This window comes from Xenopus laevis, chromosome 7S, assembly GCF_017654675.1.
Source record: "Xenopus laevis strain J_2021 chromosome 7S, Xenopus_laevis_v10.1, whole genome shotgun sequence".
NCBI lineage: Eukaryota > Metazoa > Chordata > Amphibia > Anura > Pipidae > Xenopus > Xenopus laevis.
The window spans coordinates 111624472-111696560 of record NC_054384.1 but is presented as its reverse complement, the minus strand read 5'-3'; the positions used below and the strand labels follow the sequence as shown (position 1 = coordinate 111696560).

Sequence of the window (72089 nt, the reverse complement as noted above, 5' to 3'; positions counted from 1 at the left end):
CCTGTGGGGGATCGAAACGTTGAGGCTTAATTAGTTTTTGTTTTTTCACTAAAACCCTGTGAGTGCCACAATCCTTTTTCACTATATATATATATATATATATATATTATATATATATATATATATATATATATATATATATATATATATATATCTCTCTAGATATAGTTCTGTGAAGAGCCTTGCCCCATACCAGAATATCTGATTTTCTGTCAAGCCCTGTGTTTACTCATTGCATGTACAAGGAGATGCCATAAAATTCTGCCAGCAATAGGTATTCCCTGTACTAAGCACAATTCAGCAGGAACAGTCCTAAGTCCTAAACCTGCTGTGTTTTGTGAATTTTAGGTTGGTGGAGATGGGGAACACACACATGCAAATCAAACAGGACGCAGCAAGACCCCACAAGTAATCCAGGACCCTAAGTTACCGGCAGCATCTGTTAATGAGCAGACTCACCACTCAGCTATTAAAAGGCACACGGGGCAAATGGACTCCCACATTCAGCATTTGCCGACTCCCCAAACCTCGTATCCGTCACCCAGTGCCATCAGCTTGAAAGCAGATCTGCCGTCTCCTCATCAGTCCCAAACATTTCAGAAGCAGTCTATTTGTCTGTCCTCCCCGGGAGTTTCCAGCACTCTTTCAAGAACAGAACTCCAGTCTCCTTCTAAACAAGAAGCCCCTCATCGTTCCGTAGATATGGTGCATCTGCTGAAAGTAAGTACACCCCCTCTTTATTTAACCCATATAACATAGGAAACACCCCCCCCCCGTGCTAAAGACTGTAAACCTTTAGTAAGTACTACTAGTAAGTAGCTGGGGTCATGCTAACTTGTGTATAATCTTCTAGTTACTGTGAATTATAACCTCAATTTTTTTTTTTAACTCTAATGAATTTGATTTTACTCGAAATTTGATTGGGGGTTATTTGTCGAATATCTTAAACTTGGATGAATTTACCAATCCGAAAACTCGAATCGAAACGGAGGGTTTCTCCTTCCTTCCTTTCACTGACAACAGAAACAGCTGCAGGTTCATCTATATGTAGAATAGAGATATCAGACCACAACAGTGACTGAGGCATACAATTAAAAGGGAAATTCACCCTTAAAGGAGAATTCAACCCGTAGTTTAAAAAAACCCTCCCCCCCCTACCCTAGGTAGAACCCCCAGCATACCTGCCCCCGAGCAAATGCCCCTCATTTTTTACTCGCCCCTGGCCTCGGAGTTCACGGCAGCTATCTTCTTCTTCTCCGGTAATCTTCGTGTATTGACGGAATTTTTGGCACATGCGCAGTTGGAGTAAATTTCGACGCATGCGCAGTGGTTCAGGACCAGAAATTTACTCCAACTGCGCATGCGCCGAAACTTCCGAAAAAGACAGAAGAGAGAAGATGGCGCCCGTAAACTCCAAGGCCAGAATCTGCACGGAGGGGTGAGTAAAAAAATTAGGGGCATTTGCCCGTGGGGCAGGTAGGCTGGAGGGAGGGGGGGGTCTACCCAGTGTTGGGGGTCTGGGTTTTTTTTTATTACGGGTTGAATTCTCCTTTAAACATTAAGCTTCCGTTCTGACTTTCTAACTGCCGCCTGACGTTTGCAGCCCTGCAAAACAATTGTAAATCATTAAAAAAAAAACAGGAAACGAAGAATGAAACTGCCCCTTTAAAGGGGTGGTTCACCTTCAAACACCTAGTTGTTTTCAGATAGACCACCAGAAATGACAACTTTTTCCAATTAATTTCTATCTTCTACGTGTGACAGTTTTTCTAATATTCAAGTATAAAGTGTAATTTTTCACCTTCAAAAACAGCTCTGGGACGGGGGGGGGGTCGCTGACCCTGTAAACTGTTCTAAATTGATACATTTAGTTGATACATTTGTTATCTTTGTCCCTGCTGAGCAGAATCTCTGAGTTTCATTAAAGGCAACTGTTAGAATTGATACAATAGTTGCTGATATTCCAGAGATTCTGCTGAGAAATAGATCAACTCAATGTTGCAAAATTGTGACAGTTTAGAGTCTGCACCTGAATTACTGAGCTGTCCGACTCAAACACCTGAGACAGGGACATTCAACTTTACACTTAGATTTTGAAAAAACAAAAACAAAACAGTAAAAAAAAAAAATAATTTAAAGTAATGGAAAAAGTCTTTATTTCTGGGGAACAATCTGAAAACAATTGAAGTGTTTGGAAGGTGAACTTCCCCTTTAACAAGGTACATTCTAGGTGACATGGAAGCTGACATTCATTCTGTGATTGGCTGATGACAGATATCAGTGTAGTGTGCGCTGTAAAGATTAGGTTGCCCCAATGTTTTTGCTTCTTTCCTGCAGACGTACCCCATTGTATGGCAGGGACTCCTGGCGCTGAAGAATGACACCGCTGCTGTGCAGTTACATTTTGTGTCTGGCAACAACGTCCTGGCGCATCGCTCTTTACCAGCGCCTGAAGGAGGCCCGCCCCTGAGGATCGCTCAGCGCATGAGACTGGAATCTACCCAGCTGGATGGGGTTGCACGAAGAATGATGGTGCGTACTTTGGTTCTCACACTGCTACCTACCTGCTCCCCCGACTGCTGCTAAATGGATAAGTAAACCTTAAAATATGTGAATGTACAATGGATGAAAGTGCTTTTGCAATTTACATTCATTATTTATTTTGTTTTTATTCCAAGTAGGGAGGCAGCAAATCCACTATTTTGGATTCGGCCCAACCCCCAATTCATTTGCATATGCATTTTTGGCCGGGCAGAAGGATTCGGCCGAATTAATACTGCTGAAAAACACCGAATCCTAGATTTGGTGCATCCCTAATTCCAAGATATTAAGGCAGGGGTCCCCAACCACCGGGACAGTCCTGAACTGGGCCGCCAAACAATGAACGCGGTGTGCCAAATTTGACGCCGACAACCTCCCCAACCCCTCTGACCCCCCTCCGATAAAATTAGAAACCTTTCTCACATCTTTCCTAAGCAGAAGAACATCAGCCTCTTTCTTTCTCCTGACAACTTCCTTGACTACTTGCTGGTCAGACTGGTGGGAAACTGACCTGCAGGTGGCGCTGTTGTAACAAAATTCATTCATATTAACAGCACATGTATCCCTTAATATCTTGGAATCAAAACAAAGTAAATATTGAAAGTAAATTACAAAAGTGCTTAGAATAGCCCCCTCATCAATTTTATATCCAGTTATTTTAAAGCTTTTCTTATCCTTGAAATACACCTCCTAGAAGCACATTTATCAAAGGTCAGATTTCGAATTCATGTGAAAACTCGCCTAAATTATAAATTCATCCAATCGAATTATATAATATTTTTAATAAAATCGAATTTTTAAAACTCATTCAATTGAAATGACCCGAAAACTTGAATCGAATTTGATTTGAATTCAAATCGAATTAAAACTTGAATGTCAGAAAGGCTTCAAACAACTCCGAATTGATCCCTGGACCTCTCCCATTGACTTAAACAGCAATCCGGCAGGTTTTAGATGGCGAATAGTCGAATTTGAGTTCTTAAAGGGCCAGAGTATGATACATCTTGAAAATCGAATTCAAATATTTTTTAAGAGCTCAAATAGAACTTGAATAACTCCCTAGTCGAATTTGACAGTTTTGACCCTTGATAAATCTGCCTCTTAGTGATGCAACAAACACGGGGAGATCCCTGAGCTGTTGGGGCACCCAATTTGAGTAGGACACCTTCCTTCTCAGTCCTCTAGAACAAGGAGCATCACGAGCCTGGGCCCAGTCCTTTTTGATCACCCCTATTCATAGACTTGTGATTGGTGTTTGAGTAACACAACAGTCTCTATTTTTCTCTGTCTCTCTCTCTCTCTGTAGGTGGAAAGTGATTACTGTTTATTACTCGCACTCCCTTGTGGCCGTGATCAAGAAGATGTTGTGAACCAGACAGAGTCGCTGAAAGCCGCCTTCATCACTTACCTGCAGGCTAAACAGGCAGCCGGCATCATTAACGTTCCCAACCCAGGATCCAATCAGGTAGTGAGAGCAGCCAGTAACATATGTAGGGGATCCACACAAATGTTTGGGAGGGCCAGCTGCTTTGTTAAAGGGGCAGTTCACCTGTAAGTTAACTTTTAGTATTTTATTTAAAGTTATACTGTCATGGGAATACATGTTTTTTCAAAACACATCAGTTAATAGTGCTGCTCCAGCAGAATTCTGCACTGAAATCCATTTCTCAAAAGAGCAAACAGATTTTTTTATATTTGAAATCTGACATGGGGCTAGACATTTTGTCAGTTTCCCAGCTGCCCCCAGTCATGTGCTCTGATAAACTTCAGTCACTCTTTACTGCTGTACTGCAAGTTGGAGTGATATCACCCTTACCTTTCCCCCCTGCAGCCACAGAACAATGGGAAGTTAACCAGAAAGCAGCTCCCTAACACAAGATAACAGCTGCCTGGTAGATCAACAACACTCAGCAGTAAAATCCAGGTCCCACTGAGACACATTCAGTTACATTATATAGGGGAAACAACAACCTGCCAAAAAGCAGTTCCATCCTAAAGTGCAGGCACAAGTCACATGACTGGGGCACCTGGGAAACTGACAATATGTCTAGCCCCATATCAGATTACAAAACTGAATATAAAAAAAAATCAGTTTGCTCTTTTGAGAAATGGATTTCAGTGCAGAATTCTGCTGGAGCAGCACTATTAACTGATGTGTTTTGAAAAAAACAGTACCCCTTTAAATTGGACTTCATTTTTTCTTTTTTATAGTTTTTGAATTATTCACCTTCTTTTTCTTACTCTTTGCAGCTTTTAAATGGGGGGTCACTGACCCCATCTAATAAACAAATGCTCTGTAAGGCTACAAATGTATTGTTATTGCTAATTTTTTATCACTAAGCCTTCTATTCAGGCCTCTCCTATTCATATTCCAGTCTCTTATTCAAATCAGTGCATGGTTGCTAGGGGAATTTGGACCCTAGTTACCAGATTGCTTAATATGCAAAGTGGAGAGCTGCTGAATAAATAGCGAAATAACGCAAAAACCACAAATAATAAAAAATGAATACCAATTGCAAATTGTCTCACAATATCCCTCTCTGTATCAATCTAAGAGTTAATTTAAAGCTAAACAACCCTTTTAATGCAGGTAATTTTCTTTTGCTCCTTAATTGGCCTTCAATGTGTCTGACATTATTTCTATTTCTCTTCTCAGCCCGCCTACGTCCTGCAAATATTCCCGCCCTGCGAGTTCTCTGAAAGTCACCTGTCGCGCCTAGCTCCGGACTTACTGGCCAGCATTTCCAATATCTCCCCACACCTCATGATTGTCATTGCATCGGTTTGAGCTTTGCTCTTGTGATCACAGACCCATGCACATAAACAACAGGACCTGAACACACTGATTTTGCAGAGATCTGCTTGGGAGGGGCGCCCCCTGCTGGAGAGACCTGCCATTGCTGCTCTGGATGTTTACAAACTGCTCCTGGGATCCCTGATGCACGGCTAGAAGCAGACTGGCAATGGACAGGGGTTTGGGGTGCTCAAGATCCCACCAGCTAGACGTTGGGATATTCCATGGTGGTTACTGTCCGTGTGCTGGTTGTGTTTTTATTTTTATTATTTTTTTTTTAAGCTGAATCTGCCTTTGCACTAAATTAGTGACTCCAAACTTTGTACAGTTTTTTCCTTTGTGTCATATTTTTTTTTTTTTTTGGCAACGTGCTGTGATATTGGAATGTGTGGGCACAGTATCACTTGCCATTGGACTCATGAGTGGGAACCTGTGAATATTGGGCTGGGCTTCCTGCTTGTGGACTTTGCAGCCAGTTTGGCCTTCTCTACAGACTCCTCTGCGACCCCCCCTTCTTTTCATTTGTACAGTTTACATGGGAAAATAACATACAAAAGGGAGATCTATTTTTCCTTCCTTTGGATATTATAGGACTCCATGGCTGTGTGTATATAAAGCATATATAATATATATTATATATATAATACTGACTTTTAAAGAAAAATCAAATCCCCACAACATACATTTTTTTAATCTGTGCCAAAAATGTGTTTTGAGAGAAAAATCTTATTTTCATACTCCGACGTATCGTCCCTCATTTGTAAGTGTTTTTTTTTTTTTCATTCAGACATTAACCGCTCATCACAATCCGTGTGGAAGTGTTACACACTCGGACAAGAGACTTTTATTATCCCCCCTGCCTGTTTTATTTTTTTAATTTGCAGACGCCCATTAATTTATGGACCCCCGACCCCATTCTCCAGTTTTTGTTTTTGTGTGTCCATTGGATTACAAACTTTATTAAAAAAATGATGCAAGTCTGTTCTAGACATCCCATGTAATTGCTGCTGGAGAAGCCTAGAGCAAATGATGAACTGCAGCTCCCATCATCCTTAGCTAGTTGAGCATGATGGACGTTGGAGTTCAGTAGCAGCCAATCAGATGGGGTCTGGATCTCCTAAGATTTTGGAATGCTTCCCAGTATCCCCTATCCAGCATTGGTTGTTCCAGATATTCCTCAGTCAAAATGTTATTTGTGAGATCAGACTGAACAAGTTTTAAAGATGCTGCAGGATGTGTTTTGAGGTCCCTCTGCTCTGGTTTCAAGATTCGTGAATCTTTCATGAAGGTTTCGGAAAAATCCAAAATAAGTGGATTTGTTGCATCTGAAAGTACTGTGGATCTAGCACTAGCACAATAGCGAATATCTCCAGGGACAACCCTCACTGCTTGTATTCTTTTCCAGGATATAGAAGGTCTTTTGCTTTTATGATGTCATGTATTGATGATGTCACTTAGAAAGCATTGCACTGTGGGAATGCAGGGAGTTTTTTCAAGGCATAACCTGTGCTTGGAGAAAAGGAGTGGTTCACCTTTAAGTTCATTTTTAGTATGAGAGAGTGACAAATTCTAATAAGCTTTTCAAATAGTCTTCAATATTAATATTTTATAGGTTTTTTTAATGATTTTCCCCCAGCTTTCAAATGGGGGAGGGGGATCACTGACCCCATCTAAAAAAACAAATGCTCTGTAAGGCTACAGATTTATTGCAATTGCTACTTTTTATTCCTCATCTTTCTATTCAGTCGCTCTCCTGTTCATATTCCAGTGTCTTATTCAAATCAATGCATGGTTGCTAGGGGAATTTGGACCCTAGCAACCAGATGGCTGAAATTGCAAAGTGGAGAGCTGCTGAATAAAAAGCTAAATAACTCAAAAACCACAAAGGTCTCAAAGGTTCACCATTTAAGTCCAGTTTAATATGGAAACTGCTAAACACCATGACCCCAGCAACCTGGTTGGGGATCACAGTGGAATGTTTGGAGAGAGACCGAGTAGAAAGAATTAATTATTCAACCATACGGACCAATTGCAAAATAGCTTAGATTGATTTATATTTTAAAGGGGTTGTTCACCTTTGAGTTCACACTTTGTATGAAGTAGTGAGTGATATTCTGAGACCATTTGCAATTGGTTTATTATTATTTGTGGTTTTGTGTTATTTTGCTTTTTATTCAGCAGCTCTCCAGTTAAATGTCGGCAGTCTGGTTGATAGGGTCCAAATTCCCCTAGCAACCATGCACTGCTTTGAATAAGAGACTGCAATATAAATAGGAGAGGCCTGAATAGAAAGATGAGGAATAAAAAGTAACAATAGATTTGTAGCGTACAGAGCATTTGCTTTTTAGATGGGGTCAGTGACCCCCCTTTGAAATCTGGCAAATAATTAAACTATGAAAAGTTGCTTAGAACTGGCCATTCTATAACTTACTACAAGTTAAATGAAAGGTGAAGCACCCCTTTAAGTGGGAACGTACAGGTGGGTCTATTAGTGCTGAGGGTGAAATACAAGATGGCTCCACACTTTGTCCCATACCCATAGTTCCTTCTGAGTCATAACTAGTCAAGCAAGTACAGTCAGGATCGACCAATCAAAAGTATTTGATTTCTCTTTTATCTGCACTTCAGCTGTACAGGGAGGGACTCAGAGCTATTCATTCGGCCCAATCCTTCGAGGAAGTTCATTATGGTTTCTTTTGAGCCAGAATTATAAAAAAATGTGAGTAGAGTTGCCCTTGAAATACGTAAGAGTTGAATGTATAGCCTATTACATCCCAATGATTATTGATCGGTTTGGTTGGTCAGTAGAACTGCACCCGCTGGTATGAAGGTCACAAGGAATGGCTCTCACCCAATGGCAGCTGGAGAAGCAAATGGGAGGGGGTGTGGCTTATATAATGGCATTTTGGTGCTTTTCCTTGTGCCCCTTATCATGGAGAACCTGCTTTATTCTAACTACAGGGCAGTATATCAGGGACCACCAGCAAATAATCCTGCACTCTCGACCCCAAATGAGTGTTTACCTCCCAGCATTCCCAGAGGGCACCTGCCAGCCACACCCTCTATAGTAAGCACCACCCCTGTGCATAATGGAACATTTCGAAAAATACTGAATTTTATACTTACCAAAAATTCCTTTTTAATCAGTCCCAAAAGCAGAGAGAACTCTCCTCGCCTGTAGGTAGGATTAGCCGGCACCAATCAAAAGAGGCCCCTCCCTATAAAACCTTCGGCGAATAGAATATCTGCTCACACGTTATTATATACAAGGGAATAACTGCCTTTGGGACTGAGGGAAAAGGAATTTTCAGTATAACATTCAGAATTTCCCTCACGTCCCTAGAGATGTTCGATGTTGACACTACTGTCCCCTTATAACATCCCCCAAAAGAAAAGCAGATTATGAGGCACAATAAAGGGTCGGACTCTTTGGAGATAACTCGGCAGGAATCATTTTGCATCCAACAACCCTTTCGTTTCTCAGGTATCGGGGGGGGGGGGGGGGGAATAAAACTGAAGGTGAAACTCATTGTCTGTGAAAGTCTGACCTAACTTTAGGAGAAACAGAAGGCTGCTCAGTCAGCAATACTACTTTATGAGGACAAACTTGAAAATGAGAGAGTCTGGACTTCACCAACTCATCTTGCAGAGCAGACGGCCAACAAAAAAAAAGCTGTTTTGATTGTAAGAAGGAACAAGGAGGCTTTAGACAAGGGTTCAAATGGAGCCTTCAACACAATATTGAGGTTCCAAGTGGGAATGTTCTTGAAAGTTTTCAAGAGCTGGAAGCTGCTTTCAGAAGTCTCCTGATTAAAGAGTGCCCTGATAATGACATACCCCTGTAGGCTCCTAACGCTACAACATGAATTTTGAGTGTTTTCGTAGCCAATTTTCTTCTCAGAATCCACTTGCAGGAAATCTAAAATTGTTAAAGATGAAGCCAACCTTGGGGAGAAGGCTCTGTCTTTACACCAATGACTAGATGTGTCCCAAACTCTTTAATAAACAGATAGAGTTTGGCTTTGTAGAAGAGTATCAACTGGGAGAGAGACCCAGCTGCCTCAATATATCCCTCTCAGTCTTAATTTTGAATTGGGATTCTGGTGTAATACTGACCCTTGAAACAAAAGACTGTTCCTTCTTGGTAGAGGCCAAGGCAGACAGGTTGACATCTGATAAAGAGCAACATACCAAGCTCTCCTTTGGTGCTGTTAAAATCGCTTTTTGATTACTTTTACTATTATTGTTAGCGGAGAGAAGACATACGCCAGTCTGAAGTTCCTTGGCTGGCCCAGAGCATCCAAAGCAACTGCCGCCTGATTTGAATTTAGGGCACAGATGTTGAAGAAACACCTCTGAATTCAAACTCCATTCTGCTGGCGAGATCACACGGCAACTTCTAACATTGTATTTGTGGAGCCACTTATTCACTGTGGATAGATATTCCACATTTCTTCTGCCCAGGAACAAACCTTCAGTAACAAATTGAGAACCTGACTTTGTGAGACACCTTGATGGTTTAAATAACACACAGTTGTGATGTGGATCCTTACTGACCCACCCCTTATGGAATCCCTGAAAACAAGGATTGATCCCCAGACTGCTTCCAACTGAGGGAAGAGAGAGAAACTTTGGACTCCAAAGTTCTAGATGGGTTCCTCAGTCTCATTTGCTTGCATCTCTGATTATTATCTTTGCTTTTATTGGAAAAAGAAGATTTTGGGGTATAAGCCACTATTCGGGTGATTGTTTTACCTGAATGGGAAGAATTACTCATTGATTCAGTGAATCTTATTGCTGGTTCCATACCAGAAGCTACATTTTGTAGTGGTTTCATATGGGCTTTGGCCCAAGGAACAGCATTTATGAACAAAGAAAATATTGTCTTATTGTAGACCTCTCCATTTGGATAAACAAGGAAACCTTTTGACATATCTTTTCCTGCTTTTCTTCTAAGAAAGTCCTATATGTGTATCCAGGAACTTTATTCTTTGAGTTAGGAGAAGGGAACACTGTTCCCAGTTCATGAACCAGCCTAGGGACTAAAGGTTTTCTAGAACTAAGACCAGACGAAGGGGACCCTGCCTTTAAAGGGATACTGTCATGGGAAAAAATTTTTTTTCCAAATTGCATCAGTTAATAGTGCTGTTCCAGTAGGATTCTAAACTGAAATCCATTTCTCAAAAGAGCAAACAGATTTTTTTATATTTCATTTTGAAATCTGACATGGGGCTAGACATATTGTCAATTTCCCAGCTGCCCCAAGTCATGTGACTTGTGCGCTGATAAACTTCAATCACTCTTTACTGCTGTACTGCAAGTTGGAGTGATATCACCCCCCCCCCAGCAGCCTAACAACAGAACAATGGGAAGGTAACCAGATAGCAGCTCCCTAACACAAGATAACAGCTGCCTGGTAGATCTAAGAACAACACTCAATAGTAAAAACCCATGTCCCACTGAGACCCATTCAGTTACATTGAGTAGGAAAAACAGCAGCCTGCCAGAAAGCATTTCTCTCCTAAAGTGCTGGCACAAGTCACATGACCAGGGGCAGCTGGGAAATTGACAATATGTCTAGCCCCATGTCAGATTTCAAAATTAAATATAAAAAAATCTGTTTGCTCTTTTGAAAAATGGATTTCAGTGCAGAATTCTGCAGGAGCAGCACTATTAACTGATGCGTTTTGAAAAAAACATGTTTTCCGATGACATTATCCCTTTAATAGACAAATGTGTTGAGATAGGGAATAATTGACACCAACTTTTCTCGTAAAAAGGCTACAACTTCCACTATTGGTCGAAACCCAAGGAGCCCTCGAAAAGCCAAATGGAAGTGCTGTAAATTGGACATATTCTACCAATTCTTCTAGCAATGTCCTTAAATATCTTTGATCACAGGGTCTTATTGGAACATGAAGATAGACATTATGTAAACCCAGAGTAATAGTCAAGAAGTCCCCTGGAGATAAGGACGCTATTGCTGATGGGAAGGTTTCAATTTTGAACCTCTATAAATTGTTTTAGAAATTCAAGGTCTAGAACAGCGTAAACCCCTAGGTGCTTGTCCCCCAGTGGAACGGGAATAAGTACTATCTGGTCCTAGAATTTTTGATGGCTTTTAAGAGAACTTCTCTTTGAAGAAGAGTGGGTGGTTTTTGGAGTTAAATGTATTTGGTGGTTTGGCTATGAACTCTATGGAGTAACCTTTTGGAACCTGGAGCATGTTATCCTTTCCCAGGAGGTAAAAAGTTCCTTGGCCTGTTACTTACTGGACTGGTGTCAGGAAGAGAATGGTCTTTGATTGTACCTCGACCAAAACCTTTCCCCGTTGGATTTATCCTACACCTTTATTGTTGAGTTTTATATGATGAACTCTGTGTATGGAAAAGGAGGCTTGAGGAATACTTCTGACCTGGTCATCGTCTTTCCTTTCCACCAGCAAATCTCATTTTGATCCAAAAAGCTTTTCCCTTTCAAAAGGCCTAATGGAAGATGATTTTTAGATGCAAGCAGGATTCCAACCATAGAGCTCTTGAAACCAAGTTAGCATATAAGTGATGGTTTTGGCCAGAAAATCAGCTTTGGTTAAAGCTTCATCTGTAAGAAAATGTGTAGCCAATGAAAGAGTTGGTAAAAGGAGGTGCTCAATAGACCTGAATGTCAAGGGATGTAGCACAGTGATCCCCAACCAGTAGCTCGTGAGTAACATGTTGTTCTCCAACCCCTTGGATGTTGCTCTCAGTGTCCTAAGTATAGTGCCAAGTAGAGCCTCCTGTAGGCTGCCAGTCCACATAGGGGCTACCAAATAGCCAATCACAGCCCTTATTTGGCACCCCAAGGGACTTTTTTATGCTTGTGTTGCTCCCCAACTCTTTTTACATTTGAATGTGGCTCACGGGTAAAAAAGGTTGGGGACCCCTGATATAGCAAAAGAGGCTGCTGCAATTGGATGCAATGGCAAGATAAGTCTTCCTAAGACCTCAGCCTTTCTGTCCATCAGATCTTTTAGCTCGGAGCAGTCCTCCAGGGGCAGAGTTCTTCTCTTTACCATCTGGCCTACTAGAGGATCCAGTTTAGTTGTGGCATCCCAAGTCTTTGAATCGTTAGGGTCAAAAGAGAATATGGATTAAAATAGTTTCCTCTCACGCACAGACCACTGGCACTAGAAGAATCTAATGGAAAACAAGGTTTCTTAAAAAGCCTCCAGACCCATGGTGTCTTGAATGAATAAAAGGGTCTCAATTTCAATCTTCTGATTCAATACATTGACCCTCCTCAGACTCAGATGGAAGATTTCCTCAGGAAACCGATTCCATCAAGGGAAATACTACAGAGCTGTGTGCTTTGTTCTCTTCATCCAGGAGACCAAATGTTACACGGTGGGAACAGGCCCTTTCCTTTACATGACGTCTCTGCCTCAGACGGATTAACAATTCCATCACAGGAGGAGGAGCCTTCCATCTTGACTTACCTCTTTACAACTTGACTTGTCATCGTCAGTCTTGTCTGTAGTTTAATACAAGAGTCCTCAGCACTCAACCCATTATCAATATATTAAAGACAGAGACATTTTGTGCTACTGAAAAATGCCTTACCCTTTAAACAACACAGGGATTGTTTGTCCATATATTACAATATATTTAATAATAAACTCATCCCATATCTGGCCAGTCCTACACTCAATTTTATCTGATTCATTAAGAATTCTATTGCTTCATTATACATTTTACACAGGGACTAAGTTTTACCTGCAACTTACTCGCTGCTTTCAAAGTAAAACTCCCTACGTATCAGCAAGTAAAAGAGGTGATTGGCCAGGGATTTATCCAAGCGATCAGTGATCTCCACATACCGGACTGACAAAGTCACCATTCCATGGTTCAAGCGAGGAATATTGAAGGCTTTTGATTGGCTTTAGTTGCAGCTGGTGGGCTGCTCTCTTACCCATTGTCAGAGGGGAGGCAGTGGGTCCCAAATGTATTCATGTCAATAGGCAAAGAAGCTGATCAAGGTCTTGTTTCCCACAGACGTCGCTGTATGTTGTCCCTTCCGTGTCATTACCTGTTGGTCATGTTACATATGGGGACAGGAGTTCAATCCCCTTGAACATTAGAAAGAAACGGCCCCACCCTGCTCCTAGTTGGCTTCACTCAGACCCACGAACCAGCAGGAACCTTTACAACCCAATCATTTTCATTAAAAAATAATATTTATTAGATGCACCAGGGCACTGCTACAGGCCGATATGCCCCCACCCCCTCCCATGTACGATTTATACACCAGCAAGAGCCGTCAGATGAACATTCCCAGGAGTCGCCCCAATGCCATTGGCTACTTGCCCAGTCTCGGCTACTTCCTGGTGCCCCCCCCATTCTCAGTCTCCAGCACAAGGTCCCGCTATTCCACTGGGCTCTGACAATCAATAGCCTGGGCTTGTTCTTCGCTCCCCTCACGTGCACGGAATATAAGCTCCCCGGACTGTATGACCTGCTCCGTGTGCCACGTGGTGGGAGCGCTGTACTGCTGGTAAAAGTCCGTGTCCGCCTGGAACATGACAAGCGCCTGGGCCGTGTGCATTCTCACGTGTTGGGCCAAACTATTGGCGTCCAGGAACTTCTCTCCGCAGGAGTCGCAGGCGTATAGGATCTGGGTGTTGGGATCTGCACAGGAGGGAAACCATCAGAACCAATCAGAACCAGCCCTCTATATACAAGGACAATGGCACATTAAAGGGGTGGTTCACCTTGAAGTTAACTTTCTGTAAGGCTACAAACAGTTATTCCTCATCTTTCTATTCAGGCCTCTCCTATTCATATTCCAGTCTCTTATTCAAATAAATGCATGGTTGCTAGGGGAATTTGGGCCCTAGCAACCAGGCAGCTGAATTTGCAAACTGGAGATCTGCTGAATAAAAAGCTAAATAAGTCAAAAACCACAAATAAAAAAATGAAAACCAATTGCAAATTGTCTCAGAATATCCCTCTCTACATCCTACTAACAGTTAATTTAAAGGACAAGGAAAGTGTAAAATAGAATAAGGCTAGAAATGCTGTATTTTGTATACTAAACATAAACATGAACTTACTGCACCACAAGTCTAATCAAACAAATGATTTATGCTTTCAAAGTTGGCCACAGGGGGTCACCATCTTGTAACTTTATTATACATCTTTGCAAGACCAAGACTGTGCACATGCTCAGTGTGATCTGGGCTGCTTAGGGATCAACATAAACAAAGCTGCTTGAGTTCTGCATGGCTGGGAAGTAAGGCGGGGGCTCCCCCTGCTGTAGATAAGTATGATTGTTTCCCTGCAGAGCAGTTAGGGACCGTCTGACAATTCCTATCCACAGCAGTAAATGAAGGGAGAATTTCACTGCATACAGTCAGGTTTCTTATAAAAACGGTACAGATTTTTTAATTAAAGTATATTGGAGATAGGTTTCTTTTTCATTAAAGAAAGTAAAAATGGGATTTTATTTTTTTGCCTTTCCTTGTCCTTTAAGCAACATGACTGCTGCATGCCTTACTGTACTGGCAGAACATACTCCTTCAAGACAAGGGGTGCTGGTGGTTAATGGGGTTCCCCTTGTTCCACTTAAATTACCTGCTTCCTGCACCTGCTTCACAGCCTTAGTAATTTCAGCCTTAAGAGCTTCTGTTTCATCGGCTGCCTCGGAAGAAGTGACGGGAACCACTGAGAGAGGAGGAGAAACAGGATCAGAGCAAAGCTGTAGCCCCGCCCCCCCATCACCCTACAGGACTGAGCAAGTGGCTTAAAGGAGTTGTTCACCTTTAAATTAACTGTTAGTAGGATGTAGAGAGGGATATTCTGAGACAATTTGCAATTGGTTTTCATTTTTTATTTGTGGTTTTTGATAGCTGGAAAGAGGCAGAAGAAGGCAAATAATTCCGAAACTATAGAAAATAAATAATGATGACCAATTGAAAAGTTGCTTCGAATTAGCCATTCTATAACATACTAAAAGTTAAAATAAAGGTGAACCACCCCTTTAAGGACTGGAGAGTGTGAGAACAATAAAGGCAACAACAGTTCCAGATGGAGGACAGAAGGGGGCGCCAGTGTATAATCTCTCACCTGTGAGCTCAGTGACGGCCGTGGCAGCGATAGTCTCTGTGGTTAAAGTCACCATTTCATCAGACGTGACGGTCACTATATTCACCTCGTCTTCATCCACTTCCCCTTCCTCGTGCTCCAGCAGTTTCATTCCGGCCTTGCCCTGGTGCACGGTCTTCACGTGGGAGCGGAGATTGTCCACGCGATTGAACCCACGGCCGCACTTGTCGCATAAGAACGGCTTCTCTCCTGGGGAAGAAAGGAATGCAGCGGGGTCAGTGACCCGGCAAGGCTGGTGATGCAGGGGCACAGGGAGGGGCACTCACCAGTGTGAATGATCACGTGCTTCGTGAGGTCTCCCACGTTGACAAACGCTTTGTTGCAAATGCTGCACTTGTGCGGGCGGATGTTGTCGTGATGGCGGATATGGTTGGCGAGTTGACTCGACTGCACGAACCTGACAGGACGCAGAAATCAAATACAAACATATTCCCTTCATTTCTAATGACGTCTTTCTCTGTATTTTTCTAAGCTCCACAATGTCATTTTAGTAAGGAGAGACCCAATCCTGTCCCTGGTTCCACTGAAGTTGAAATTGAGCCCCAGTTACCCACCTTTTCCCGCAGCGCTCGCAGACGTATGGTTTCTCCCCTGTGTGCTGCCTCACGTGAGCGATTAGAGAGCTGGCCTGAGTGAAGGCTTTGCCACAGATCATACACAGACACGGCTTCTCCCCTGACAAACACAGAAGAGAGTCTGCCATAAGTTTTATGCTGTCGTTTTTATTTCTAAATGACACGGTTTAAAGAATATAAAATGTCATTCCTGAAGCAACAAGTGTATTTAGTTGTAATATTGGTGTGTAGGTGCATCTCAGCTCATTTTGCCTCGTCATGTGCTTTCAGAAAGAGCCAGCACTTTAGGATGGAACTGCTTTCTGGCAGCCTGTTGTTTCTCCTACTCAATGTAACTGAATGTGTCTCAGTGGGACCTGGATTTTACTATTGAGTGTTGTTCTTAGATCTACCAGGCAGCTGTTATCTTGTGTTAGGGAGCTGCTATCTGGTTACCTTCCCATTGTTCTGTTGTTTGGCTGCTGGGGGGGAAAGGGAGGGGGGTGATATCACTCCAACTTGCAGTACAGCAGTAAAGAGAGACTGAAGTTTATCAGAGCACAAGTCACATGACTGGGGGCAGCTGGGAAACTGACAATATGTCTAGCCCCATGTCAGATTTCAAAATGAAATATAAAAAAATCTGTTTGCTCTTTTGAGAAATGGATTTCAGTGCAGAATTCTGCTGGAGCAGCACTATTAACTGATGTGTTTTGAAAGAATTTGGGGGGGTTTAGGCGAAGTGACTGATACAAAGAGGATGAGTCGGAACCAGCCGTACCAGTGTGAGTCCGGACGTGTCGCTGCAGAGCTCCCGGATCCGCAAATTTCCTCTTGCAGTGGACGCAGACGTATGGCTTCTCACCGCTGTGAATGCGCAGGTGCCTCTTAAGGTTCCCTACAGGGGGGACACACACATGGGGACATGAGCAGAGGTTTGGGGGAGGGGCAGTGTAAGGAGCCTTGTGATTGGGCCCTGCTTTGTTACCTGTAGTAGTAAATTGCTTCCCACATTCTCTGCATTTCAGGGGTCCGTCCGTTATGTGAATCTTCAGGTGGGCTTTCAGGTTTCCCAGCTGTAATGAGTTAATAATAAACAACAATAGTGACCCGGTTATATATGGGGGGGGACAGGGCCACACCCCCCCACTGAGCGAGACACACTTTAAACACAAACACACCGGCTATGGGGGGAGCGCTCCCCTTTATATACAATAAGCCCCTTAATCAGAGCACAAGGATTATGGGAGCGAGTTCATATTTATATATCCACACAAGTTCCCCTTTAATTCCCAATTCAATCCCACACTCACTTGGTTGAACTTCTTGTCGCAGTGGGGGCACTTGTGCTCCTTGTTGGTGTCGTGCGTTTCCAAGTGGCGCATTTTGGAGGTGGGGTCAGAGAAGGGGCGGTTGCAGAACTCGCAGTGATACGGTTTCTCTCCGCTGTGGACCAGCTGGTGCCTCTTCAGGTTGCCGGCGGTGGTGAAGTGTTTGTTGCAGTCGCTGCAGCGGTAGCGGGCGTCACCTGTGTGGCGCTTCTTGTGCAGGTTCAGGAGACTCACCAGGCGGTAGCTCTTCCCGCAGTCCTCGCAGCCGTACGGTTTCAGGGGGCTACACAGTGAAGGGGAGGAGCATGTCAGACTGAACTAATATACAGGAGGGGTAAGTATCACCCGGGGCCCCCCAGTACCTACCTGTGAGTCTTCTCGTGAGCTCTGCAGGCCGCGGGGTCGGAGAAAGCTTTATTACACTCCCGGCAGGTGAACGGTTTCTCCCCTGTGTGGGTGCGAATGTGTCTGGTGAAGTTGCCCGTGTGGGTGAATTCTTTGCCGCAGAACTGCAGAGAGAGAGACAGCGCATTCATTAGCCCGGCCTGCAGGGAGTTCTGGGAGTTGTACAAGCGATCACTAGTCTGTCGTACTCTAGAGACACTTGTGCAACACGCGGGGGAGAACTGCTAAGGCTTTATGTTCCCATTATTTCCCTTAAAGGGGAACGATTGTGAAAATGAAAATTGAATTTAAACTTCAGCATATGGATGATTTCTAAATACAATTAAATATTCTGCATTGTTTCTGAAATAATCAAGTTTATGTTCACTATTTCTCTCTCAGCATCTGTTTCTCTTCATTCTCTCTTCATGCAGCAGTTGGGTGTCAGATATTCACTGACAGTTAGATCCAATATATCTTATAGGGGGGCTCCTTTCCTAGCAGATGTATTAGAGCTCACTCAAATAACGGATTCCAGTACAAACAAGCAAAATAACTGCCTTTTGCACAAATCCTGCATGTAGAGAGACATGATGTCTGGTGAGTTTAATAGAGTGACCTCTAATACATCTTCTAGGCAAAAGGAGCCCCCCTATAAGATATATTGGATGTAACTGTCAGTGAATATCTGACACCCAACTGCTGCATGAAGAGAGAATGAAGAGAAACAGATGCTGAGAGAGGGATAGTGAAGATAAACTTGATTATTTCAGAAACAATGCAGAATATTTAATTGTTTGTATTTAGAAAGTTTCATTATTTAATTTTCAATATAGTTCCCCTTTAAAGAAACAGTACAGTATGGAGGGGGGGGTTTAGGGAGTTGAGGACAGACAGACAGACGTAGAACACAAGCCTCACCTTACACGTGTGAGTGGTGGAGCCGTAGGGCCTGGACTCATTCCGATCTCCGTAGGGAGTTGCATCAGAATGAGGGTGCAGGGAGTCCCCAGAGTCTGTGGCTACAAATTCATTTTCATCTGTCGCCTCCCTGTTCTCTCCCCCAGGATCTTCCTCTGATTCTCCTCCCACCTCCTCCTCACACAGTTTGTCTGTCTGTCCTGTCTGTCCCTCAGCCTTCGCTGGTCTCTCCTCTGTGGGTGCCGCACTCTTCTCTGCAGCCGGGACGCGCCAGACAACTTGAGTCTGCGGCACATTCGCTTCTTTCTTATCCTTATCTGGGGGGTCTGAACAGAAACATGGCCTGTAACCTCAGAGTGAGTGCAGCGGCACATCGTTAAGCACCATCACTAAATACACACAGAGCAGCTGCAGGGGTCACTCACTTACCCCATCTCCTTAATAACCCGCACCCCCTCATGCCAACAAATGCAACGAGCCCAGACGCACCTTCATGCTGGTCTGAGAGAACCGTCTCCTCCGCAGGGCGAGTCTCCATCACAGCCAAACTCTCCTCCCTGTGATCATCGGCCCTTGTGTCGCTTTCTGCAGAGGAAAAAAGGGGTTAATTCTACCGAATCTGCACATTATGCCACTAGTGCCACACAAATACTGACAGTCACTGGTTATAGTAACCCCTATGGGTTGTAATAATGGACCCGTATTCACGCGCCTTACCCTCCACACAGTTTTCCTCGCTGTGGCCGCCATGTTGGAACAAAACCGGAGCCGCATCACATTCCCCCACTCTGTTCCCATCATCAACAGAGTCTGGAACTGCTCCCTCCCCCTGAGGCACATCACCTGCGGAAAACACAATCATCGCAATCCATAACTGTGTGCAACCTGAAATAATTCCCCTCAACTTCCTGCTCCTGGGCTGTTCTTTTTCCCATGGTCAGACAGGAACCTCCCCCTGGGTAAGTGAATCCAATCTCCCCCAGTACTTACCCAGGTACAGAGCTCTGATTCTCTGTACTTCCTGCTCCTGGGCTGTTCTCTTTCCCATGGTCAGACAGGAACCTCCCCCTGGGTAAGTGAATCTCCCCCAGTACTTACCCAGGTACAGAGCTCTGATTCTCTGTACTTCCTGCTCCTGGGCTGTTCTCTTTCCCATGGTCAGACAGGAACCTCCCCCTGGGTAAGTGAATCCAATCTCCCCCAGTACTTACCCAGGTACAGAGCTCTGATTCTCTGTACTTCCTGCTCCTGGGCTGTTCTCTTTCCCATGGTCAGACAGGAACCTCCCCCTGGGTAAGTGAATCCAATCTCCCCCAGTACTTACCCAGGTACAGAGCTCTGATTCTCTGTACTTCCTGCTCCTGGGCTGTTCTCTTTCCCATGGTCAGACAGGAACCTCCCCCTGGGTAAGTGAATCCAATCTCCTCCAGTACTTACCCAGGTACAGAGCTCTGATTCTCTGTACTTCCTGCTCCTGGGCTGTTCTCTTTCCCATGGTCAGACAGGAACCTCCCCCTGGGTAAGTGAATCCAATCTCCCCCAGTACTTACCCAGGTACAGAGCTCTGATTCTCTGTACTTCCTGCTCCTGGGCTGTTCTCTTTCCCATGGTCAGACAGGAACCTCCCCCTGGGTAAGTGAATCTCCCCCAGTACTTACCCAGGTACAGAGCTCTGATTCTCTGTACTTCCTGCTCCTGGGCTGTTCTCTTTCCCATGGTCAGACAGGAACCTCCCCCTGGGTAAGTGAATCCAATCTCCCCCAGTACTTACCTTGCACTGGTGTGAGACTCTCCAGGCAGGTGGCAGTTGCCCCGGGGGTAATACTGAGAGATTTGAGGGCAGTACAGGCATTTACAATCTCCTGCATCTGGAGGAATCCGGCCACAGCGAGGACGTCCTCTACGTTGTCTCGGGTCAGGCTGAGCTGTGCCGTGTACATAAACTCCAGAACCTGCCCCAGGCCTGACAAACAGAACAGGCGGATGAGCTGATGCCACAGACAGTGGGTACAGGAAGTGATGTCATGAGGTGGGCGGTACCTGCGGCGTTGCTGATATCCAGATGCACCACATCCTTCTGCTCCACAAACAACATGCGGAAGTACTGGCTGCAGGCGGCCAACACGGCTTTGTGGGCCTTGAAGTCGATCCCGTCCACCACGAAGGTGCAGTCGCACAACAACCCCAACTGCCTCTGCTGATTGAGCTGCTCCAGAACCAGGTGACTGTGCTGAGGGAAATCCATGGCTAGAGAAACACAAGGAGGGTCAGGGAGGGTCGGGCACATTGGGGTCACACACCCTGGGACGTGGAAATAAGAGAAATAACCAGGGGCCCATGTCACACACTTAGGGCCACAACCCGGGACAACAGTTTCCCACTGGGGCCCCAGCAATGATTAGGAAGAGGTGCATCTGTTGTACCCCATGACTAGGGGCCACAACCAGAACATTCCCTGGGGCCCCTGTATAGAACCCAAACCCCGAACACTGCCCTGGGGCCCCTGTATAAAAACTGTATCCCTAACACTGCCCTGGGGCCCCTGTATAGAAGCTGTACCCCTAACACTGCGCTCAGGCCCTTATACAGAAACTGTACCCCTAACACTACCCTGGGGCCCCTGTATAGAAGCTGTACCCCTAACACTGCGCTCAGGCCCTTATACAGAAACTGTACCCCTAACACTACCCTGGGGCCCCTGTATAGAAGCTGTACCCCTAACACTACCCTGGGGCCCCTGTATAGAAACTGTACCCCTAACACACAAACACTCACACGAGGCGTCGGCTCAGTGGGTCAGTCCCACCTACACCGGGAAACTGGCCGCAGCCCAGCAGGACCGGAAGAAGGAAACACGTTCCCTGGGATCCCCTATCCGGCAGCCGCGCCCGTTGCATTGTCCCCTCGCACTCCCCGCCCTCCAGTTGCATTTCCAGCTCAGCCCTCGGTACCTGCCATTCCGGGATCGGCTCCGATCTCACATCCCAGCGCGCACACCTACGGTCGGACAAAGGGCGCCGCCATCCGTAGACGGGGCGGAAGTAGAGCGCTTGCACGTCTTGTTCCATTTCCTGGAACGTCACGTACAGACATCTTGATAACGCGAAGTCGCTGGATGACAGAGTCGCCATTGTTGTTCCGGGCAAGTGTCCCTATTGGCTGAGCTAATGAGCAGGAGCGAGTGTTAATGTGAGATCGTACAGGCGGGACCGCAGGGCTCTAACATGTTTTCCCTGTTATTTGTGCCTCTGCTACTGGAGGAGACACATATTATTTAATGGGCTGCTTGTTACAGACTGGCTAATTCTAAGCAACGTTCCAATTGGTCTTTATTATTTATTTGTTAACGTTTTTTTAATTATTCACCTTTTTCTGACTCTTTCCAGCTTTCAGATGGGGGTCACTGACCCCATATAAAAAACAAATACTCTGTAAGGCTACAAATGTATTGTTATTGTTACTTTTTATTCCTCATCTTTCTATTCAGGCCTCTCCTATTCATATTCCAGTCTCTTATTCAAATCAGTGCATGGTTGCTAGGGGGATTTGGACCCTAGCAACCAGATGGCTGAAATAACAAACTGGAGAGCTGCTGAATAAAAAGCTAAATAAGTCAAAAACCACAAATAATAAAAAATGAAAACCATTTGCAAATTGTCTCACAATATCCCTCTCTGCATCATAATAAGAGTTAAATTAAAGGGGGACAACAATTTAACCCCAAATTAATCATTTTCGTTCTGAGCACTCAATGCAACCAGAATTTTTAGTTTTTTCTAAAATATTTTTGTATCTATTTCCTATTTAGAAAGTGTCAAAATGTAACTTTCTGTGTGTGTGTGCGTTAGTCTCAACAACAAAGTATCAACAACAAAGGCTGTAACCGCGTCTCTTTAGAATGGGCCACGCCCCCTCCACACCCCCTGGGGTACATGGCTGCATAGAAATCAGTGCAGGTTGCAGGATGATTGATTATCTCTGGGTGTATTTGTTTGCTGAATGATATATATAACACAGCGCCCTAGCACTTCATTTAGAGTCATGCTGCTGACTACACTGGATTTTTATACTGTTGCACCATATGAATTGCCAGTGTGTTCTGCAGGATCTAATTCCTATTGAAAGCAGCAGCGCTTTGGCTGTTTATATTTTCTGCACTGCTGGTTCTAACCTCTGCTCCAGCCAAGATTCCCACATTGCTTCTATACAGCTGGTTTGTGCTGTGTTATTTCTCTATTCAGAACCAGCAGTGCAGGGGAGAATATACACCCACTAGTCACACAGCAGGGGAAATAAAGAGAAGCAGTGATTATAAAGTAAAGTCTGTGCAGGGGCAGAATGAGGATATTGCTGGGAGTTGCAGGGAGTACTCAGTAGTCGCTCATTTCTGCTTCAAGGTGACTTTGCTCTGAGTGTTTCGCTGCACCCAGACAACACCCACCTGCTCTCTCTTCTCTCTTTGTTTCCATAACAAACAGCTCATTGTTCTCTCCTTGTTCTGTTGCTAAACAGCAGCTGATTGGGGGCCCAAGGTGACGGAGTGCAACCTGAGTGCCCAAGTGCTGCCCAAGAACAGAAAATCTGCCCCACCCCATGTGTCTCCTTTCCTACAGGTTCAACCCCCCACGTATGTTCCCTGCTCTGTCCTCTATTTACCTTGCTACTGAGATAAGCGTGTGTGTATATATATATGTATATATATACTGAGAGCAGCTTGTGTCACTGCTGAATGTGACTGTCACCTTTATTTATAGGAAAATATGAGCAGCAGCTCCACACATTCATTTTATTTTATTTACTAACACTATAAACTTCTCCCCCGGGCACCAACCTGCTACTCTCTGTCACCCCAAGCTGCCACCAGCCCAGCGTGTTTTTATTTGTGCCTGAAAGTGGGGAAATCTCTTGCATTTAATAAAGCTGCAAATTCTGCTTTATTCTATCTGATCCCCATTGTAAACAGCAGTCCTGTCCTGCTTTATGGCAGCTGAGATTCTAGCTATCTGTATAACAGAACATTCTGTCCCAGTGGCTGCACAGATCCTATCTGATCCCCATTGTAAGCAGGAGTCCTGTCCTGCTTTATGGCAGCTGAGATTCTAGCTATCTGTATAACAGAACATTCTGTCCCAGTGGCTGCACAGATCCTATCTGATCCCCATTGTAAGCAGCAGTCCTGTCCTGCTTTATGGCAGCTGAGATTCTAGCTATCTGTATAACAGAACATTCTGTCCCAGTGGCTGCACAGATCCTATCTGATCCCCATTGTAAACAGCGGTCCTGTCCTGCTTTATGGCAGCTGAGATTCTAGCTATCTGTATAACAGAACATTCTGTCCCAGTGGCTGCACAGATCCTATCTGATCCCCATTGTAAGCAGCAGTCCTGTCCTGCTTTATGGCAGCTGAGATTCTAGCTATCTGTATAACAGAACATTCTGTCCCAGTGGCTGCACAGATCCTATCTGATCCCCATTGTAAGCAGCAGTCCTGTCCTGCTTTATGGCAGCTGAGATTCTAGCTAGCTGTATAACAGAACATTCTGTCCCAGTGGCTGCACAGATCCTATCTGATCCCCATTGTAAGCAGCAGTCCTGCCCTGCTTTATGGCTAGGTATTCTGGTCCCATTACTCTGGATGCTATTTATATGATCTCAGAGACTAGGAGGCATTATAACTCGCTGCCAGTGTTGAACGATGCCCTCCCTGGGGGCACACAGATGGGGGTTGGCCAGTGGATAATCTCAGCCAATCGCTGCACATTCAGGCTAATAGGCTCTGAGAGGCAGGACTGGGCCGGCAACTCCTGTCATTTCATTTTAGCCGGTGCTTTTGCCTCTGTGTTGTTGTCACTGCAAACACAATGTTTCACTTATAGACACAAAGAGACAATCTCCGGCTGTATCTGCCCAACACCAGCTGCTGTGTCAACTACTCCTTATTGTCCTCCTGCTATAAAGTCATTGATCAGAGTCGGGTCCCGGTGTCTGATTGGCTCCCCAGCAGGACCAGCTGATAAAGGCCAGCACTAGCCGCATTACTGAGTCACGGCAGAGGAGAGACTATGTGCCTGAAGTACAGCCTGCAGGAGCAAGGTAATGCAAGGGTTAATGTGCAGATTTGTGGGTGCTCTATAGACACAGGGGGGCTACACGTGTGCCAGTCAGAATTAGCCACTGGGAGGTCCGACTGTCAGCTCTGGGTGTGAAAAGCCAGCGAGATGGAAAGGAAGGATTAGTGGGGGCACTTTCTCTTTAATTGGCTGCTGATTTATACAAGGGGGGTCCCTTAAGTTGTTCTTGTTGGGGTGCCCAGCTCCCTCTTCTTACCGGTAATTGTTGAACTATAATAACAGAGAAGTTCTACAATCCCCAGAGTGAAGGTACGAGACTTAATTAGTACAATTGTTAATTATTCACACTTGTTTCATACTGTGTCTCCCCCAGATGCTACTGGATTGCAACTCCCAGCATGCTTTAACCCCTTGGTGATTTGTAGAAGGATGCTGGGAGTTGTAGCGTCGGGACACCTGGGGATCCCGGCTTAAAAAACAGGGCTTTATACTAATCATAATGAAGGTGAATAACCCTCCTTCCCCCATGTTGTGGTAACTTATGAGAAGACCCCCAATGAGACGCCACATCCCCCCCCCCAGCAGTAACATAAAATTACTCCTGAATTCAGCCTCAGGAAAGGAATTACTCATATTGTTAGGAATTCCTTTGCTGCTGTTTAAATCTTCCCTCCTCCTCCAGTTCCCAGGGATCGGCTGCAATAGACTGTGTCTGCCCCTGATCAGCTGCACCTACAGCCTCTCCTTCCCCCATCAGTGTCTGATCCCAGGGAGTTACCGGGTTACAGACATTTGATCAGGAATAGTTGACCTTTGCACCCGCCCAGTTGTCAGAAAACAGAAAATCCCAGCATCCCCTGTGACAGTGAGTTGGGGTGGGATCCTATGTGTGACTATAGACACAAAGTATCAGGAGCCGGCTCTCCTCCAGCCAGGACTCTGTTTCCCATAATGCTTTGCACACACACACCTGCTCTCCTGGGAGGTGTCAGGTCTGCAAGGCATTGTGGGAATTGAAGTTTTAACTGGAGGAGAGCCGACTGCTGATACAATGTTATAATGGTGAGAGAAGTCAGGGAAAGCAGAGAATAGAATTTTAAAGGGGTGGTTCACATTTGAGTCAACTTTTAGTATGTTCTAGAATTCCCTATTAAATACCAAATGGAGAGCTGCTGAACAAACCGCTAAAATACTTAAAAAGCAATAACAAATGAAGACCAATTGCAAATTACCTCCAAAGAGCAATGTCTACGTCATATTTAAAGGTAAAGCAACCGATAATATTAATAAAATTCACAAATAACCTTAGGTACAGGCCGTGGCCCCTCCCGTGTTCTGTTGAGATTTTGACTCCCACCCTGTTACCCATTCCTTTGTTATTCAGAGGGTCCCTGCAACTCTGGATTTCCTGGATATTCACTTGGAAATAAGACTCCTGTCCAATCACAAGGAACGGGTCCAGCTCCTGTCCAATCACAAGGGACAGGTACTTCAAGTTTAACCCATTGGTCACATTTAATTCATACGCAAATAGCGGGACCCCTGCATAACATCAGGGCAGGTCCCTCGTTCCTGGGGCTTCTGTGCATTCATTGCAACGTCTGCACTGATCTCCTGCACAAAGGTGAGAGGGGGTACGGAGGGAAATCGGGCACAGAAGGAAGCGTGTGATGGACAATGTTGTGTTCTGTCACCATATAAAGGCACAAGGCTGCAGGCTGAGTTATACAGGGAACTCTGAGTATCACTCATGTATTATAAGGGATAATGTACCCCCTACTGTAAATGATAAGGATATTAGAAGTCACTGAGGGGTTGTTCTGTGACCATATAAAGGCACAAGGCTGCAGGCTGAGTTATACAGGGAACTCTGAATATCACTCATGTATTATAAGGGATAATGTACCCCCTACTGTAAATGATAAGGATATTAGAAGTCACTGAGGGGTTGTTCTGTGACCATATAAAGGCACGAGGCTGCAGGCTGAGTTATACAGGGAACTCTGAGTATCACTAATGTATTATAAGGGATAATGTACCCCCTACTGTAAATGATAAGGATATTAGAAGTCACTGAGGGGTTGTTCTGTGACCATATAAAGGCACAAGGCTGCAGGCTGAGTTATACAGGGAACTCTGAATATCACTCATGTATTATAAGGGATAATGTACCCCCTACTGTAAATGATAAGGATATTAGAAGTCACTGAGGGGTTGTTCTGTGACCATATAAAGGCACAAGGCTGCAGGCTGAGTTATACAGGGAACTCTGAGTATCACTCATGTATTATAAGGGATAATGTACCCCCTACTGTAAATGATAAGGATATTAGAAGTCACTGAGGGGTTGTTCTGTGACCATATAAAGGCACAAGGCTGCAGGCTGAGTTATACAGGGTATATATGTACATTACAGAGGTAGGTGGCAGTTTTGGGGTCACTATACAGTAAGTGTTTGTGCTTCTCACTAGAGTCGGGCCTGTGTGACTGTGTTATCAGGAGACGGGAGTTGGCAATGGATTCCATACATCACACCTTCATTATTAACTGCCACACTGGGACACGGCTTTGCTTTACCGGAGACCCCAGACCAGTCCCAGTGAGAAGCCGAGACCCCTCCAGCCGGGCCCCCAGCACCAGAGAGCGGCTCCGCACCTGCTTCACCCACTGTATAAATAACGAGAGCACTACGGACCCCTCCTGCAGCTGCTGCCCATCACCCAAAGCAAAGGATTGTGGGAAACTTGTGCCCATCAGTCAATGGCAGACTTCACTTGTGCCAACTGAGGGGAAACCTGAGCAGAGCCGCCTGTACAAGGTGTTGGAGGACTCGGTAAAACAATTCCTGCGGAGCGTCGCTTCCTGTCTCCGAACCCAGAAACCCTAAATGTTTGGGATCTAAGAATGTGCCCAATCTGTACCAGGGACAATACAATCATTGTGCCCAAGTTGTAGCCAGTAGCCCAGCAGTGAGCCCATTGCCAGTTTAGCATGTTTAGCTGCGTGTCCCTGGGGCCCTCGGGGGACGTCCTTGTATATGCTCAGGGGTGTGTCTATATCTTGCACATTTGCCTGGAGTCAGTCTTTATTGGGGTCAATATTAGCTGCATAGAGACCTCTCCACCATAAACATAATCACAGCTTGTGTTCTGGTACCAACCAGTCATGCGGGACTCTTCCTATAGATCAGACAACTAATGCTGGGTTACTCCTCTGCTGGCTGGCAAGGGATCATGGGATTTGTAGTTGAGATATAGCCATAGTCTATAGGTCTTGGATCCATTATTATTACAGGTCGATAATCAGGTGCCCCTGGGCCACAGAGGATTCTCATTGGTTCTTCCCAGTTATAAGTAATGTGAGTGTCACTACTAGACATTGGCTTCCTAATCTCCCGGCAGCATTTTATCTTCTCTGAGTCATTTCTTATAATAAACCTGATCTATATACTCTGTCTGTCTGTCATCTAGACTTAATATTTTATTTGCTTTGAACAACATAATGTTCCATTTTAATTAGTCTTAGTAGATGTATAGTAGCTTACCCAGGTACTGAGCTCTGCTCCTGGGCTGTTCTCTTTCCCATGGTCAGACAGGAACCTCCCCCTGGGTAAGTGAATCTCCCCCAGTACTTACCCAGGTACAGAGCTCTGATTCTCTGTACTTCCTGCTCCTGGGCTGTTCTCTTTCCCATGGTCAGACAGGAACCTCCCCCTGGGTAAGTGAATCCAATCTCCCCCAGTACTTACCCAGGTACAGAGCTCTGATTCTCTGTACTTCCTGCTCCTGGGCTGTTCTCTTTCCCATGGTCAGACAGGAACCTCCCCCCTGGGTAAGTGAATCTCCCCCAGTACTTCCCCAGGTACAGAGCTCTGATTCTCTGTACTTCCTGCTCCTGGGCTGTTCTCTTTCCCATGGTCAGACAGGAACCTCCCCCTGGGTAAGTGAATCCAATCTCCCCCAGTACTTACCCAGGTACAGAGCTCTGATTCTCTGTACTTCCTGCTCCTGGGCTGTTCTCTTTCCATGGTCAGACAGGAACCTCCCCCTGGGTAAGTGAATCCAATCTCCCCCAGTACTTACCCAGGTACAGAGCTCTGATTCTCTGTACTTCCTGCTCCTGGGCTGTTCTCTTTCCCATGGTCAGATGAGGGTGCTGATTCTCTGTCACCAATCAGGGGCTGCTACTCTTGGGCAGTGACACACTCAGTCTCGACCGCACTGCTTACATTCAAAGCTACAGGACAGATCATGCACATCCTGCTGGTCCTTCTCTGCGTATTAATCGCCAACTCTTTCACGCAGAAGTTGCAGCCGTCTTTTTACGATGGCACCAGAATTGCGCAGTGACTTCCCAATCTTCTTCGCTCTCTGATTAATCCTCACAGTCCTATTGGTTCATGCGTCAGATAACTCCTCCTCTTGCTCAACATGTCGGGCTGAGTTAGAAAAGTATGTGACCCCCAACACTTGGAGATTCCACTATAAAATCAGAAGCAAAAAATATTTGTCCCCTCAGTTTTATTGTAGTTAAATATCAGTGGAATATTGGGAGTAGATCCTACTAGACATGACTGCAGGCGACATTGTTCATGATTATAAAGGCAAAGTAAACTTTGTTTTTTTTGTTTAAATCTGAGCCTATTCTGAGCAACTCCCTCTATTGGCTGAAGGAAAGCAGTGCCCTGCAGTACTCACTAGTATCCAGTGATTATGGACCCTGCTCAGTCACTGATTGGTCAGTACAGCTGGTGCTCACTAATGGGGTTCAGCCAATGATAGAAGAGATGTTGTGGCTATGTGTCAAAAGATGTAGGTCCGAAACACCCCAAATCTTCCTCCACTGGCCACAAATACCTGCACCAGTCAGGAGAGTCTCATCTTTCCTTTCAGGCAATTACTAGGGAGAATTCCAAATATTTTGACCCCACTTGGATTCTGTTCCAACTTCTTGTCCCTGAATAAGACCACGTGGGCTGCTTTCCCTTCTCTGTCGCCCCAGTTCCTATAAGGTGAACACAGAAGAGTTTATGAACCCGGATATTGGAGTTCTGCCCCGAGAAGCTGTTTGAAGATGTTCTGAAAGTCATCACCTCGTCTGACGACTGTGAGTATCCAGGGGTGAATAATAGAGGTACAGGGGTGAATAATAGAGGTACAGGGGTGAATGATAGAGGTACAGGGGTGAATAATAGAGGTACAGGGGTGAATAATAGAGGTACAGGGGTGAATAATAAAGGTACAGGGATGAATAATAGAGGTACAGGGGTGAATAATAGAAGTACAGGGGTGAATAATAGAGGTACAGGGGTGAATAATAGAGGTACAGGGGTGAATGATAGAAGTACAGGGGTGAATGATAGAGGTACAGGGGTGAATAATAGAGGTACAGGGGTGAATAATAAAGGTACAGGGATGAATAATAGAGGTACAGGGGTGAATAATAGAGGTACAGGGGTGAATAATAGAAGTACAGGGGTGAATAATAGAGGTACAGGGGTGAAGATACATAATGAGAGTACAGGGGTGAATAATAGAGGTACAGGGGTGAATAATAGAAGTACAGGGGTGAATAATAGAGGTACAGGGGTGAATAATAGAAGTACAGGGGTGAATAATAGAGGTACAGGGGTGAATAATAGAGGTACAGGGGTGCACCCACTCAGGGACAGTAGGGCCCCGGCTCCATTGCCCTCCCGGATTGTGTTTCATCTCACTCCACCCCACAGAGTCACAAGCTGATTGGCTGCTTGAGGACAAAACAACACATTTCATTTTCTCTATTAGATGAAGTAGACAACAGAAGAGCTTGCACACCCCAAGTAAACATTTTGGTTGAAGGGGCCCCTCCGGTACCTTATAAAATAATTGGAGAAGGATAGGCCCTTCAAGTGCATGAGGGATTATAAAAAAAAAAAAAAAAAACATTCCTCAAAGATGTCTCCTTCGGCTGTTGCTGAGCTACAACTCCCAGTATTCCACCAACAGCCATTGGCTACATTGCCCCCTTCTGGCAGGATCTAGAAGTATCACAATATACTCAGGATGCAATGGTGTTTACAAGTTGACAAAACCCAAATCCCCTCAAGGTCCAAGTACATAAGAACCACTAGCCTTGAATTAAACACATACTATATGTAGGGGACCAAAGAAATCCTTCCCCTGTTTTTCTGTCTGTGACATCATCCAGCCCAGTTACAGGCTGGAGAGCCATCCGATTGGCTGGGCACCCCAGTGCATCCTTGGGAGAGAGGGTATGCCTGAGTTGGAGCCCTTTGTACAGGGTCTCTGACAGAGTTTAACTTGGGTTATATGGTGAAAGATCCAGCCAGAACCAAGTCTTGTGAGACTGTCCAAGCTGTTGAATCTGTGGGAATACAGAGAGCCCCTCCTGTTCCCTGCCAAGCTGCTAGAGACTCAGAAGGAGAAAGATGCCACTGGTGAGATTGATCCTGCTGCAGAGCTGCCTGTAATCTCTAGTGTGACTGCCTCTGAGAGCGCCCCGGTGAGCGAGACACCCAAGGGAGGATACTGGCATGGATACAAGTGTGGGGCCCCTCTGTGAGGACAGGTCTTGTGAATTTACCTGCTACGTGGGAGTGGCTGCTAAGTTCTAAAGGGAGAAGTACTTTGGGAAAGGTAGCGATACCTGGGGTATTAGAGCTCTGGGGAAGGGACATTCTATTTGAACTGAACTGTGTGGTTATTAACCCCTTCCAGAGGATTGGGCCTTTGATAATAAAAAGGACTGTGTTGGAGAAACAGTTAGGTACCTAATAGTGAGTTAGGTAGTGTCCCACGTGTCCCCAGTGCAGGAGTGTATTGTGTATTAGATTGTCCAAGTTCTTTCACTACTGTTTCATATAAAGTTAATATCTATTGCAAACTGTGTGTTTTATTTGTCCTAGTTCCCTGAGGTGTGTTCCTCAGTGTTCCCGAGGTGGAGGCACTGCGCTGTAAATCCCAGTTCCCAGTACTTTTCATATGCAAAAGGGACTCAGGGCCCCTGGATTGCCAAGGGTTGATTGTGATTTAAAGAGACAGTAACTAAATTAGAGTATTTACTGTTACTTACCTGGAACCTACAAACTCACCTTTAATGCCTTTGGTCAGAAGGAGCGACCCTTTCGCCCTTGTCTGCGCCAGATGCATCAATAAATGTGGCTTTATTCATCCTCTGTACCCCAGTGTAATGGGACAACACCCAGTGCAGTTCCTGCAAGAGCCATTAGGTGGCAGTAGAATTTCATATAATGGAAGTGAAGGGGGCACCGCTGCACCCTGTATTTTATCCTTCCCTGCCCCCCCCTTCACAAACAGACTCTTTGTTACTTGTGACACAATTTTATTGGATTCCAGAGAAGCTGTTGCACCTGAGCTTTTAAAACCACCTCTCCGCAGGACGCCAGGAGCAGCCGGGTGGTTATAAAAGGACACATTGAACACACACACATTGTAACTCACACATTGTAGCCCACGGGAAGTCACACTGCTCCATAGATTTAATATACAAAAATATATATATATATATCACCTGCAGAAGATAAACACCAGGGTGGGGAGGATGGTGGGTGTAAAGTCTCTGCTGATTCTCCATCTGGAAATTCCCCAGGGTTCAATTTGTGACTGTGCAAATAGCGCCTCCTGCAGGATTGGTGGTGATAATCTTGGCACTGGGCAGAAGAGAGGCCAACAGTGCCGCGAAAGGGAATGGGTTAATAAAGGGCAAATATTTGTCTCTATAGAAAGACAAGGCCTGGGAAGAACCTGCTCCGCCCCATGTCCATTCCTGCCCCTCCTCTCCTGGGTAAGTAAATCCAATCTCCCCCAGTACTTACCCAGGTACAGAGCTCTGATTCTCTATGTGCTCTATACATGGGTAAGTACTGGGGGTGGTTGGATTAATTTACTCAGGGGGAGGTTTCTGTCTGACCATGGGAAAGAGAACAGCCCAGGAGCAGGAAGTACAGAGAATCAGAGCTCTGTACCTGGGTAAGTACTGGGGGAGATTGGATTCACTTACCCAGGGGAGGTTCCTGTCTGACCATGGGAAAGAGAACAGCCCAGGAGCAGGAAGTACAGAGAATCAGAGCTCTGTACCTGGGTAAGTACTGGGGGAGATTGGATTCACTTACCCAGGGGGAGGTTCCTGTCTGACCATGGGAAAGAGAACAGCCCAGGAGCAGGAAGTACAGAGAATCAGAGCTCTGTACCTGGGTAAGTACTGGGGGAGATTGGATTCACTTACCCAGGGGGAGGTTCCTGTCTGACCATGGGAAAGAGAACAGCCCAGGAGAAGGAAGTACAGAGAATCAGAGCTCTGTATCTGGGTAAGTACTGGGGGAGATTCACTTACCCAGGGGGAGGTTCCTGTCTGACCATGGGAAAGAGAACAGCCCAGGAGCAGGAAGTACAGAGAATCAGAGCTCTGTACCTGGGTAAGTACTGGGGAGATTGGATTCACTTACCCAGGGGGAGGTTCCTGTCTGACCATGGGAAAGAGAACAGCCCAGGAGCAGGAAGTACAGAGAATCAGAGCTCTGTACCTGGGTAAGTACTGGGGGAGATTGGATTCACTTACCCAGGGGGAGGTTCCTGTCTGACCATGGGAAAGAGAACAGCCCAGGAACAGGAAGTACAGAGCATGAGAGCTTTGTGCCTGGCTAAGTACTGAGGTTAGACTGCAGACAGGCACAAGTTCTAGCCAAGATGACTTCTCATTGATGTTGGGTGTTACAGTTAAACAACAGAAGGGAAGGGGAAGTCAGTTCCCTGGTGATTTGCACTATGAATGTAGAAAACACGACGCAGACAAGTGGATTGGATTCCCCTTTGGAACATCCAATGACTAAAGTCCAATAGAGATAATGTGGTTCTGCTGGTTATTCAGATCGTCTCCCCGGCCCTGAGATCCAGTGGAAGTGGTTCTGGACCCCTCAAATCTCCAGTCAGGGATTCCCTGTTCTCAGAACATTCCTGCTGCCGATCAATTGGGTCTTACTCTGCTGCTTCTGAGGAGGTGGGAGCCAATCAGAGTCAGAGGGAATGTGTGGCCCCCACCAGTATCACATGTGGGGTCCCCCTAGTTGTAGAAGACCTCGTCCTCAGACAGGGAGCTGCTGTCCACGTAGTGCAGGGAGTTGTTGAGTCGGGGTTTGAAGGATTCCGGAAGGGCTTCCCCCTCTCCTGCTGCTGCTGCTCTGGAATTGTCGGAGCTGCTGCTCATTGTCCCGCAGGGAAACACAGGCTGGTGAGTCACATCCCAACTCTCCATGGGCAGTAAGTGCTGGGGGGCCGCTGATAAGGACACGGCTGAGGAGTAAGAGAGGCTCCCCCCCAGATCTGATCCGCAGGGGACGTAACTCAGAAGCCTCCCCTGCAGGTACAGACTCTCCAGGTCTGAATGGGAAGAAACATAAACATGTGATCAGGGGCGGGGCCAGTGCTATGAAATGCCCCACCCATTTACACCCCGAAAAACTTCTGGGAAGCAAAGTACTTGACTATATTACAGGTTCTACCTTTGGCCTTGGTTACGCTGGAGTTTTCTATTAAAGACCCGAAATATACTCAGCCCAGTGGTGTAATGAGATGTTTGTGGGCCCCACAGCAAAATAATTTTAGGGCCCCCAACATATCCAGATGTTGTGGTTTACCAATTTATATTGAAATTGCTCATTAATTAGGGCCTCTTGGGGCCCCCCCTATACCTCCTCTGTAGTTACACACTGGGCTCAGCCAATCACAGCAATGTAGGGATCCACCCACGCAGAACCCTGGCCTACGGGAATGCAGATGTAACGGGGTGGCAGCCTTTATATTGGATTAGGGATCCCCAATATGGTGCAGGCCCCTCACACAGATGCTGTATGACCCCCTCAAACCCGCTGCCAGACTCTCCCCACCCCCATTTAGTGTGTCAGCAACTCCCAGCAGCCCCGGGAGTTGTATTTACCTTGCAGCTGGGGCACTTCTTGTGAGCCCAACCCAAAATGCATTTCTTCTTCATCCAGAGAGGACCAGGCGCTGAGTGTGGCTTCTGTGATAGCGAATTGTTCGGCGACCCCTGAGTATAAGGAACGACAATCAGAAGCTGCTATAGGGGGGCCGCAGCCTGGGGGGGTACAACTGCAATGGAACTGCCTGGAGACAAACTGTCAGTTGGTTGTACCAGGGGCAGTTAGTGTAAAAGTACCAGATTTCTGTCCCACCCAGACCTTTATACACTGGGGGAGGGGAGGCAGTGGAACATGGGGTGCATACGGGGCAAATCCCAATTTCACTTCTATTCCCTGTAGGGGTCTGGTGAGTGTAACAAGGGGTAACAGCAGCAAAAGTGATGAGCAGGTGGGGGGCAGGATGGAATGGGTTAATGGTGAGCAGAGCTCTGTCATTGGAGGGTAAAGCTAAATCTCTTGAAGACTCTCCAATCCCACTGCTCCACTCAGTATTCTATGGAGAAGCTCCACCTAAACATTAGATGAGTTGCAGGGCACAGAATTCTTTCTGATCACCAGTCGTTGGGCAGGAAGTTCAATATAACGGGGACTGAAATGGTTGAAGTAAGTAGACGGGGACATTTCCTGGGGACGGTTTTCCTGTTCCTTCACATGGCGCCCACGGGCTCATCCCCTGTCACGTGACATCAATTACCAAACAATCAATACATTTGGCTCCCCCCTCCATGTTATTGACTGTCTGTGTATTAGCTATGCAACTTGTGTTGCAGTTTTTAAAATGTACTCGGATGAGGAGGTACAAGAATCCGTTGGATAAACCATTGGCTTTCTGTGCAGGCGAGGTCTGTGTATATTAACTCCTGGGCTGTATTAGTGAATGAGGCTCTAACTTAATTACTATCCCTTTAAGGGAAAAGCTCCTAAACTCCCCAACGTTCTGACTTCACCCACTTCAACTGGAATTATTGACGTTTCTTGACGTTGTTCTTATGTCCTTCTCTCTTTATACTTGGGAACGTTTCTCTTACACATTGGGGGTCATTTATTAACACTGGGCAAATTTGCCCAAGGGCAGTAACCCGTGGCAACCAATAACATTTTCATTGTTCTACTTGTAGCTGAGTTTAAAAAGCTAATCACTGATTGGTTGCTATTTGCCCAGTGTTGATAAATGAGCCCCATTGTCTTGTGTTGCAGAATTGTCTGCTACTGTTTAGTCTCAGGAATAAGTTGGCCTTTACTCTATGGTTAGTGGGGGCCAGTGATCTGCAGCTAGAGTTGCCCCCTGGCTGCTAAAAATGATGGCTGATCCCAATGTTATTAATAGGGAATAAAGATAAATATATAGGAAGGTCAGTGATCCCAATGTTATTAATAGGGAATAAAGATAAATATATAGGAAGGTAAGTGATCCCAATGTTATTAATAGGGAATAAAGATAAATATATAGGAAGGTCAGTGATCCCAATGTTATTAATAGGGAATAAATATAAATATATAGGAAGGTAAGTGATCCCAATGTTATTAATAGGGAATAAAGATAAATATATAGGAAGGTCAGTGATCCCAATGTTATTAATAGGGAATAAATATAAATATATAGGAAGGCCAGTGATCCCAATGTTATTAATAGGGAATAAAGATAAATATATAGGAAGGTAAGTGATCCCAATGTTATTAATAGGGAATAAAGATAAATATATAGGAAGGTCAGTGATCCCAATGTTATTAATAGGGAATAAAGATATATATATAGGAAGGTCAGTGATCCCAATGTTATTAATAGGGAATAAAGATAAATATATAGGAAGGTCAGTGATCCCAATGTTATTAATAGGGAATAAAGATAAATATATAGGAAGGTCAGTGATCCCAATGTTATTAATAGGGAATAAAGATAAATATATAGGAAGGTAAGTGATCCCAATGTTATTAATAGGGAATAAAGATAAATATATAGGAAGGTCAGTGATCCAAATGTTATTAATAGGGAATAAAGATAAATATATAGGAAGGTCAGTGATCCAAATGTTATTAATAGGGAATAAAGATAAATATATAGGAAGGTCAGTGATCCCAATGTTATTAATAGGGAATAAAGATAAATATATAGGAAGGCCGGTATTTTTTTTCCAGAAAAGGTGGCAGTCCTATCGACAGGGTGTTACAGTTCTGCTGGTATTCTCTCCCTACTATATTGCTACTGTAAGTCTATGATTTTCTCTTTTCCTGGGAACAAAAGTCCTGAAACAGGGCCTGTCCTCGGGGACCTAAACAAGGTGAAACTGATAAAACAAGAGCCAAATTGTGAGGGTCCAACAGCGCAGCCCAGTGGCCACAATACAGAACTGCAGGGTTAGTGTTGGGATGGACTCATGCCGCTGTCACTGAGCAACAGCATGAGTTCTCCCATTCATTTCTCAGCCCTCAGAGAAACAGTAACTGACACTGGGGAAGCAGATTTAGCAAATATGGGAGTCAGTTTGGGGTTATTATATTCCTGGAGCAGTCCCTCCTCCTTCCCCATCTCTCCATCCCAACCCAGAGCTGTACCTGCTGCAAATCTTGCTTCCTTCAGCTCATCCGTCAGGTCTGAATAACGCTCATCATCAGTGATTGAGGGGTCCCAGCTTGTTTGGGGGGCACTCCAGCCTTTCCACTCTATGAGGTGGGCGACCCTCCCGCGAGCCATGGCTGTTGGTTTTGTGATACGGTCCTTGATTGTTTGCACCAAACCTTGAACAAAGCGACAGAAAACCCCTTTGTACATTTCATGTTTATCATCCTACAGCTGCATATTCATTATTTACTATGAGCAAATGTAATGGGCTGTTCCTGCTGAATTGTGCTTAGTACAGAGGAATACCTATGTGTCATAGTTTTATGGGATCTCTCTGTACAGACTATGAGTAAACTTAGGGGACTGTTCCTGCTGAATTGTGCTTAGTACAGGGAATACCTATGCTGCCATAGTTTTATGGGATCTCTCTGTACAGACTATGAGCAAACTTAGGGACTGTTCCTGCTGAATTGTGCTTAGTACAGGGAATACCTATGTGCCATAGTTTTATGGGATCTCTCTGTACAGACTATGAGCAAACTTAGGGGACTGTTCCTGCTGAATTGTGCTTAGTACAGGGAATACCTATGCTGCCATAGTTTTATGGGATCTCTCTGTACAGACTATGAGCAAACTTAGGGACTGTTCCTGCTGAATTGTGCTTAGTACAGGGAATACCTATGCTGCCATGAGCAAATAATGTAATGAATCAATACTCAACTGTGTGACATCACAGTTCATTGGCCAGTGTCCTTGTTGGAGCCTCAGGGGCGGGGCAGCAGTGGGAGTGGCTTAGACATGATTAACAATAAAATGAGGATAAAATGGGAGAATTAGGTGCAGGTTATGTTTCTTTCGGGAGCAGACGCTGTTTCGCTCAGAGACATAAGTTTAATTCTATCAAGTCAGGCAGGAACAGCGGCTGCTCAGTAGAAATGGAATCACTACGACACATTCAGCAGGAACAGCCCAAAAATAACCTCCAGCACCCCCAGAAATGATGGATCTGAGATTCAGTTCCAGCCAGGCAGTTGCCACAGTAACACGGACCCTGTAAATCTCTAGATCACAGGTAATTGCAGCCCAGTCTGTTCCTGCCCAACTCTTCCTGTGTCATCAAAGGGCTCCCCAAAAACTGCCATGCGCCCCTGACAGCTAGTGTAGTGATCAGGGTATCCAAGCTGCAACCTCCCGAGCTGTTGTTGAACCACAACTCCCATGATTTCTATGTTGTGTCTGTGTATATAAATCTCTACTTCCCTACAAGTCTGGTTGCTAGGGTAAATTACCTTAGCAATGAGTAAGCAGGTTTACTTGCCCTGAGGGAGTCCTTGTAACTTGGGGTAACTGACTGAATGCGCCCAGGCATCTGTTCCATGAGAAATCTATGTAGGCACTGACTCTGGACCCCAATCAAGTCAAAGTCACATGTCCCCAAAGAGCCAATCACACGCTCCCACATACCTGTAAGTGATGAGGTGGCGAGTTCTGTGATGTCGTAATTTCTGCCGTTTTCCTTGGAGTCGCACATAAACCCATTGGGAGGCTTGAAGCATTTCTGTGGGACGAGACAGATCAGAACCATTAAATCTAATCTCTGCAATAACTGCCCCAATTCCATTCACTAAATATTGGTGGGAGATTGGATTAATTTACCCAGGGGGAGGTTCCTGTCTGACCATGGGAAAGAGAACAGCCCAGGAGCAGGAAGTACAGAGAATCAGAGCTCTGTACCTGGGTAAGTACTGGGGGAGATTGGATTCACTTACCCAGGGGAGGTTCCTGTCTGACCATGGGAAAGAGAACAGCCCAGGAGCAGGAAGTACAGAGAATCAGAGCTCTGTACCTGGGTAAGTACTGGGGGAGATTGGATTCACTTACCCAGGGGGAGGTTCCTGTCTGACCATGGGAAAGAGAACAGCCCAGGAGCAGGAAGTACAGAGAATCAGAACTCTGTACCTGGGTAAGTACTGGGGGAGATTGGATTCACTTACCCAGGGGGAGGTTCCTGTCTGACCATGGGAAAGAGAACAGCCCAGGAGCAGGAAGTACAGACAATCAGAGCTCTGTACCTGGGTAAGTACTGGGGGAGATTGGATTCACTTACCCAGGGGGAGGTTCCTGTCTGACCATGGGAAAGAGAGCAGCCCAGGAGCAGGAAGTACAGAGAATCAGAACTCTGTACCTGGGTAAGTACTGGGGGAGATTGGATTCACTTACCCAGGGGGAGGTTCCTGTCTGACCATGGGAAAGAGAACAGCCCAGGAGCAGGAAGTACAGAGAATCAGAGCTCTGTACCTGGGTAAGTACTGGGGGAGATTCACTTACCCAGGGGGAGGTTCCTGTCTGACCATGGGAAAGAGAACAGCCCAGGAGCAGGAAGTACAGAGAATCAGAGCTCTGTACCTGGGTATATTGGTATTGGGTGAGTAGATTTTCTTACCTTCCCCATTTCGTCCTCTTCATCCTCCTCCTCCTCTTCAGGAGTTTCTGTGGGTGCTGGATCCCTTGGGGGCTGGGGGGCTTGTGCAGACACTGGGGGGCTGGCTGACTTGCTGGTGACATTGTTGGACAAGTGAATCTCCTTGTTGCCACTGAAGAAGAACTCTGCAATGGAGGGAGAGTGTGAGTCCCAGTGATTCCCGTTAGTGTGAGGGGAACTAAAGGGGTTGCAGGGGGTCTTTTTATGGTTATTTTTATGGGAGCAGATCCTCTCTGGGGAAGGAGGAACATACAGGGTGCAGGGAGTTTGCATTGCAGAGATGTTACTTCCAGTGTCCCCTAATTGTGTTGCACCAACTCACCCAAATGCCCTAATGCTCTTATGGTCACAACCTGCATCACTGTGACATCATCAGTGATAAGAATTTGTGCTGAAGGTTTCACCTTATTGGGCACCAGAGAGAGAGCAAATACCAAGTTGTATCAGGAGTCAGAAGCAGCAGTGCAGAGAAGAGAAAGGGGCAGACACAATGACAGTTACACAGAACTATAAACCCAGTGAGAATGAGGAATGAATGGATATTGGGAAGTTGTATCAGGAGTCAGAAGCAGCAGTGCAGAGAAAGGGACAGACACAATGACAGTTACACAGAACTATAAACCCAGTGAGAATGAGGAATGAATGGATATTGGGAAGTTGTATCAGGAGTCAGAGGCAGCAGTGCAGAGAAAGGGACAGACACAATGACAGTTACACAGAACTATAAACCCAGTGAGAATGAGGAATGAATGGATATTGGGAAGTTGTATCAGGAGTCAGAGGCAGCAGTGCAGAGAAAGGGACAGACACAATGACAGTTACACAGAACTATAAACCCAGTGAGAATGAGGAATGAATGGATATTGGGAAGTTGTATCAGGAGTCAGAAGCAGCAGTGCAGAGAAAGGGACAGACACAATGACAGTTACACAGAACTATAAACCCAGTGAGAATGAGGAATGAATGGATATTGGGAAGTTGTATCAGGAGTCAGAAGCAGCAGTGCAGAGAAAGGGACAGACACAATGACAGTTACACAGAACTATAAACCCAGTGAGAATGAGGAATGAATGGATATTGGGAAGTTGTATCAGGAGTCAGAAGCAGCAGTGCAGAGAAAGGGACAGACACAATGACAGTTACACAGAACTATAAACCCAGTGAGAATGAGGAATGAATGGATATTGGGAAGTTGTATCAGGAGTCAGAAGCAGCAGTGCAGAGAAGAGAAAGGGACAGACACAATGACAGTTACACAGAACTATAAACCCAGTGAGAATGAGGAATGAATGGATATTGGGAAGTTGTATCAGGAGTCAGAACCAGCAGTGCAGAGAAGAGAAAGGGACAGACACAATGACAGTTACACAGAACTATAAACCCAGTGAGAATGAGGAATGAATGGATATTGGGAAGTTGTATCAGGAGTCAGAAGCAGCAGTGCAGAGAATAAGGAATACATGGATATTGGGAAGGTGCTTTGAATTAGGTTTTTGTATTTTTGGGTTTATATTCCCTTTAATGTCTGACACTTTTTATGGATAAATTGGCCCTTTGTTAGCTCAGAACGTTTCCCACTCTCTCTCTGTCACATGTGACCCCCCCGCTGTATATAAATATCCCAATTGCAGTGCGTGGCCCTCCCTCCCCGGGGCCCCAGGTGAGATATGAAAGAAAATCGTATTTTATTTATAAGACGTAACAGTCACAGTGAGACAGAGGGAAGGTCAGGTATCGGCTCATTCATTGTCGGGGGCTGTATACGGGCCGGGCTCCCGCAGGGGCCACATTATAAGAAGCTTCTCTCACTTTCAGCCACAATTCTGAGTCACATGATCCCCCCAGGTTGTCTTTGTTGGATTTATTCTCAGCCCTATGGCCGCCCGTAGCCTTTCTATTATTTCCATGAAGGTGAAATGTATTTATTATAGATGGAACTGCTGAACTGCCTCCCCCACTCACCCTGGGTGGGAATAAAAATTCATTTTCTTTGTGTCTGTTCCCAGCACTGGCCCTGAGCAACTCAACCAGCACAGGAATTACTAATGTACCTTTATTTAGTGTTTTACAATTTAGAGATTTATAGATGATCAGTCTAGTAACCCACGACAACCAATCAGAGATTTTGATTAAACTTGATCAGTAAATGTAAATAAAGGCTTTATTTGAGCAATATTTTACTTGATCTTGTATTTGGGCCCTCTCCTGTTTTTCTTCCCAATAGGGAGTGGAAATAAAGCAAATAACTGCCAAGAAGAAAAATACAGACCAACTGCAAATTTTCTATTGTACAGCGCTGTGGCATATGTTGGAGCTATATAATTATGTGATAATAATAATTGTACAGTCACTTGATAGAATCAGCAATGCAACTGCCAGCCTAAGGCTTGTATGTATCTGGCGAAAGAGCTTACAATCTATGGAATATCAGAACCTGACTGTCCTTACAGTAAAGAACCCCTTCCTATGCTGATGGTGAAATCTCCTTTCCTCCCCACCAATGAATCACTCATTCCCCTCTCTTGGTAGGGAATCCCATAACCTGACTGTCCTTACAGTAAAGAACCCCTTCCTATGCTGATGGTGAGATCTCCTTTCCTCCCCACCAATGAATCACTCATTCCCCCTCTCTTGGTAGGGAATCCCATAACCTGACTGTCCTTACAGTAAAGAACCCCTTCCTATGCTGATAGTGAGATCTCCTTTCCTCCCCACCAATGAATCAATCATTCCCCCTCTCTTGGTAGGGAATCCCATAACCTGACTGTCCTTACAGTAAAGAACCCCTTCCTATGCTGATGGTGAAATCTCCTTTCCTCCCCACCAATGAATCACTCATTCCCCCTCTCTTGGTAGGGAATCCCATAACTTGACTGTCCTTACAGTAAAGAACCCCTTCCTATGCTGATGGTGAGATCTCCTTTCCTCCCCACCAATGAATCAATCATTCCCCCTCTCTTGGTAGGGAATCCCATAACCTGACTGTCCTTACAGTAAAGAACCCCTTCCTATGCTGATGGTGAAATCTCCTTTCCTCCCCACCAATGAATCACTCATTCCCCCTCTCTTGGTAGGGAATCCCATAACTTGACTGTCCTTACAGTAAAGAACCCCTTCCTATGCTGATGGTGAGATCTCCTTTCCTCCCCACCAATGAATCACTCATTCCCCCTCTCTTGGTAGGGAATCCCATAACCTGACTGTCCTTACAGTAAAGAACACCTTCCTATGCTGATGGTGAGATCTCCTTTCCTCCCCACCAATGAATCACTCATTCCCCCTCTCTGGGTAGGGAATCCCATAACCTGACTGTCCTTACAGTAAAGAACCCCTTCCTATGCTGATGGTGAGATCTCGTTCCCTGCTGTGTAGTTCTAGTGAGTGAGGTGGTGTCTCTAGCAGATATGTAGGTAGGTGCTCTCAGGTGGAAGATACTTATATGGTTTCAGTGCAGACAGTGTTTATTTATAGATGAGTGCGTGGATAGCAGCTGTCTGCTTTCTTCGTACATTTGTTGACTTTTCCGCCAGATTGCGTGTCTCAGTTTCCATGGTAACCATCCAGCTTGTCTTTTGCATCCTCCACCTTGTGTGTTTGTCCTCAGTGTATGAAGGGACTCGGCCTGACACTATCAGAGACACTTAACTAATCTTAACTAAATGTCTCAAAAGGCCTGAAAAGCCTCCGTCTGGTTGTGTCAGGCCGCGCGTTATGTGTCGTTATGTGAGACACAATCATCAGCTCAGTGACTCCCTCTGGTACAAAGGCCCCAACATTTCATGATATGGTGCCCCCGGCAATAACTGACACAATGGTCTCAGCATCATGTGTGACAGTAGTCCCCAAATTTCATGATACAATCACCCCAGGAATATTAAACAGAATAACTACAGCAACATATGGCATCGTCCATCTTGTCCCACTGTCTCCATCTTGTTTATTGTCTCCATCTTCTCCTACTGTCTCCAACTTGTCCTACTGTCTCCATCTTGCCCTACTGTCTCCATCTTGTCCAACTGTTTCCATCTTGCCCTACTGTCTCCATCTTGCCCTACTGTCTCCATCTTCTCCTACTGTCTCCAACTTGTCCTACTGTCTCCATCTTGCCCTACTGTCTCCATCTTGTCCTACTGTCTCCATCTTGTCCAACGTGTTTCCATCTTGCCCTACTGTCTCCATCTTCTCCTACTGTCTCCATCTTGTCCTACTGTCTCCATCTTGTCCAACTGTTTCCATCTTGCCCTACTGTCTCCATCTTGCCCTACTGTCTCCATCTTGCCCTACTGTCTCCATCTTCTCCTACTGTCTCCATCTTGTGCTACTGTTTCCATGTTGCCCTACTGTCTCCATCTTGTCCTACTGTCTCCATCTTGCCCTACTGTCTCCATCTTGCCCTACTGTCTCCACCTTGTCCTACTGTCTCCATCTTGTTCTACTGTCTCCATCTTGCCCTACTGTCTCCATCTTCTCCTACTGTCTCCATCTTGTGCTACTGTTTCCATGTTGCCCTACTGTCTCCATCTTGTCCTACTGCCTCCAACTTGCCATATTGTCTCCATCTTGCCCTACTGTCTCCATCTTGTCCTACTGTTTCCATGTTGCCCTACTGTCTCCATCTTGTCCTACTGTCTCCATCTTGCCCTACTGTCTCCACCTTGTCCTACTGTCTCCATCTTGTTCTACTGTCTCCATCTTGCCCTACTGTCTCCATCTTCTCCTACTGTCTCCATCTTGTGCTACTGTTTCCATGTTGCCCTACTGTCTCCATCTTGTCCTACTGCCTCCAACTTGCCATATTGTCTCCATCTTGCCCTACTGTCTCCATCTTGTCCTACTGTCTCCATCTTGCCTTACTGTCTCCATCTTGCCTTACTGTCTCCATCTTGCCTTACTGTCTCCATCTTGTCCTACTGACTCCACCTTGTCCTACTGTCTCCATCTTGCCCTACTGTCTCCATCTTGTCCTACTGTCTCTGTCTTACCCTACTGTTTCCAACTTGCCATATTGTCTCCATCTTGTCCTACTGTCTCCATCTTGTCCTACTGTCTCCATCTTGTCCTACTGTCTCCATCTTGTCCTACTGTCTCCATGTTTTCCTAATGTCTCCATCTTGCCCGCCTGTCTACATATTGTCCTTCTGACTCTATCTTACCCACGTGCTGTGTTTCCATAGCAACTGCATGGATACTGGGATGGTATTGGATCAGGGGAATAACATGAGGGTAATGTGATAACAGCAACCAATCAGCTGCTGGCAATTACTGGACTTCTGATTGGTTGCTTTGGGTTACTAAGCTAACTTTGCCCTTTAATTATAATACCCCATTATTTTTTTTTCATGTGAGCAAAATAAATAAGGTATAGTTGCCCTGAGGGCTTTTAATTAGGATGCCAACCCTGTGCCAGTGAATAAGCCGGGATGTGCTTGATCCTTCTCACCCACCAGCCAGGGCTTGGGGAGGTGCAGGAGTTTTATTTACCCCTCCATCCCGTGTGCCACCTGATCTGTGCCCCCAGCTATGATCATGTTATCCTAAAAAGGAGGGGAGACCAGTCTCTAGGGTAGTAACCCTTAGCAACAATGCAGCAGCCCTGCTCTGCCCCCATATTAGCTGCCTGGAGACTCTCTGAACTAGAGAACTGGACTATTTAATGGACTTTCTCCAGGAACCTTTAATCCATTCACATTGGCCCCTAAATCTCCACGGCTGATGCCCCAGGAATAAAGCCCCTCTCAGCCCTCCCTGCACCCCATCCTCCAGCCCCCGCAGGCAGACACCCCTTTTCCTGGGAGTTGGGAACAGGGGGATCTTGGCTGCATTGTGCGTCTCTCGGCTGCTAATTAGGGAAATTAATCGCTGCCAGATTTACTGAATAACCAAAACAATTTTAATGAGGCTGAATCTGCCCACGTGATGGCAACCGACGGTACAACTGCACCAACCTGCTGCTCATACTGGGGGGAGGGGTGATCCAATAATCTTCCACCTGAGCAGGTACCTGTGTGTGTGTGTCGTACCTGCACCTGGGATAACTATTCACTGCCTGTCCCTTTCTGCACTGCTGCTTCCGACAACTGAATATAACGAGTTTCCTGCAGTTTTGACTCCAGACTCCATTTACACTTATTTTATTCACCATGTGACCCAGTGATGTCATTAGATTCTGTTGCTTTACACCAGGATTCCCTCCCACTAACAGGACAGGCCGTACCATTAGGGTATTAACAGGGGGGCAATAAGACCTACTCTGAAGTGCTGAGATCCTCAGAGAAATGAGTGTCTTGGGCACAAGGTGCTTTTGACATTCACTATTTTGTTATATTGCCTCCAATAACCTTCCCCTATCATTTGCTTCCCCCCAAAGAAATAACTCCTGCTGCTCTTCATGGGTTCCCCCACCTTCCTTGTACATTAAATGGGATATAGACCTAAAAAAAACATTTTTTCACAAATAAAAATAATTTTAATCAACTTCCCAATAACCAAACAATCCTCATTCTCACTGGGGGTTTTCTCCAGGATCAGTTTGGGCTTCTGCTACTTTGTGTCATGAGTCAGAACCAGAGAGCAGAAAGGGACAGACAGACAGTGACATTTGTACATAACTATAAACCCAGTAAGAATGAGGGTTGGATATTGAGAAGGCTTCTACCTGGACTCCCAGCATGCTCAGCTACCAGCTGGTAACCTTATCAGCAACTCCCATGAGAGCCACAGGTCGCAGGATCTATGGAAGTCTCAAGGCAGATGAGTAAACAAACAGGGCAGGTTCCCCTGGGGCACAGGCTGAAGTGGCACCACCTCTGACTCCCAAAAGGGAATTTGTTGTTGTCTTTATTCTCCTGCTGCTCATTCTTTCCACGGAACAACTGCCCCTTTATATATATTTATCCTGAATTCTAGGGCTCCTGCTTGTTCCTTATTGGTCGGTTCACACATTCCGTGTTTATCTCTCGGAGTTGGAAATGTGACTCCTAGATTATCATTTGGAAATGCCCCCTGTCAAGGTTAAATGGTTCAACTCCTCGCAGTCTGTGGAGCAATCGGAATTTCATGGTGGGGGGAAGTAAAACAAATAATTCAATAGTAAATCACACCAACTGCAAGAAATCTTGGTGTATCTATACCTACACCATACTCTGGCCTGGACTGCCACTAAAGAGGTGTCTTCTCACTAAAGGGATGGACCTTGGCTGACCAAAATGGGGCCCCATATATAAGAATATAATTGGCCAAATCCAGCTACACCCTACATGGAGGCAAGATGGAGACAGTAGGGCAAGATGGAGACAGTAGGACAAGATTGAGACAGTAGGACGAGATGGAGACAGTAGGACAAGATAGAGACAGTAGCGCAAGATGGAGACAGTAGGACAAGATGGAGACAGTAGGGTAAGATGGAGACAGTAGGACAAGATGGAGACAGTAGGGCAAGATGGAGACAGTAGGACAAGATAAAGACAGCAGGGCAAGAGGGAGACAGTAGGGCAAGATGAAGACAGTAGGGCAAGATGGAGACAGTAGGTCAAGAGGGAGAAAGTAGGGCAAGAGGGAGACAATAGAGTAAGAGTGAGACAGTAGGGCAAGATGGAGAAAGTAGGGTAAGATGGAGACAGTGAAGCAAAATGGAGACAGTAGGGCAAGATGGAGAAAGTAGGAGAAGGTGGAGAACAAGATGGACACAGTAGGACATGATGGAGACAGTAGGGCAAGATGGAGATAGTAGGACAAGATGGAGACAGTAGGGCAAGATGGAGACAGTAGGGCAAGATGGAAACAGTAGGGTAAGAGGGAGACAGTAGGGCAAGATGGAGACAGTAGGGCAAGATGAAGACAGTAGGGCAAGATGAAGACAGTAGGACAAGATGGAGACAGTAGGACAAGATTGAGACAGTAGGTCAAGAGGGAGAAAGTAGGGCAAGAGGGAGACAATAGGTTTAGAGTGAGACAGTAGGGCAAGATGGAGAAAGTAGGGCAAGATGGAGACAGTGAAGCAAAATGGAGACAGTAGGGCAAGATGGAAACAGTAGGGTAAGAGGGAGACAGTAGGGCAAGATGGAGACAGTAGGGCAAGATGAAGAGAGTAGGACAAGATGGAGAAAGTAGGAGAAGGTGGAGACAGTAGGGCAAGATGGAAACAGTAGAGAAAGAGTGAGACAGTAGGGCAGAATGGAGACAGTAGGGCAAGATGGAGAAAGTAGGACAAGATGTAGACAGTAGGGCAAGATGGAAACACAAGGGCAAGATGGAGAAAGTAGGAGAAGGTGGAGAACAAGATGGAGACAGAAGGACACGATGGAGACAGTAGGGCAAATGGAAACAATAGGGCAAAATAGAGACAGTAAAGAAAGGTTGAGACATTAGGGCAAGATGGAAACATAAGGGAGAGATGGAAACAATAGGGCAAGATGGAGACAGTAGATCAAAATGGAGACAGCAGGACAAGATGGAGACAGTAGGACAAGATGGAGACAGTAGGACAAGATGGAGACAGTAGGACAAGGTGGAGACAGTAGACAAAGATTGAGACATTAGGACAAGATGGAGACAGTAGGACAATATAGAGACAGTAAGACAAGATGGAGACAGTAAGACAAGATGGAGACAGTAGGACAAGATGGAGACAGTAAGACAAGATGGAGACAGTAGGACAAGATGGAGACAGTAGACAAAGATTGAGACATTAGGACAAGATGGAGACAGTAGGACAATATAGAGACAGTAAGACAAGATGGAGACAGTAAGACAAGATGGAGACAGTAGGACAAGATGGAGACAGTAAGACAAGATGGAGACAGTAGGGCAAGATGGAGACAGTAGGGCAAGATGGAGACAGTAGGACAATATAGAGACAGTAAGAAAAGATGGAGACAGTAGGACAAGATGGAGACAGTAGGGTTGATCTTGCAGAGAGGCGCCAACTGCTCAGATGAATTTTATGGAATTAAAAGGGCAGTTCACCTCCAAAATAACTTTTTGCATAATATACTTTAGAGATCAATGTGATTAACCTTTACTGAATTCTGACTACTTTCCCTTTCTATTCTTAGACAGCAAAATGGCATCTGGTTGCCTGGCTCAGATCAGTATGCAAACCAACACCTGGTTGCTAGGGCCCATGTGACCTCAGCAACCGGATAAAAGATGAAGTTTCAGGCTACATAGCTGAGGAACCTACTGTCAATTCTAAAGCCAGAGAGGAAAACGGAAATTCAGACCAAGTGCAAATTATCATAGAAATCCTTTTAGTGACACCCACTGTAGAATCGACCTGATGGATTTCTCTTTGGTCTATGTCACATATTCCCTTCCCTTTTTGTTTTGTTTCCAATCAGACCTGAGCTCCCCCCCTGCGCTGGGAATCTAATAGGGAAATTGTATCCGGGTGGGATCCAGGAGTCGTTGGCTCAAACACACAATCACCATCATTATCATTATAATTAATGAAGTGTTATCACTTGCTGATGTCTATATGAATGACCCCTAGGGTGGAAACAGCGCCCCCTGCATTCAAACTATGGTGCTGCCCTCTCCCCTCTATTTCACCCACATTATAAAGTTTGCACCCAGGTTAAACCAGCGGCAGGTTAGAGCAGGGCTGGCCAAAAGGTGGGATGTACCATTAGACCGTTAGCTGGGGATCAGTAGATCTCAAGACACTGTCCACAAACACTTTGTCTAAATCATCCTCCTGTTTCATTCTTTTTATTCAGATATTTATTATGTGTTGAGGTCACATAAGGAATAGTTGTTTGCTAAATATAATAACAATATACATGTTCCCATGAATCTGTATTTAATTATGTTTCCCCATGGAACAGAATTCTATATATGATACATCATTGGATACACTGAGCATAAGCTCTGGGGGCAACACTGAGCCCACTGCCGGGCATGGCAGCACCAATGGAATTGTTTAAAGGGCCAGAGACGAGAAGGTCACGGAGCTGCCATTCACTTACATGGGAAACAAGGACAATCCCCCAAGATGTGTTTGTGTCATGGTGCCTCACTTCCGTTGCCATGACAACAAGGTCTGCGCCACGCCGGGCACCTTCATCTTCGATAGCAACAATCACTGCCCCCCCAGGCTACTTGCAGCACCTTCCTAAGTGTAAGGGATCCATAGCAATCGCCTTCCTCTGTGCTACTTGTTGCAGCAGTCAGAACACCCAGTGCACCGTATGTTGTGCAAAACTTTACTGGCGGCCGTGGAACCCACAGCGATTCTGTCGCACAAAGAGACACCGTTTTAGTTGCTTACGTCATTTTCCTCTGAAATTAACAGCAGAACCGGATCGCAGGGGAACGGGGCGTCAGTTCAGATGGTGCTGCTTTATAGTGACCCACAATTAGATCTCAACCTGCTGGGCAGCAGTGAACCCCCTTACCTTGGGTGTAACCCCTGCAGATCCAATTGTGCCTTTTCCTTCAATTCCAGGCCCAGTGCCCCCCAGTAACCCCTTATCACCCATAACCGCAGAGCCAGTGGGCGCTCTGTTTGACCCATGTCTGTGCCACCTGTGAATATTATTATTATTATTAACATGTATTTATATAGCGCCAACATATTGCGTAGCACTGTCATATGCCCCATTTTCAGAGTTGGGGGGGGTCAGAACCCAAAGTGGCACCGTGTTTACATCACACCCCCAGGTAAAGAAGACAAGGACTTACCTTTGGAGATACAAGATCCCATAACGAAGGGCAGGCAGCCCTGTGCCATCCAAATCCTCTCGGAGACTGATCCCCCCGTCGCCTCTGTTTGGTTTTGTTTCCCCTTTACAGACCTTCCCGAGCCTCTCTGTTGCCCACCATTGCTACTGTGACATTGGGGGTCTCAGCAGTCCCAGCTTGCAGTGCACAGTGCAAGGTTTGTGTCCCCTGGCAGTGGTTGGCACTGGAGTGGCAGATAGACATGGCAGTGAGTGGGGGTGACAGGGGGGCTCTGCATACGTCTGTCTCAGTCTTTGGATTGTACTGGGAATAATGGGAAGGGGGGGACACGAGTGGTCACGTTGGATGTGGCTGTTGCTCAGAGACTCTCAGACTGTCTGTGCTGTGACACCACCCCTTCTCATTCTGCCTCCTGTCTCTGGGAGGTGTCTCGCACAAACTGGCAGCGTCTCTCTCTGACAAGCCCCTTTGCTTTCCCTTTTATTCCTGTAGGTGAAGCAGCTGTTGCTCTGGGATGGGTGGGGGTTAACCCTGACACTGCTGGATTGGTGGGGGTTAACCCTGACCCTGCTGGGCTGGGATTCTGCTTTGGATTCAGCAACAGCCTTGGCGTCTCTATGTGATGGAGGGCCCTGCAACCTCTTCCCTTTATCCTCTGGGCACTTTTCTCTGGAATTGAGACCATTCTGGGGGGTGGGCGGCACAGGTTTATTTACAGGTGGAAATTGCCCCTATAATTGATGAAGAGGAGCAGCGCTGAGAGTCAGGGGCCCCAAAACAGAAACAAATCAGGTTGCTTAGATCTTTATTTAAACTACAACTCCCAGCATCCCCTTTCACAGGTTGGTGGGAATTATACAGGTTTGGGACTTGTTACCCAGAATACTCTGCGGTTTTCTGTATAATGGATCTTTACCTCATTTGTATCTTCATGCCTTAAAGAGATACTGACATCAGACATTAACAACTAATTACAAAAACAGACCTATCAATGAAAAACGATCAAAATAAATAAACGTTTAATGGACATTAATATTTTGAAGAATTATTTTTTAGTGTCAGTATCACTTTACAGCTACTAGAAAATAATATAACTATTAAATCAACCCAATAGGCTGGTTTTCCTTCCAATAAGGATTAATTATATCTTAGTTGGGATGAGAAAAAGGAAAAATGGAGAATAAAATGGAGTCTATGGCAGATGGCATTTCCATAATTTGGAGCTTTCTGGGGGTAACGGGAATTCAGGAGTCACTGTGAATGATTAATTAATTCTTATTTACTTTTCTCTTGTTTCTGTTGATTGGCGTTTAACATATGAGCTACTTTGCATATTTTGCTGATAACCCCGCCCCTTTGGAGTGAAGGATAAATTCAATGATTAAACAAACTATGTACAAATTCCACCTGATTAAGTTCTCATTAGTTAACTGTGATTTTATTGACCTGATCTGGGATCAATACTTGCCCTTTAATTAAGGACCTTGTAACTCCTGAGACATTTTATTCATCTGTGTTGTCTCCAGCTGGAATTAAAGGGACACTGCTTACTCAATAATGACCGATTTATTGGACTTAAACACGGTGTAAAGATCTGTGTGATACTGTGTGATAGTTGTATAGGGAAGTTGTATCAGGAGTCAGAAGCAGCAGTGCAGAGAAAGGGACAGACACAATGACAGTTACACAGAACTATAAACCCAGTGAGAATGAGGAATGAATGGATATTGGGAAGTTGTATCAGGAGTCAGAGGCAGCAGTGCAGAGAAAGGGACAGACACAATGACAGTTACACAGAACTATAAACCCAGTGAGAATGAGGAGTGAATGGATATTGGGAAGTTGTATCAGGAGTCAGAGGCAGCAGTGCAGAGAAGAGAAAGGGACAGACACAATGACAGTTACACAGAACTATAAACCCAGTGAGAATGAGGAATGAATGGATAATTATAGGAGGAGTGGTTTGTAGACAATGATGACATCACTCCTGACATTAAGCCCCACCCCTATAATCACCAATATGGCGGCTCTCACAGCAATCAAAGAAGCAAAGAGAAAGTTGACACCTCTTTATTTCTTTTATTAAAAGTAAAGGAGTGGCGTTACTGATACAGGGAAGAGCCCCGGGGCCTGAGTCTCATTGAATCATTGATAAAGATCTTTCCCTTTAATTCCCTTCCATCTTGCCGTCTCTCTGGCTACAGAATGGTACAATTGGGCATCTGGCCACGGAGGGGCTTAATAAATGGGCCAAGACTTCAGCAGGGGCAGTGCTGGGCAAGCCTTCGATTTATGTGATGCATTCGGGCAGTTTCGGGCAGAGAGTTACAGTAGCACAGTGTTAGTACATAGGGTTCTGGCAGGAACAGCCCTGGGAATTGCTGCAACAAACTCTTTATTAGTCTGTGCGATATTCCCAAGGAATCCTGGGCTCGGCTGAGAAGTGTGGCTGGTGGCCAAGTCCTGATGGTCGGAAAAGGGCTTCCAAGTTGGCTACGGCCCTTTAACCCCCTCCTTGCCACTCAAGCATTTGTGAGGTTATGTTGGAATTATCCCAAGGGATCATGGGATTGGTCAGTGACAGTCAGAACCGGTAGTGCACTGTATGGGGATGCCATGTCCGGCAGTGCACTAGTCACTATTCTGGGCTCATTTCCAAACACAAGTGCAAAGTCAGGTGCAAAGTCAAGTGCAAAGTCAAGTGCTTGTGCCCAAACCCACTGTCTCTGCCCTGAGGTTCCCTGTGTTGCACCTACTGAACTGCACATGGGTGCTGCACCCCTCCTTGTGCCAGGGGACCCCATTCATGTGCAATTCACCAGCACCAGTTTGTCCCGGCAATGAGGAAACTGCCACAAGGGGAGGGGCAAATGCTGCATTTAGGGGTGTTACTTGTGTGGGGACCACCCCCAACCCACTGGCCCCAAGTGGAATTGTGGGACATTTGTAGGAGTAGTGGGAGCAGGTTCTTTGCACCAAATTAACGATTAACCAGCACCTTAGTGATAAAGGTATCACTGTGTTCAGCTTAGTTTCATCCAGAATCTATAGGGACTGCAGCACCCCCAAACGATAATATTTAAATATTATATTTTTAATGCAGTCTCTATGGATTATTTACACTGCACCCCCTGTAGTTCCACCACTGGTGCATTGTGGCTAAAAACATGGCGCAGATGTATCACTTTTACACAAACTTAGTAAATGAGCCCCGAAATCCTCTGTCTCTGCCCAGCAGTTTCCATCTGTCTCCATGCAGCAGTTTCTATATGTCTGTCTCTATCCCCAGCAGTCTCTATGTCTCTATCCAGCAGTCTGTACCTCTGAATATCCAGCAGTCTCTACCTGTCTCTATCCAGCAGTCTCTATCCAGCAGTCTCTATCTCTATCCAGCAGTCTATATCCAGCAGTCTCTATCCATCAGTCTCTATCTCTATCCAGCAGTCTCTATCCAGCAGTCTCTATCCAGCAGTCTCTATCTCTATCCAGCAGTCTCTATCCAGCAGTCTCTATCCAGCAGTCTCTATCCAGCAGTCTCTATCTCTATCCAGCAGTCTCTATATGTCTGTCTCTATCCAGCAGTCTCCATGCAGCAGTTTCTATATGTCTGTCTCTATCCCCAGCAGTCTCTATGTCTCTATCCAGCAGTCTGTACCTCTGAATATCCAGCAGTCTCTACCTGTCTCTATCCAGCAGTCTCTATCCAGCAGTCTCTATCTCTATCAAGCAGTCTATATCCAGCAGTCTCTATCCAGCAGTCTCTACCTGTCTCTATCCAGCAGTCTCTATCCATCAGTCTCTATCTCTATCCAGCAGTCTATATCCAGCAGTCTCTATCCAGCAGTCTCTATCTCTATCCAGCAGTCTCTATATGTCTGTCTCTATCCAGCAGTCTCTATATGTCTGTCTCTATCCAGCAGTCTCTATCACACGCTGTCTTTCCTAGGACACAACTTTAAGGTTAATCCTGTGTCTGTATGTGTAACAGTCTCTCTCTGTACAGAGCAGTCTCATACACTTGTTCCTTTCAGCAGCTCCTGTGTCAGCACTTTGTGTTCCTGGGAACGATCCCTTTTTTGGTGAAGTCAATGTTGACCTTGGGCAAAGTCACTTTATCCTCACGTCCCCCCTGTGCCACTTTGCCAGGACACCCCCATATCTGCCGTGTGATTAACCCATACAGTGCCGGCTGCAGCAGGAGCTAAACGAAACAACCTGTGGTCTTTAGCTGAGAGTTGCAGTTCAGCAGCAGCTGGAGTCTCTCACGTCTCGTATCAATATGGCCACTAGAGGTCACTGTTTTGCCAGTGATGCACCAAACAGACTGTGATGAAATAGCGCCCCCTGTGGACAAATGATTAGGACAAATGGCAGAATTTAGTTTTTTTACTCTAAAAATTTGATGATCTGAGAACTTGCTCTTTGCACCTCAGTATTGCGGCCACCAGAGGGCCCCTCCATTCTTCTTTTGCACCCGCTGCTCCCCTCAAGGTCATTGATGTGCAGAGCAAAGAGGAGCAGCCAATGGGACTCAATTCCACCTTCCACCGATTCTACCCACAATGCTGCAGCTTTCTCCACATTCTACAGAGTAACATAGTAACAGTGTAAACCAGTGAAAAAAACACAGTAACACAGTAATAGTGTAACTTAGTAACATAGTAACACAGTAACATAGTGACATAGTAACATAGTAATAGAGTAACACAGTAACATAGTAACACAGTAATATAGTAAAACAGTAACATAGTAATACAGTAACACAGTAATATAGTAACACAGTAACACAGTAATATAGTAACACAGTAACATAGGAAGTTAATTAAAAAAGACACACGTCCATCACGGCATATGGCACATTGTATATATCTATATCTATATAGATTCTACCACTAGCCTGATATGTAGCCAATCCAAATAGTCTAATACAGGGGTAACACAGTAACATAGTAACACAGTAACATAGTAAGTAAGGTTGAAAAAATACACACATCCATCGAGTTCAACCTTTTTTTTTTTCTTTTTTTTTAAACCGGCCTAACTGTCAGTTGATCCAGAGGAAGGCAAAAAACCCATCTGAAGCCTCTCCGATTTGTCTCAGAGGGGGAAAAATTCCTTCTTGACTCCAAAATGTCAATGGGACCAGTCCCTGGATCATCTTGTACTATAAATAAATGTTACTAATAAAACTATGAGCTGTTTTGAGGGTCAGACATTTGTATTTGTTGCTGCTGTTACACTGAGCCAGTGCTGCCCCGTGAGGACACTGAGTGGAACTGCAGTTGGACAGACATTAGACCTCAGGTATCAGTGAGAGGTGCAGGTGCATCAGAAATGCCCTCATGTTGGGCAGGTTGGTATCTGCTCACTGGTAAAGATATTTTCTCATTATATGACCCAGAGCTCAGCCATGCGGAAGTGGCAACGCCCGGCTCCTCGAGCAGCGACTGAATATTTACTTAGAATTAGTGTCAGGGACAGACAGGGATCAGCCGAGAGTTGCAGCACCTGTGGGAGGAGCCACTGATAATCCCACCAATCAGCTGATTGGCTCTTTATTGTCTGGGAACCCAACAAACTAAAAGCCTGAAATGACAGGATCAAGGGAATCCAAGCAGGGAGTTGGAGGATTTGGGGTTTGGCAATTCATGGTTTGTGGGAGTTGTAGTTTCACAAGAGCTAAATAAATCTGCATTCCTAGTGTTGTACAGATCTGACACTGTTGTCTGTGGGGCACAAGATAATTAGTTTGCAATTAGTGACCTGTAGGTTGATCACCAGTTGGGTTTGGCTTGAAATTTGACCAATCATTGTGGGTTACGGTTGGGAGGGGCTCAGACTGGGGACGTGGCCCCTCCACTGCTCCCAAATATTCCCTGTCTGGGAACAAGATGCCCCACAATTGTGGTGGAACCAGAAGGTGCAGGTCCTACAATGGGAACATTTTGTGATTTTTTCCTGACCTGCTCGTCACTATTTACTGCCATTCTGTGGGGCCCCAGGACAGTGGCCCCTACTTGCACCCCCTCTAGAGAAAGCTCAGTGACTATGAGCTGTAAGTAAAGGCAGTTCTTATTACTCACCAGTAGATGGCGCCGAGGTCTAAAGCTCATTATTGAGAGACACAATTAGCCAAGTGCAGGGAAGTTACTGAACCCCAAGTCTAATCACACTCAGTGGGAGAGTAAAGAGTAAAGAGAGCGCTGACATGAAATCCTGCAGGAATATTGACATTATTAGCATTGCCCCTAAGGTACAAGGATAGAGAGGCTGGAATCCTATTCATGGGGGTTAATAACCCCACCACTATAATAAACAGACCCCCCCATGCCACATGAGGAGACAGTCCCTCTGCACCCCCCTTTTCTCTTTCTTTACTCTGCCGGGTGCCTTCATTACTACACTTGACTTCTGCTACTTTGTTTCAAGAGTCAGAACCAGAGAAGAGACAGGTGCAGCCATAGCTTTCAGTCATGTGATATAGGGGCGCATGGGGGGCTTATATAAGAATATTTCATTTCTGTCAGTGCAGTAAGTCCAGGTAGAAAACCTAAAGCAGGGAGTTGCAGGGAGTTGCAGGGAGTCCGGGTCTGGCAGGTGCAGCAAAGGCTGGAATGGACTTTGTATTGAGGACACGGGATCTTGGGCGGTTCCATTAGCAGCTGGAATGTGTCTGAGTCACGTCCTGGGGGAGAAGTAAAGAATTCCTGACATTCCGGCCTGGGCTCTGCTTATTCATCTGGATGAACTGTCTGTCCCCAATAATGGGGGGTCCCCTCCTCTCACTCCTCTCACTCCTCTCACTGTGCTGCTCTTTAGCCCAATCTGTCAGGACTCAAGACAAAACCAGTGCAGCTTTCTGATATAGATACTCACACTCATGCATGCACTCACACTCACACTAATACACACACTCACATACACACTCACACTCATACACACACTCATGTACACACTCACATACACACTCATGCATACACTCACACTCACACTCACACTCACACACTCACACTCATGCACACACTCACAGACACACTCACACTCATACACACACTCACACTCATACACACACTCACAGACACACTCACACTCATACACACACTCACAGACACACTCACACTCATGTGCACACTCACAGACACACTCACACTTATGCACACACTCATGCACACACTCATGCATGCACTTACACTCACACTCATGCATGCAATTACACTCACACTCATGCACACACTCGCAGACACACACACTCATGCACACACTCACAGACACACTCACACTCATACACACACTGACATACACACTCATATACACACTCACAGACACACTCACACTCATGCACACACTCACACTTATGCACACACTTGCAGACACACTCACACTCATGCACATACTGACATACACACTCACACTCATACACACACTGACATACACACTCACACTCATGCGCACACTCCTGCACACACTCACACTCAGACACTCTCTCACTCATCAGAACGAGCTGCTCCAAACCTCTCCCCTTGTTCAAGATAATGAGCCCCAGGGCTGCAGTGGCCACAAGACTTTGTAACATTGTAACTGAGGTTGAAAAAAGACCCAAGAACCTAATTCAACCCATAAAATTGCTTGAAAATGGCCCTGTGTGTCCCTGGCTCCACCCAACAGTCTGCCCACTTTTCTGTAAGCCCCACCCCTTTATGATTGGGACTGCCCCCCTCCCCAAATCAGACAATTGGGCAGGAGGCAGGTGGAGGATAGTGGTGGGTGCACATGACAGTGGGGAGAATTCTGAGCATTTTGGTGCTGCTGGGGCACCAGTGTAGGGCACTTTGGCACCTTAACACTAATTAAGTCTTTTACTTCCCCTTTTATTTGCCCTTGAATAGATTTAACATGTCTCTGATCAATCTCTGTGTCACGGGGGGGGGACATGACAGCACCCGGGGACTGCGCCTTTCTCTTCAGTTGATCCCGGGAGTGTCCCCCTTTCACCCAGTGCCCAGGGAGGGGAGCGCCCAGGTGAGTGTGTCAGGGCCACTTGCGGCTTTGAACTGGCCATTGCCGTCAGTAACAGGCAGTTTGATCTTGTTTCCATGGAGACCAGATAAGTCCTCAGCAAATAACATTGTCCCCTGACACAAAGAGCTGACACATTCAGAGCAATTTTCAATCACAGAATGAATCGTCCACACGATATTCACACCAGCGCCCATTAATCTCTGACCTGTCTGACTTTATAGACGTGATACAGCCCAGGTAACACTGAGGACATTCACTGAGCTGCCACTAAACAGAGGTGTAACAATGACAAAGGGGGAGACATATTTAATTAAGAGAAGGATTGGCTGTACTTCCTGGGCTGTTCTCTTTCCCATGGTCAGACAGGAACCTCCCCCTGGGTAAGTGAATCCAATCTCCCCCAGTACTTACCCAGGTACAGAGCTCTGATTCTCTGTACTTCCTGCTCCTGAGCTGTTCTCTTTCCCATGGTCAGACAGGAACCTCCCCCTGGGTAAGTGAATCCAATCTCCCCCAGTACTTACCCAGGTACAGAGCATTGATTTTTGCTACTTACTCAGGTCTGACCACTGGAAAAAGAACAGCCCCATACTCATAACACAATGTTACCTGGGAAAAACCCATTCCCAGAGTTGCTGGGGGTTCGCTCCTGACCTTATACAAATCTTTGAGCCATTAATGTAAGACAAATATAGGCCAAGATTTATTTAATGCCACAAAGTGAATATTTTTCTAGAATTTCAGTGACAGTGACTGGGCAGCACCATGAGATCTTTGTAGGGTTGGGGGTCCTGGCGCCCAAACTTCCCGCCCTGCAGATGTTTCGACACTTCTCACGTCCGACCCCATCTGTGTGTCATTTTCCTCTCCCCGCAGCCAGAATTAGGGAAAGGAGATTCTGGATTTGTAATATCCTCACTGCCCGGCCCAGCAATGAGCTGCGGATAAAACCCCTTTGTCTGGTTCCCCCATAAACTCTGCTGGAATCCGACTCCTCTCTCTCTCCAAGAGCCGAACTGTAGCCATAATAACTGGCTCGCACCCCCACTGGCCAATTTAACCCCTTCACGTGTGGAAAGCCCCAGCACCTTTATACTGTACCAAACATTTTAAGGGCCCCAACTTTCAATCAGGAGAAAGTCAACAATTGCATTGTGTCCCCAGGCCCCCCAATAGCTTCCCATTTTATCTGACCAATCAGACGGCAGCATTTCATAGGGTATCGCCAAATGCAACAAAACATATGCACTGGGGTTTTCTAGAGAGCTCAACACTGATCTAGTGCTACCAGTCTTTATTTCTGAAGGGAAAATAAATAAAAACAAACAAATATAAAAAGTACTGAACAAGTGATCCCTGTATTGGCTGACAATAAAAATAGACAGTTACAGATACTGAGATCAATCGTAGAGATAATAAAATGAATTAGTATGTCTTGTAAATAGTCCAGGGGTCTGGATTCAGTCAGGTCACATAGTGTCACATGAAACCTGACCCTAAATTAAGGCCTTGTCTTAAAGGGGAAGTAAAGTGTAAAATAGAATAAGGCTAGAAATGCTGTATTTTGTATACTAAACATAAACATGAACTTACTGCACCACAAGTCTAATCAAACAAATGATTTATGCTTTCAAAGTTGGCCACAGGGGGTCACCATCTTGTAACTTTGTTATACATCTTTGCAAGACCAAGACTGTGCACATGCTCAGTGTGATCTGGGCTGCTTAGGGATCGTCATAAATGATCAAAACAGCACAAGTCAAATAATATCTGCCAGAAGCCGATACAACAAGACTGATTAATAATCAGAATATACAGACTGCACTGGGTCCTGTGTTGTCATGTAATCTAATGTGGATTTTATAGTTTTTGTATTGTTTAATACAAACTTTCTCCAACTCTGCAGAACCAGTGGCTGCAGCAAAATAATCCTCCAAATAGAATTCCAGTTTATCTGTTTAAATCTGGCTCCATGATCTTTGTCCCTGCAGCTGGAGTTGGAAACAGTAAAGGGGATGTAAAGGCAAAAATAAAATCCAATACAAATCTCTACACAGTCGCCGACTGCTCTACAGGGAAACAAACAAAGCTGCTTGAGTTCTGCATGGCTGGGAAGTAAGGCGGGGGCTCCCCCTGCTGTACATAAGTATGATTGTTTCCCTGCAGAGCAGTTAGGGACCGTCTGACAATTCCTATCCACAGCAGTAAATGAAGGGAGAATTTCACTGCATACAGTCAGGTTTCTTATAAAAACGGTACACATTTTTTAATTAAAGTATATTGGAGATAGGTTTATTTTTCATTAAAGAAAGTAAAAATGGGATTTTATTATTTTGCCTTTACATGCCCTTTAATGTGTTAAATAACTCAATACTTTTAAATTCATTGATTTTCCTTTCCCATTCAGTTTTAAAGTTCCCTTTTAGAATTAAGAGCTGCATGTGCTGAAGACTGTGATTTTGACTGCAGTGTTGCCCCACTGATTTGCTCCTGATCTTGCGTCTGTGAAGGTTCATCCTTGTGCCGAATTTTTGTCCTGTTTCACCGATGTATCTGCCTCCTGTAGAGCCCCTCGTCTATATATAATCATGTATAGCACATTGGATGAAGCACACGAATAGTAGTCCTGAATGGTGTAGACTTTGTGTATCCGGTGTAGCAACTTGATCTGCAGGTTTCTGTTGCTTTAGTTGTTTTAGGAAGAGACTTCTGACAATCATTTTTCTCAGATTACGACAGGGATCCCCAATCTTTGGAACCCATGAGCAACATTCAGAAGTAAAAAGGGTTGGGGAGCAACACAAGCATAAAAAATGTTCTTGGGGTGCCAAATAAGGGCTGTGATTGGCCATTTAGTAGCCCCTATGTGGATTGTCAACCTACATTGAGACTCAGTTTGGCAGTACAACTGGTTTTTATACAACTAAAACTTGTCTCCAAGTCTGGAATTCAAAAATAATCACCTGCTTTGAGGCCACTGGGAGCAACATCCAAGGGGTTGGAGAGCAACATGTTACTCATGAGCTACTGGTTGGGGACCACTGGTCTAGAGCATGCTGGGAATAAGGTACTCCCAGGGTTCCTTACAGTCTACAGCATGCTGGGAACAGGGTTCTCCCATGGTTCCTTACGGTCTAGAGCATGCTGGGAACAGGGTACTCCCAGGGTTCCTTATGTTCTTGATCATGCTTAGAATATGGTACTCACAAGGTTCCTTATGTTCTCGAGCAGGGGTCCCCAACCTTATCTACCCGTGAGCCACATTCAAATGTAAAAAGAGTTGGGGAGCAACACAAACATTTTATAGTCCTTTGGGGTGCCAAATAAGGGCTGTGATTGGCTATTTGATAGCATTGGGGTCAGTCATCATTTTTACCGGCCAGATGGCAACGCTAATGATAAGTAAGTCATCTATATACCGTAAATAGGTTAAGGGCCAGGAAATTTTCCTCTAACTGGGCCACTTCCACTGGGTAAAGGCATCGACTATTCATGAGACTGAGACTGTCTTTGTCCCATTGTTGTTCAGTTCTTCAGGATATTTGTACAGTGGACTGGGCTCTTCTCTCTGTCTCTATATATTAGGTACCTATCTAGTGTTACCAATCCCTATTTCTGTAGGGAAATGAGAGAGAGCAGACAGTAACCCTTCCAACACTTTCCTCTTGTCTCTATATATTAGGTACCTATCTAGTGTTACCAATCCCTATTTCTGTAGGGAAATGAGAGAGAGCAGACAGTAACCCTTCCAACACTTTCCTCTTGTCTCTATATATTAGGTACCTATCTAGTGTTACCAATCCCTATTTCTGTAGGGAAATGAGAGAGAGCAGACAGTAACCCTTCCAACACTTTCCTCTTGTCTCTATATATTAGGTACCTATCTAGTGTTACCAATCCCTATTTCTGTAGGGAAATGAGAGAGAGCAGACAGTAACCCTTCCAACACTTTCCTCTTGTCTCTTTATATTAGGTACCTATCTAGTGTTACCAATCCCTATTTCTGTAGGGAAATGAGAGAGAGCAGACAGTAACCCTTCCAACACTTTCCTCTTGTCTCTGTCCCTGTGGAATATGTAATTTTACCAGGAATATTTTGGGACTAAATGGTCCGTGTGAGACTGAGGCCCAAGTCATTTTCTTTGACACAATTCATTTCCTGATCGGAGTCGGATCCCATTTGGAACATAATGAGAAAATGAAAGTGTGAGGAGACCCTTTCCCTGCTGGACTAGAAGTAGAGAATGATCTGCCTGTGCCTGAGACTGATGTGGGATATAAATCTAACTGGCAGCAATGGGGGATAATTGGAGAAAATGACTGTTTCTGCTCATATGGAAAGAATCTCCTGTCTGGCAATGGGATTACACTAAGGGAGAAATATAAAGTGAGAATATAAATTCTGTTAAACTGACAGTTGCTCTGGTTCCCGGTGCTGCTGTGTATGACGCTGCCATGTGGAGTTTTTTCGGAGGGGTGGAGGATCTTAGGCTTATTGTGGCCCATTATGCCAAAACATGGCAACTGATTGATCGATGGAGCCAATAACTCATTCATTACCGGAGCGGCTCTGTGACTGATGGGCCCTTTATAAGAATCGGTTTCTTTCACATGTCGGAAGCACATTGGGGCCATTGTTTTACTGTCGGGCACAGAGGATGTTGCAGTTACATAGTTACATAGTTAGTTACATAGTTAAATTGGGTTGAAAAAAGACAAAGTCCATCAAGTCCAACCCCTCCAAAGTAAAACCCAGCCCCATACACACACCCCTCCCTACTGTCACATAAATGATATATACCCATATCTATACTAACTATAGAGTTTAGTATCACAATAGCCTTTGTATTATGTCTGTCCAAGAAATCATCCAAGTCCCTCTTATAGTCATTAACTGAATCATCACCCGGCAGTGCATTCCCCAACCTCACTGTCCTCACTGTGATGAACCCCCTACTCTGTTCCTTTAAATGAAACTTCTTTTCCTCTAGTCTGAAGGGGAGGCCTCTGGTACGTGATTCTCTTTATGGGTAAAAAGGTCCCCTGCTATTTGTCTATAATGTCCTCTAATGTACTTGTAAAGTCTAATCATGTCCCCTCACAAGAGCCTTTTTTCCAGAGAAAACAACCCCAACCTTGTCAGTCTCCCCTCATAATTTAAGTTGATGGTTTATCTGCCACCCAGCCCCATGTTACTGTTCAAATCAGCAAGCCCCCCCTATATCAGAAATGGGGTCCCACACAATATAACTGGAACCCACTGTTCAATAATTATTGGTTAATGCACATTTAGGTTTCAGAACTTTTAGGTTACAGTTGGAAGGGTTGTCATTTTTGGGGTCCCATGCCCTCCTAACCCGTGTGAAAAAACTAATTCTGGGCCCTCTCTGTGTGAGGAATTTTGCTTCCATTGCTCCATTCCAGGGGTACCCAGGGTACAAATAATCACTCACCCCAAATCTCCCCCTAACTGACCTTCAGACTGGACCCCCTTAGCTCATAACAAGGTTACAGATATATAGAAACATTGGGGTGTCACCCTGCTATAGTTCCAGGGGTACCCAGGGCACAAATAATCACTCACCCCAAATCTCCCCTAACTGACCTTCAGACTGGGCCCCCTTAGCTCATAACAAGGTTACAGATATAGAGAAACATTGGGGTGTCACCCTGCTATAGTTCCAGGGGTACCCAGGGGTGGGCATAAGACTGGCCATATACTGATTGGGCAGTAAGTCTTATAGGACCAGTATCTATGATGTAATAGTTGGCCCAGAGCCAAATGATCACAATATTGGGGACCTGAGAGTGGGGATATGATTGGACATTACATGAGAATGAGATGAAAGAGGAAGATGATGGTCGGATCTGTCAGTACAAAGAATTAGGGCAGCGGGGAGTTCCTGGACAGGTTTATCCGTCATCGGACCCCCAGGCTGTGACAGCCCCACTTGTACATCTAAAGCTCCTTCCCTCCATCTGTCACCATCTAACTGTCAGGCCAGTCCTATCAGCTGCCACATCCATTACTGCCCCAGTGACAGGCAGCCCCCCTGCAGTTCCAACTTGTTAAATTGTTCAAATCTGCTCCCTGGACTCCCCCCGGGGGGTTACACTCTAATGGTAATGTGCCCCCACTGGGACAAGATCGAATCCCTTGTTGCTGGATGCGCCATTATCACAGGACAGTTGTTTATCAGATTCTCAGGATTAGGGAGCGGGTGAGGGGGAAGTGGTCGGGGGCCCCGTGGGGCCAGAGTTAGAAGTGAGGACGGGAATTAAAGGGATTAGTTTGTAGCATTTGTCACATAAGGAACCAGCCTGATTCCCAGTGGGCCCTTCCCAGGAACCTTTATCTGACAAATGAGCCAATGAGGAGCCGGAGCTGTTTTATCAACTGTGGCCCTAACAGCCGGGCCCCTGTGGAGTCATTAGGAGCTAAAGCACTTGCACTTACTTTACTGCTTTCCCTTATAAATTGATATAGCGCCAACATGTTCCTCAGCGCTGTAACGAGATTACACCTTCCCATCTGTCTTTGCACCAGCAGAGCTTGCAATCTAAGGTCCCTATCACATTCACTAGAGCATTGAAGGGAACTTCCGCCACGTCCCTTTCTGTTATTTGGTTCTTTCTCTTGAAACAAAGTAGCATAAGGCAGTTCTCTTCCAGGCCTTTTAATCATTTCAGCTGGATGTGACTCCTATTTCAGAACCAGTCAGAACCAGCAGTGCAGAAAGGGACAGATTCTCATTTAAACCCCCCCCCCGGCAGCAACGTGTGTACTTTATATTCATTAATGGCATGATCACTTTCCCTTTAATTGAGGGAGGAGAATAACTGGCTGGAGGGCAGATGACAGGCTCCCGCCTGCAATAATATCTAAATAATTATCTGTAATAATAATAATGATGATTAATAATAATAATAATAGTAGTAGCAATACTAATAATAATAATTAATAATAATGATGCTTATTCATAATAAAAATAATAATGATTAATAATAATGATCAATAATAATAATAGTGTGACATGAGCAGAGGAATAAGCCCCCCAGCACAATATCATGTGACACTGATATTACACTGAATATTGAAGGGGAAATATCCCAAACTGAAAGTAAGATTTCTAGGGTGTACACTGTCCTACACTTACACCTCTTCCCCTGACACATCTTACCTTACTATACACACTATCCCACACTTACACCTCTTCCCCTGACACATCTTACCTTACTATACACACTGTCCTACACTTACACCTCTTCCCCTGACACATCTTACCTTACTATACACACTGTCCTACACTTACACCTCTTCCCCTGACACATCTTACCTTACTATACACACTGTCCTACACTTACACCTCTTCCCCTGACACATCTTGCCTTACTATACACACTGTCCTACACTTACACCTCTTCCCCTGACACATCTTGTCTTACTATACACACTGTCCTACACTTACACCTCTTCCCCTGACACATCTTGTCTTACTATACACACTGTCCTACACTTAACACCTCTTCCCCTGACACATCTTACCTTACTATACACACTGTCCTACACTTACACCTCTTCCCCTGACACATCTTGCCTTACTATACACACTGTCCTACACTTACACCTCTTCCCCTGACCCATCTTCTTACTATACACACTGTCCTACACTTACACCTCTTCCCCTGACACATCTTTATCTTACTATACACACTGTCCTACACTTACACCTCTTCCCCTGACACATCTTGTTACTATACACACTGTCCTACACTTACACCTCTTCCCCTGACACATCTTTCTTACTATACACACTGTCCTACACTTACACCTCTTCCCCTGACACATCTTCCTTACTATACACACTGTCCTACAACTTACACCTTCTTTCCCCTGACACATCTTGCTTACTATATCACACTTCCAACACTTACACTCTTCCCCTGACACATCTTGCCTTACTATACACACTGTCCTACACTTACACCTCTTCCCCTGACACATCTTGCTTACTATACACACTGTCCACACTTACACCTCTCCCCTGACACATCTTGCCTTACTATACACACTGTCCTACACTTACACCTCTTCCCCTGAACATCTTGCCTTACTATACACACTGGTCCTACACTTACACCTCTTCCCTGACACATTTGTCTTACTATACCCTGTCTAACTTCACTCTTCCCCTGACCACTGTCCTACACTTACACTCTTCCCCTGACACATCTTGTCTTACTATACACACTGTCCTACACTTACACTCTTCCCCTGACACATCTTGTCTTACTATACACACTGTCCTACACTTACACCTCTTCCCACTGACACATCTTACCTTACTATACACACTGTCCTACACTTACACCTCTTCCCCTGACACATCTTGCCTTACTATACACACTGTCCTACACTTACACCTCTCCCCTGACACATCTGCCTTACTATACACACTGTCCTACACTTACACCTCTCCCCTGACACATCTTGTCTTACTATACACACTGTCCTACACTTACACCTCTTCCCCTGACACATCTTGTCTTACTATACACACTGTCCTACACTTACACCTCTTCCCTGACACATCTTGTCTTACTATACACACTATCCCACACTTACACCTCTTCCCCTGACACATCTTAACCTTACTTACACACTGTCCTACACTTACACCTCTTCCCCTGACACATCTTACCTTACTATACACACTGTCCTACACTTACACCTCTTCCCCTGACACATCTTTTCTTACTATACACACTGTCCTACACTTACACCTCTTCCCCTGACACATCTTGTCTTACTATACACACTGTCCTACACTTACACCTCTTCCCCTGACACATCTTGCCTTACTATACACACTATCCCACACTTACACCTCTTCCCCTGACACATCTTACCTTACTATACACACTGTCCTTCACTTACACCTCTTCCCCTGACACATCTTGTCTTACTATACACACTATCCCACACTTACACCTCTTCCCCTGACACATCTTACCTTACTATACACACTGTCCTACACTTACACCTCTTCTCCTGACACATCTTGTCTTACTATACACACTGTCCTACACTTACACCTCTTCCCCTGACACATCTTGTCTTACTATACACACTGTCCCACACTTACACCTCTTCCCCTGACACATCTTGCCTTACTATACACACTGTCCTACACTTACACCTCTTCCCCTGACACATCTTGTCTTACTATACACACTGTCCTACACTTACACCTCTCCCCTGACACATCTTGCCTTACTATACACACTGTCCTACACTTACACCTCTTCCCCTGACACATCTTGTCTTACTATACACACTGTCCTACACTTACACCTCTTCCCCTGACACATCTTGCCTTACTATACACACTGTCCTACACTTACACCTCTTCCCCTGACACATCTTGTCTTACTATACACACTGTCCTACACTTACACCTCTTCCCCTGACACATCTTGCCTTACTATACACACTATCCCACACTTACACCTCTTCCCCTGACACATCTTACCTTACTATACACACTGTCCTACACTTACACCTCTTCCCCTGACACATCTTACCTTACTATACACACTGTCCTACACTTACACCTCTTCCCCTGACACATCTTACCTTACTATACACACTGTCCTACACTTACACCTCTTCCCCTGACACATCTTGCCTTACTATACACACTGTCCTACACTTACACCTCTTCCCCTGACACATCTTGTCTTACTATACACACTGTCCTACACTTACACCTCTTCCCCTGACACATCTTGTCTTACTATACACACTGTCCTACACTTACACCTCTTCCCCTGACACATCTTACCTTACTATACACACTGTCCTACACTTACACCTCTTCCCCTGACACATCTTGCCTTACTATACACACTGTCCTACACTTACACCTCTTCCCCTGACACATCTTGCCTTACTATACACACTGTCCTACACTTACACCTCTTCCCCTGACACATCTTGTCTTACTATACACACTGTCCTACACTTACACCTCTTCCCCTGACACATCTTACCTTACTATACACACTGTCCTACACTTACACCTCTTCCCCTGACACATCTTTTCTTACTATACACACTGTCCTACACTTACACCTCTTCCCCTGACACATCTTGTCTTACTATACACACTGTCCTACACTTACACCTCTTCCCCTGACACATCTTGCCTTACTATACACACTATCCCACACTTACACCTCTTCCCCTGACACATCTTACCTTACTATACACACTGTCCTACACTTACACCTCTTCCCCTGACACATCTTGCCTTACTATACACACTATCCCACACTTACACCTCTTCCCCTGACACATCTTGCCTTACTATACACACTGTCCTACACTTACACCTCTTCCCCTGACACATCTTACCTTACTATACACACTGTCCTACACTTACACCTCTTCCCCTGACACATCTTGCCTTACTATACACACTGTCCTACACTTACACCTCTTCCCCTGACACATCTTGCCTTACTATACACACTGTCCTACACTTACACCTCTTCCCCTGACACATCTTGTCTTACTATACACACTGTCCTACACTTACACCTCTTCCCCTGACACATCTTGTCCTTACTATACACACTGTCCTACACTTACACCTCTTCCCCTGACACATCTTACCTTACTATACACACTGTCCTAACTTACACCTCTTCCCCTGACACATCTTGCCTTACTATACACACTGTCCTACACTTACACCTCTTCCCCTGACACATCTTGCCTTACTATACACACTGTCCTACACTTACACCTCTTCCCCTGACACATCTTGTCTTACTATACACACTGTCCTACACTTACACCTCTTCCCCTGACACATCTTGTCTTACTATACACACTGTCCTACACTTACACCTCTTCCCCTGACACATCTTGTCTTACTATACACACTATCCCACACTTACACCTCTTCCCCTGACACATCTTACCTTACTATACACACTGTCCTACACTTACACCTCTTCCCCTGACACATCTTACCTTACTATACACACTGTCCTACACTTACACCTCTTCCCCTGACACATCTTTTCTTACTATACACACTGTCCTACACTTACACCTCTTCCCCTGACACATCTTGTCTTACTATACACACTGTCCTACACTTACACCTCTTCCCTGACACATCTTGCCTTACTATACACACTATCCCACACTTACACCTCTTCCCCTGACACATCTTACCTTACTATACACACTGTCCTTCACTTACACCTCTTCCCCTGACACATCTTGTCTTACTATACACACTATCCCACACTTACACCTCTTCCCCTGACACATCTTACCTTACTATACACACTGTCCTACACTTACACCTCTTCTCCTGACACATCTTGTCTTACTATACACACTGTCCTACACTTACAACCTCTTCCCCTGACACATCTTGTCTTACTATACACACTGTCCCACACTTACACCTCTTCCCCTGACACATCTTGCCTTACTATACACACTGTCCTACACTTACACCTCTTCCCCTGACACATCTTGTCTTACTATACACACTGTCCTACACTTACACCTCTTCCCCTGACACATCTTGCCTTACTATACACACTGTCCTACACTTACACCTCTTCCCCTGACACATCTTGTCTTACTATACACACTGTCCTACACTTACACCTCTTCCCCTGACACATCTTGCCTTACTATACAACACTGTCCTACACTTACACCTCTTCCCCTGACACATCTTGTCTTACTATACACACTGTCCTACACTTACACCTCTTCCCCTGACACATCTTTGCCTTACTATACACACTGTCCCCACACTTACACCTCTTCCCCTGACACATCTTGTCTTACTATACACACTGTCCTACACTTACACCTCTTCCCCTGACACATCTTGTCTTACTATACACACTGTCCTACACTTACACCTCTTCCCCTGACACATCTTGTCTTACTATACACACTGTCCTACACTTACACCTCTTCCCCTGACACATCTTGCCTTACTATACACACTGTCCCACACTTACACCTCTTCCCCTGACACATCTTACCTTACTATAACACACTGTCCTACACTTACACCTCTTCCCCTGACACATCTTGTCTTACTATACACACTGTCCTACACTTACAACCTCTTCCCCTGACACATCTTGTCTTACTTCACACTGTCCTACACTTACACCTCTTCCTGACACATCTTGCTTACTATCACACTGTCTACACTTACACCTCTTCCCCTGACACATCTTGCCTTACTATACACACTGTCCTACACTTACACCTCTTTCCCCTGACACATCTTGCCTTACTATACACACTGTCCTACACTTACACCTCTTCCCCTGACACATCTTGTCTTAACTATACACACTGTCCTATCACTTACACCTCTTCCCCTGACACATCTTGCCTTACTATACACACTGTCCCTACACTTACACCTCTTCCCTGACACATCTTGTCTTACTATACACACTGTCGCTACACTTACACCTCCTTCCCCTGACACATCTTGCCTTACTATACACACTATCCACACTTACACCTCTTCCCCTGACACATCTTACCTTACTATACACACTTGTCCTACACTTACACCCCTTCCCCTGACACATCTTGTCTTACTATACACACTGTCCTACACTTACACCTCTTCCCCTGACACATCTTACCTTACTATACACACTGTCCTACACTTACACCTCTTCCTCTGACACATCTTACCTTACTATACACACTGTCCTAACACTTACACCTCTTCCCCTGACACATCTTACCTTACTATACACACTGTCCTACACTTACACCTCTTCCCCTGACACATCTTGTCCTTACTATACCACACTGTCCTACACTTACACCTCTTCCCCTGACACATCTTGCCTTACTATACACACTGTCCTACACTTACACTCTTCCCTGACACATCTTCCTTAAAATACACACTGTCCTACACTTACACCTCTTCCTGACACATCTTGTCTTCTATACACACTGTCTATTACACCTCTTCCCCTGACACATCTTGTCTTACTATACACACTGTCCTACACTTCTTACACCTCTTCCTATGACATCTGTCTTACTATACACACTGTCCTACACTTACAACCCTCTTCCCCTGAACACATCTTACCTTACTATACACACTGTCCTACACTTACACCTTTCCCCTGACACATCTTGTCTTACCTATACACACTGTCCTACACTTACACCTCTTCCCTGACACATCTTCCTTACTATACACACTGTCCTACACTTACACCTCTTCCCTGACACATCTTGTCTTACTATACACACTGTCCTACACTTACACCTCTTCCCTGACACATCTTTGCCTTACTATACACACTGTCCTACACTTACACCTCTTCCCTGACACATCTTGTCTTACTATACACACTGTCCTACACTTACACCTCTTCCCTGACACATCTTGCCTTACTATACACACTGTCCCACACTTACACCTCTTCCCTGACACATCTTGTCCTTACTAATACACACTGTCCTACACTTACACCTCTTCCCTGGACACATCTGTCTTACTATACACACTGGGTCCTAAACTTACAACCTCTTCCCCTGACACATCTTGTCTTACTATACACACTGT

General features: G+C 45.2%; 4 protein-coding genes and 1 long non-coding RNA gene across 7 annotated transcripts in view; 3 read left to right on the top strand and 2 right to left on the bottom strand.

The window, feature by feature from the left end:
* The window catches only part of LOC108697856 (msx2-interacting protein), a 55464-nt gene extending 49149 nt beyond the window's left edge, over nucleotides 1-6315 (top strand). For both annotated transcript variants that reach the window (XM_041571776.1, XM_018228306.2), the window contains 4 exons: nucleotides 349-720; nucleotides 2338-2532; nucleotides 3848-4006; nucleotides 5198-6315. In XM_041571776.1, the coding sequence (XP_041427710.1) occupies nucleotides 349-720; nucleotides 2338-2532; nucleotides 3848-4006; nucleotides 5198-5329 (858 nt within the window). In that variant the 3' untranslated portion in view covers nucleotides 5330-6315. The remainder of the gene's footprint in view (nucleotides 1-348; nucleotides 721-2337; nucleotides 2533-3847; nucleotides 4007-5197) is intronic.
* Nucleotides 6316-13528: 7213 nt separating this feature from the next.
* On the bottom strand, nucleotides 13529-21686 carry zbtb17.S (zinc finger and BTB domain containing 17 S homeolog; the record flags this gene model as incomplete). Its single annotated transcript, NM_001096528.1, is given in 14 exon segments — nucleotides 13529-13998; nucleotides 15436-15663; nucleotides 15741-15871; nucleotides 16029-16149; nucleotides 16810-16926; nucleotides 17017-17104; nucleotides 17342-17642; nucleotides 17726-17868; nucleotides 18665-18990; nucleotides 19154-19249; nucleotides 19382-19507; nucleotides 20436-20627; nucleotides 20705-20911; nucleotides 21616-21686. Coding segments are annotated over 14 exon segments (2346 nt in total). The 3' UTR covers nucleotides 13529-13735.
* On the top strand, nucleotides 20748-28187 carry LOC108697862. 2 transcript variants are annotated; one of them, XM_041571774.1, is made up of 4 exons: nucleotides 20748-20885; nucleotides 24541-24757; nucleotides 26120-26221; nucleotides 27207-28187. In XM_041571774.1, exons 2-4 carry the CDS (start codon nucleotides 24727-24729, stop codon nucleotides 27620-27622), a joined length of 549 nt encoding a protein of 182 aa, XP_041427708.1. In that variant the 5' UTR covers nucleotides 20748-20885; nucleotides 24541-24726; the 3' UTR covers nucleotides 27623-28187. The 2 variants fall into 2 exon arrangements, with proteins under 2 accessions (XP_041427708.1, XP_041427709.1); XM_041571775.1 differs by lacking the exon at nucleotides 26120-26221.
* A 574-nt stretch (nucleotides 28188-28761) lies between these two features.
* Nucleotides 28762-30665, top strand: LOC121396638. Its single transcript, XR_005963098.1, has 2 exons — nucleotides 28762-30225; nucleotides 30274-30665. It is a non-coding gene; the product is annotated as an uncharacterized LOC121396638 (long non-coding RNA).
* A 2621-nt stretch (nucleotides 30666-33286) lies between these two features.
* Nucleotides 33287-50868, bottom strand: LOC108697860 (protein FAM131C). The gene is made up of 6 exons (XM_041571773.1): nucleotides 50416-50868; nucleotides 39697-39860; nucleotides 38718-38811; nucleotides 37247-37429; nucleotides 34690-34800; nucleotides 33287-34133 (listed from the first exon to the last, which is right to left on the bottom strand). The coding sequence occupies exons 1-6, from the start codon at nucleotides 50462-50464 to the stop codon at nucleotides 33817-33819; spliced, it is 918 nt and encodes a 305-aa protein (XP_041427707.1). The 5' UTR covers nucleotides 50465-50868; the 3' UTR covers nucleotides 33287-33816.
* Nucleotides 50869-72089: the final 21221 nt, after the last annotated feature.

Bases quoted from the DNA above. Each gene is read 5' to 3' on its own strand.
- LOC108697862 (XM_041571774.1), top strand. From the start codon at position 24,727: ATGTGCCTGAAGTACAGCCTGCAGGAGCAAG. The intron at 24,758-26,119 runs GTAATGCAAGGG...TTTGTTATTCAG, and splicing joins GTACAGCCTGCAGGAGCAAG to AGGGTCCCTGCAACTCTGGA. The intron at 26,222-27,206 runs GTACTTCAAGTT...GCTTCTCACTAG, and splicing joins TGTCCAATCACAAGGGACAG to AGTCGGGCCTGTGTGACTGT.
- LOC108697860 (XM_041571773.1), bottom strand. From the start codon at position 50,464: ATGGCACAGGGCTGCCTGCCCTTCGTTATGGGATCTTGTATCTCCAAA. The intron at 37,430-38,717 runs GTATGTGGGAGC...GCTTTGTTCAAG, and splicing joins CGCCACCTCATCACTTACAG to GTTTGGTGCAAACAATCAAG. The intron at 34,134-34,689 runs GTAAATACAACT...CTTCCCATTCAG, and splicing joins AGAAGTGCCCCAGCTGCAAG to ACCTGGAGAGTCTGTACCTG.